General features: G+C 37.5%; 6 protein-coding genes and 2 pseudogenes across 10 annotated transcripts; 5 read left to right on the forward strand and 3 right to left on the reverse strand.

The window, feature by feature from the left end:
• The first annotated feature begins 1,790 nt into the window (after nt 1-1,790).
• On the forward strand, nt 1,791-9,369 carry LOC137730129 (tryptophan synthase alpha chain). Its single transcript, XM_088677393.1, has 9 exons — nt 1,791-2,169; nt 3,026-3,172; nt 3,286-3,351; nt 3,748-3,856; nt 3,999-4,075; nt 4,194-4,271; nt 8,528-8,605; nt 8,828-8,887; nt 9,089-9,369. Exons 1-9 carry the CDS (start codon nt 1,975-1,977, stop codon nt 9,221-9,223), a joined length of 945 nt encoding a protein of 314 aa, XP_088533519.1. The 5' UTR covers nt 1,791-1,974; the 3' UTR covers nt 9,224-9,369.
• Nucleotide 9,370: 1 nt separating this feature from the next.
• On the forward strand, nt 9,371-12,451 carry LOC137730130 (light-inducible protein CPRF2). 2 transcript variants are annotated; one of them, XM_068469192.2, is made up of 6 exons: nt 9,371-10,189; nt 10,283-10,382; nt 10,547-10,757; nt 11,383-11,458; nt 11,581-11,706; nt 11,841-12,451. In XM_068469192.2, the coding sequence occupies exons 1-6, from the start codon at nt 9,770-9,772 to the stop codon at nt 12,276-12,278; spliced, it is 1,371 nt and encodes a 456-aa protein (XP_068325293.2). In that variant the 5' UTR covers nt 9,371-9,769; the 3' UTR covers nt 12,279-12,451. The 2 variants fall into 2 exon arrangements, with proteins under 2 accessions (XP_068325293.2, XP_068325294.2); XM_068469193.2 differs by having other exon boundaries at nt 9,631-10,174.
• Nucleotides 12,452-12,521: 70 nt separating this feature from the next.
• On the reverse strand, nt 12,522-17,150 carry HAG1 (histone acetyltransferase of the GNAT family 1). 3 transcript variants are annotated; one of them, XM_068469194.2, is made up of 13 exons: nt 16,331-17,150; nt 16,142-16,206; nt 15,813-15,893; nt 15,601-15,672; nt 15,296-15,464; nt 15,068-15,111; nt 14,702-14,801; nt 14,466-14,534; nt 14,218-14,272; nt 13,928-14,040; nt 13,317-13,410; nt 12,848-12,989; nt 12,522-12,769 (listed from the first exon to the last, which is right to left on the reverse strand). In XM_068469194.2, the coding sequence occupies exons 1-13, from the start codon at nt 16,910-16,912 to the stop codon at nt 12,703-12,705; spliced, it is 1,653 nt and encodes a 550-aa protein (XP_068325295.2). In that variant the 5' UTR covers nt 16,913-17,150; the 3' UTR covers nt 12,522-12,702. The 3 variants fall into 3 exon arrangements, with proteins under 3 accessions (XP_068325295.2, XP_088533517.1, XP_088533518.1); XM_088677391.1 differs by lacking the exon at nt 14,218-14,272 and adding an exon at nt 14,130-14,169 and having other exon boundaries at nt 16,331-17,053; XM_088677392.1 differs by having other exon boundaries at nt 12,848-12,920; nt 16,331-17,053.
• Nucleotides 17,151-23,739: 6,589 nt separating this feature from the next.
• LOC148693756 (uncharacterized) lies at nt 23,740-27,573 on the reverse strand. The gene is made up of 7 exons (XM_088678102.1): nt 27,301-27,573; nt 26,962-27,158; nt 26,236-26,896; nt 26,038-26,151; nt 25,001-25,198; nt 24,662-24,844; nt 23,740-24,552 (listed from the first exon to the last, which is right to left on the reverse strand). Exons 1-7 carry the CDS (start codon nt 27,571-27,573, stop codon nt 23,740-23,742), a joined length of 2,439 nt encoding a protein of 812 aa, XP_088534228.1.
• A 6,255-nt stretch (nt 27,574-33,828) lies between these two features.
• On the forward strand, nt 33,829-34,281 carry LOC137728407 (ubiquitin-conjugating enzyme E2 11 pseudogene; annotated as a pseudogene).
• A 6,615-nt stretch (nt 34,282-40,896) lies between these two features.
• LOC137728408 (ubiquitin-conjugating enzyme E2 11 pseudogene) lies at nt 40,897-41,382 on the forward strand (annotated as a pseudogene).
• Nucleotides 41,383-42,351: 969 nt separating this feature from the next.
• Nucleotides 42,352-44,098, forward strand: HBP1 (SOUL heme-binding family protein). The gene is made up of 2 exons (XM_068466839.2): nt 42,352-42,640; nt 43,534-44,098. The coding sequence occupies exons 1-2, from the start codon at nt 42,384-42,386 to the stop codon at nt 43,952-43,954; spliced, it is 678 nt and encodes a 225-aa protein (XP_068322940.1). The 5' UTR covers nt 42,352-42,383; the 3' UTR covers nt 43,955-44,098.
• Nucleotides 44,099-47,051: 2,953 nt separating this feature from the next.
• Nucleotides 47,052-54,785, reverse strand: LOC137728002 (ubiquitin carboxyl-terminal hydrolase 15). Of its 2 annotated transcripts, XM_088677760.1 has the most exons (15): nt 54,496-54,737; nt 53,262-53,708; nt 51,916-52,372; nt 51,428-51,829; nt 51,370-51,397; nt 51,150-51,295; nt 50,916-51,004; nt 50,367-50,452; nt 50,101-50,263; nt 49,806-49,929; nt 49,508-49,665; nt 49,309-49,393; nt 48,755-48,967; nt 48,127-48,188; nt 47,052-47,933 (listed from the first exon to the last, which is right to left on the reverse strand). In XM_088677760.1, exons 2-15 carry the CDS (start codon nt 53,555-53,557, stop codon nt 47,240-47,242), a joined length of 3,003 nt encoding a protein of 1,000 aa, XP_088533886.1. In that variant the 5' UTR covers nt 53,558-53,708; nt 54,496-54,737; the 3' UTR covers nt 47,052-47,239. The 2 variants fall into 2 exon arrangements, with proteins under 2 accessions (XP_088533886.1, XP_068322979.2); XM_068466878.2 differs by having other exon boundaries at nt 51,370-51,829; nt 54,496-54,785.
• Between the last annotated feature and the right edge of the window lie 2,744 nt (nt 54,786-57,529).

Consider the following 57,529-nt stretch of genomic DNA (forward strand, 5'->3'; position numbering starts at 1 on the left):
GAGATTTTGATCGCGATCGAAAGTAGGCTTCAGGAGTATCACAAATGGCATTCTCCAGATGGATTAACTAAAGCTCAGACATGATAACAGTGGACTAAACCGTACTTAGGAGGGTTGAAGTGTAATTTTGATGGAGCATGGCATGAATGGTCGCATCGGGGAGGATATGGTGTGATTATATGTGATTGGGTGGGCATTTTTATCGCTGCAGTTTTCCGGGCCTTTTTGCCATGTTAATTCACCCCTACAAGCTGAGCTGCTTGTTGTTAGAAGAGCAGCAGAGCTACTAATGGAATTCCAAAGTGCTACTTCGAATTCGATTTTGGAGGGAGACTCAAGTGTTGTGCTTGCAGCCGTGAATCGTTTCAAGGATGATTGTTCATTATTGGGACCTATAATTAACGACATCAAAGGAGTTTTATGCAGCATGGAGGGAACATCATTGAACTTTGTGTATCGGGAAGCGAACAACGTAGCACGCAGGCTAGCTCATGCTGGTTTGGGTGTTTCTAGTGAAGATAGGTGGGTTAAATCTCCCCCAGTTTTTATTTTAAATGCTTTGTTAGAAGACAATCAAGTGTAACCGTTTACGTTACGGTGATGATAGCTATTTGTGCGGGACACTCTTTTTTCCTTAGACTAGGTTGAAATTACCGACAAGGTTTTTATTGAGACCCATTTTAGCATCCTATCATCTCTTTGGACGCATTTTTCGTATTAATGAATATCGTACTTTCTTCAAAAAAAAAAAAAAAAAAAAAATTAAAATAAAGAGTCATTGCTACATATATGCTAGGACCATTTTTTTTACTTTTTGTAGAATCACGCTAAGAATTTACAAGGCAACATATTAGGTGCACCAAACAATTCCCCTCTTCAAGAAATTACTTTTACAAAATATGTGTGTGCTCTCCCAAAAACAGAACTTGAAATTAACTCTCAGAACCAGGTGGTCCTAACTGGGGATGAATTTCAAGTCCGCATTTCACAAGGTATGTTTGAGTTCGATTCTTGACGCTTGTGTATCACATGATGGTAGCCATGAAGAGGCTGAAATGCCTTCATAAGTCTTCCCAATCCCCCAAAAAGGGTGGACTTCATGACGAAGCCAGCATTTGGTCCCTTTATTTTTTTTATTTAACACTGAGAACCTAAAATAAAAAATCACAAGGTCTAGTGGTATTCCTCTTCACCTGTAACTGAGAGGTCTTAGGTTCTATTCTTCCCAAATGCGAACTTACACCATATTATTGCTAGTCCGTTATGAGGTTAAGCCCGTCCTTTTGTAAATAATATCGTATGTGAAAATAAAAAAAGAGAGGAAATTGTAGTAATGATCCCTTAACTAAAAATCCATTACCATTGGTCATTCAACTCATCAAAATATGTAGCTATGATATTTTTTGACAACTTCATCAGAATTTTGTCAAAATAAGTTAGGTTGGAAGGATCCTTTCTACAATTGGAGTCTCTCAACTCATCAAAACGTGTAGCTATGATCATTTTCGTCTACTTCGTTAGAATTTTGTTAAAATGAATTATATTGGAATAACCATTGCTACAATTGAGTTAAAGTTTGAGGGGTCATTACTCCAATTGAATTAAAGTTGAGGGACCAATGGTAATTGATTTTTAGTTGAGGGACCATAGCTGCATGTTTTGATGAGTTGATGGACTACTGGTATTGAATTTTTTGAGGGGCCATTACTCTAATTGAGTAAAAATTAAGGGATCATTGTTACAATTTACTTAAAAAATAATCTAAAATCACAAATTTTTTGCCCAAAATAAACTGAAAAAAATTTCATTTGGGGGAAAATAAAAAATTTGCTGAATTCAACGGTTGAGACAATTGTATAAGATAAAGAAGGGATCAATGGCGAGTTGAAGAGTTCGGACCGAAGTGCACAGCCACACCAGCAGACAAAGGCTACTGAAAACCCTACAAAACCCTCTCACTGGTGTGTATACTGAATGGCGGCTGCTACTTCTCTGAAATCTGCGGCTGGGTTTCTCCAACTGAAGAAACCACAAAATCCTTTGCTTTTTAGCTCTCCCAATCAAGTATCCACCATTTCGACCAAGAAGTTTGCTCCAATGGCGGCTCTTATTGCCACCCCAGTCGTCAGCCTCTCTCAGACTTTCATAAATTTGAAGGATCAGGGAAAGGTAAGCAATTTTTGGGCATCTGGGGTTAGGAGATTTCGATTGCATTGTTGAAAAGTTTCGTCGTTTGGTGTGCTTGTTATGCTTGGTTGTTCTTTCATTTGAATCCATGTTGAAAAAGAACATGCCGATTTTCGTGGCTTTCTATGCACAATGAAAGCTGGGTTTTGAAATTTTCATCATCTGGTGTGCCCTTTTCTGCAGTTTTGTTCTTTCATTTGAATCCCTGTTGATAAATTTGCAGAACCCACCAAATCTCATGGCTTTGTTTGCCCAATGAAATCTGGGTTTACAAAGTTTCATGATTCGGTGTGCTTGTTCTGCATGTTTTGTTCTTTCATTTGAATCCCCGTTGAAAAACTGGCAAAACCCACCAAATTCACGGTTTTCTATGCCCAATGAAGGCTGCCAAATTCTTTGTAACTCTTAGTCGGGTCTTAATCACCTGCCAAAGTGCACCTTTTTCTTACCTCTCTTGGTGCTCTTGGCATTGCCATGTTCTTAATTATTCAATTTCCCCTTCATATGATGGCCGCATTTCCAATTAGGGTCGGGGAAGAGATGCTGACTGATGAGACGTTGCTTGGTTCTTGTTCTTGAGAACGTTTTGGCCTTGACCAAAATATTCTGCATGTTACTAGTATTGACAAAGTTGTTATTGACATTCCTTTATATTAATCAGTCACAAGTTATGTTTGTGGTTATTTGTTCTGCATGCTTCAGACTGGATAGACATTGGAAAGTTGGTTTTCTCAACTAAATTTCATCTTAGGACTAGTACTGGGAGTTGTGGCTGATTTCAGATGAAATGAGTTACTCTGTCAAAATTTGTTGTACTAATGATTGCCTTCCTTTGAAGGTTGCATTTATCCCTTACATCACTGCTGGTGATCCTGACCTTTCAATCACGGCAGAAGCATTGAAGGTGCTTGATTCTTGTGGATCGGACATAATCGAATTAGGCGTGCCATATTCTGATCCATTAGCAGATGGTCCAGTTATACAGGTTTGATATGTTTTTCGCTTGTATTGTATACTTAGGCATGTTCTTTTTACAATTTATGTTCAATAGGTTCCTGTTTTGTATCCTCCACTTACTAGTGTGGTATTATTTCTTAGGCTGCAGCCACCAGTTCCTTGGCAAGAGGGACCAATCTCAATGCAATTATTTCAATGTTGAAGGAGGTATATTTATGTGCAATGTTAAAACAACTTGATATTTTGTTGATTTTGTATCTCAAAAAAGTACGTTAGATTTTTTACTGTAACTAAGACTACCAACGAAACATGGATTGCTGAAACCCATGAAATATGCTGATTATAAGCATCCAAGTAATTCTCATATTACCATACCATGTATCTCTATGTGGGATGTAGGAATAAGAATTCATATCAAAACAATAGCAGATTCTCCCATGACATTTCTTACTTAATGAATCTACGAATGATATACATACAGACATCTTGAAGTTGTTGCTAGAGGGGGTATAACAAATTTGTGTACGGTTCTTGTTTCACGTTGTCACCTGTCTCTTTCTCCATCAAACTAATCTTATTATATTAATATTGTTGAATGGACAGGTGATTCCCCAATTGTCTTGCCCAATTGCTCTGTTTACATACTATAACCCAATTTTGAAGCGTGGGATTCCTGAGTTCATGTCCACCATCAAAGACGTTGGTGTACATGGTAATGTATAAGCACTTGCTCTATAATGTATCTGAATATCATAATTAGTTCTGTTTATCCTTTGTCAACTTGATTTAGTCTTAAAATAGTCTATATATCTTATAGGAATATGACTAGAATCCTATTTCATTTTGGCTTGTAGGGCTTGTGGTTCCGGATGTTCCATTGGAGGAAACAGAAATTTTAAGAAAGGAAGCTGCGAAAAATAATATTGAATTGGTTTGTTTCTTAGTTTTTATCCCTGCACTATTTTTGGATTTTGTAAATAAGTTCAAATTATTTATTCATACGTTTGGATGTAATTGTAATACTTCCGATCTGCTTGTATGATTTACAGGTATTACTAACAACACCCACTACTCCAATTGATCGAATGAAGGCCATTGCCGAAGCTTCAGAAGGATTTCTGTACCTGGTAAGAATAGCATGTATTCTTGGTACTTTATATTCTATATAGGTTTAAGAATCTTTTGAGTTATGCCCAATTTTCCAGAATTATCATTCAGCTTAGAAAATGAAGCTATTGGATACATGCTATACTGGTGTCATGAGAGTGGATGCTAAATGTGGCTTTTGTTAAAGAACTTTATTTTTCGGAGAGATAATCTATTGAGTTTAATATTTTGGTTGTATTTTTCATCGTCTGCTCCAATGGCAGTTGGTTTAATATATACATCTTACACACACGCATGCAATAAACAAATGCATGCAATAAACAAATGTTGTAAAGGTGGCGTGCTTGCTGCCCATGCTGCAACACATCTGAGCTTGGTGAGCTGAAACCATGTGGTAGCTGACAAGGAATATTGTACTGCATGCGCAGTATTCCTTTTGTCTAGGTTAGTGGGCATGTTCTCTCAACTAGCTGACAAGAAATATTGTACTGCATGCGCAGTATTCCTTCTGTCCAGCTTAGTGGGCATGTTATCTCAACACTCCCCCTCAAGTTTGGAATGAATGTTGATTATTCCTAACTTGCAAAGCAAAGTCGTAAATTGGTATAAGCTCAGTGGCTTTGTGAAGATGTCGGCTGGTTGTTTCATGGTTGAGATGTGAGATGTCTCGATCATTCCACTTTGAACCCTTTCTCGTACAAGATGGCAGTCAATTTCTATGTGTTTGGTTCTTTCGTGAAAGACCGGATTCGAAGCGATGTGAAGTGCCGCTTGATTATCACAATATAACTTGACTGGACGTTTATGTTTGATACCCAAGTCTTGTAGAACAGATTTCAACCAAGTGACTTCACAACAAGTTGCTGCCATTGAACGATACTCCGCCTCTGCACTAGAACGTGACACAGTATTTTGTTTCTTGCTTTTCCAGGAGATCAAGGATTCTCCAAGAAATACACAGTATCCGGTGGTAGAACGTCGTGTGTCTCGACATCTGGCCCAATCCGCATCACAAAAAGCATTCAATTGAATTAGACTTCTTGCAGAAAGAAAAATACCTTGCCCTGGTGTGTGCTTAACGTATCGTAAGACTCGCTGGGCTGCCTCCAAGTGTGGAGTTCGAGGCTTCTCCATAAATTGACTAAGAATATGGACAGCATACACCAAATCAGGGCGCGTGATTGTCAGGTAGATTAGTCTCCCAACAAGTCGTCGATAAGAGGAAGGATCAGTAATCCATTGTCCTTCGTCCTTTCTGAGTGATAGATTTTGCTCCATAGGAGAGGTGGCTGGTTTTGCGCCAAGATGACTTGCATCCTCAAGTATTTCAAGGGCATATTTTCGTTGTGAGAGGGTGATCCCCTTGCTAGAGCGAGCAATTTCAATGCCCAAGAAATATCTTAATTGGCCAAGGTCTTTCAACTTGAATTGCTTCATAAGAAAAGACTTGGTATCTTCGATTGCTTGTATGTTATTTCCTGCCAAGATAATATCATCAACATAGACAAGGAGGGCAGTGAATTTACCATCATGGTTTCGGACGAACAATGAATAATCTGCCTTGGATTGTTGATAACCGGCCTTTCTAAGAGCACAAGAGAGTTTGATAAACCATTGACGAGAGGCTTGCTTAAGCCCATACAAAGATTTATGAAGTTTACCTCCCTCTTTCGTCCGAAACCAGGAGGCAAGGACATGTAGACATCTTCTTCAAGATCACCATGGAGGAAAGCGTTATTAACATCAAGCTGGTGGAGGTGCCATTGTTGGACCGAGGCAACAGCAAGGAGTAGACGAATTGTAGTCAATTTTGCAACCGGAGCAAAAGTTTCTTGATAGTCTAAGCCTTCAATTTGGCTATAACCTTTGGCAACCAAGCGTGCTTTATATCTTTCAATGGATCCATCGGATCGAAATTTGATTTTGTAAACCCATTTACATCCAACCGGCTTCTTGCCAGGGGGCAATGGTTGCAGAGACCATGTCCTATTCGCAGCAAGGGCTGCCAGTTCTTCTTCCATAGCGAAACGCCAGTGAGGGTTGCGTATAGCCTGGGAGAATGAGCTGGGTTCTATGGCAGCTGAAATGGAAGTGGTGAAAGCACGATGTCGAGCAGATAAACGATCGTATGTGAGGACATTAGACAAAGGGTAAGGAGTACCTGGTACTTTGGTCTGGTACTTTGGTCAACGCCGAGTGAGATGAAGGGACGGACCGAGAAGGGAGGTTGATGTCGATGTGATATTGTTGAAGATAACCAGGTGCATGAGTGGGTCGTTTAAGACGAGGTGGTGAGGTGGAAAGAAAAGGAGATGAAACCGAAACAGGACTCACCGGCGAAGAAGAGGATGGATCGACGGAATCCTGCTCCAGTAGAATGGATGGATGAATGATGGGATCATCATAGGCAGTATCTTGAGTATGTGGAAACACAATCTGCTTGCACTCCTTGATAAGAGTCAATCCAACTCCACATCTAATCATGTCGGTACCACCTCTACTATGAATAACTTGTCAGGTAGAGTCTTTTGTGCTTCTGCTCTCAATAAGGGAAGGGACTAGATTTTCGATACAGGCGCCACAGACCACATGGTCTGCTCACCAAGCTTAATGACCACAAGTGTTCCGGTATACAATCGACAAGTGCACTTACCCAATCATGCACTTGCTGATGTCACACATATTGGCATAGTTCATCTCTCGAATGATCTCACCCTTCACAACGTGCTTTGTGTTCCATCATTTAAACTGAATTTAATTTCTGTCAGCAAACTCACTAATACCTCATCTTGCTTTGTCATCTTCACTGATAAAATGTGTCTACTTCAGGGCCAACGATCGGGGAAGATGATTGGGACGGGAACTGAACGAGAAGGACTCTACTACCTTGATAATGTGATGAAAACCAGGTGCAATTCAGCGTCAATTGTTGCCTCTTCTTCTTCTCAGCTTTGGCATCAACGCCTTGGCCATCTTTCCAACAAGACCTTACGGCATCTCTCTACTTGCATTAAAAATTTGAATTTTTGTAGCATTGATGATTGTTTGATCTGTCCATTAGCCAAACAAACACGTGCTCCTTTTCCTTTGAGTTCTATCACCACAAAAGCTCCTTTTGAGTTAATTCATGTTGACATTTGGGGAGGTTACCATGTTCCCACTATCACAGGGGCACAATATTTCTTAACTATTGTGGATGATTTCTCAAGATGCACATGGGTTTATTTAATGAATCACAAATCAGATGCACGATCTTATCTCAGCACTTTCATCCACCTTGTCGAAACACAATTTTCCAGACGAGTCAAGGTTCTTCGTAGTGATAACGGTCCAGAATTTTCTATGACACATTTTTTTTCAGATAAGGGGATTCTCCATCAAACAAGTTGTGTCTCTACTCCCCAACAAAACGGGGTAGCAGAGTGCAAACACCGCCACTTACTCAATGTTGCTAGAGCCTTACTTTTTCAATCTCATCTTCCTAAGAAATTTTGGGGTGATGCAATCCTCACTGCCACTTATCTCATAAATCGGACTCCCACTCCTCTTCTTCAAAGCAAATCACCCTATGAAATACTTCACCACAAACAGCCAGCGTATGCACATTTGCGAGTGTTTGGTTGCTTATGTTTTTCTTCCACCCACCACCATCGTCCCACAAAATTTGATGCAAGAGCCACACGGTGTCTTTTTCTTGGGTATCCATATGGCACAAAGGGATATCGAGTTTACGACCTTCACACGGGTAAAATCTTTATCTCCCGTGATGTTATTTTCCATGAACATGTGTTCCCTTTTTCATCGAAGGAATACTGCGCATGCAGTACAATATTCCTTGTCAGCTAGTTGAGAGAACATGCCCACTAACCTGGACAGAAGGAATACTGCGCATGCAGTACAATATTCCTTGTCAGCTACCACATGGTTTCAGCTCACCAAGCTCAGATGTGTTGCAGCATGGGCAGCAAGCACGCCACCTTTACAACATTTGTTTATTGCATGCATTTGTTTATTGCATGCGTGTGTGTAAGATGTATATATTAAACCAACTGCCATTGGAGCAGACGGTGAAAAATACAACCAAAATATTAAACTCAATATGGTATCAGAGCCAGGTTAGTGGGCATGTTCTCTCAACATAATCTGCTATCAATAACAAGTTGGCAAGTTGTGTTCTCTTCAAAGACATTTTGTTTATGCAAATTCTTTGGTCTGTATCATGGGGTGAGTATGACATTGCTAATTGCAATTTATTGTTCGTTGTTTCGAGCTATAGGTGAGCTCGATCGGAGTTACTGGTGCCCGTGCATCTGTGAATGAACGAGTTCCTGCTCTTTTAAAGGAAATTAAAGAGGTTTGTCTTCTGAACCAGTTCTACGGTCTACCAATGTAGATTTTTATTTTTTTATTTTTTTGAATTAGGTTATATAATTAGGTGCTAGAATTGAACTGAATGTCTTTTAAAGTGTTTAGGCTTCAATACCAAATGGAGCTAGAAAACATTATTTAGTTGACATGATCCCACTTCAACTAACATGTTTGTCTTGCATAATCACGCTTACCTTTTATGCGACAGACAACAAAAAAGCCTGTTGCAGTTGGTTTCGGCATCTCAAAGCCCGAACACGCGAAACAGGTCAGTAGTTTAACCTAACTCATAATGCCTCACACCTACACCTACACCCTCAGTGGGCTACTTTACGCTCCCTGCTAACATCCTACCGTCCCCTTACCCTTTCTAGACTTCGGCCTGCTTCCAATCAAAAGAATATCAGAATGTCTATCGTTGCTAAACGTCTAACCTCAATCGAGATACTTTTTCGCGTGTGTTGTACAGGTAGCAGGGTGCGGAGCCGACGGCGTCATCGTCGGTAGTGCGATGGTGAAGCTGTTGGGCGAAGCGAAAACTCCCGAGGAAGGGTTGAAGGAACTAGCAACCTTCACCAAGTCTTTGAAATCTGCACTCCTCTGAAGACATTTTATGCGATTTTTCTTCTTATTGTTGCAAGTGCGTTACATTCGAAGCATGTAATCCCCGCATGATGTGAAAATCTTACCATTCTAGTTTCAAAAGTGCGTTGTAAAAAATACAAGATGGAAGCCCTTTTATCCTCTCAATTTAATTTCTCCAAAAAAAGGAGTTCTTAAAAAAAAAAAAAAAATCTTTTCAACTTTACATGGGACCCATCCATGTGGATCCCCACTTTCATGTTTCACATTTGTTCTTCATTTAAGTCTCTTGACTCGTGGGTTTCCTCCGATCAGCCTAAAATTGGCCCTTATCCTCTGCTGCACAGGCCACCACGTCAATTATTCAACACACGACACGTGACAAATACATACAAATTAAAGCCGGCCGTCAGAAAAAGTCCCCGTGCATAATTATTATGCTGTACCGTACATCACCAGAATATTCCTCCATTTTGTCCGAAGTCCGATATATAAACACACGAATGTTCGCTTTTCGTCGACGAAAACAACAAAAATCGGATATTTCGGACACGCACGCGCGCAGAGTATGCATTCTGTATTCACCGCGGACGACTCCTCCGATCCGTTTTGGGCGCTGTCGTCGCCGGCGGCGGAGATGAATCGGAGCGCGTCGGAGTGGGCCTTCGAGCAGTTCCTCGACGAGTTCTCCACGCCGGCCGCCACTCCTCGGCAATCGGTCGCCGAGCAATTTCCCGTCTCTTCCGCCGCTTCCTGTTCCGTCGCGTCTCAGTCGTCGACGTCGAAGCGCGACGATGTGGACGAAGAGGTAGTTGAGATCAAGAAGCCCGATCGTCATCGTCAACAGCCACCACCTCAGCAGCTCAATCATCCTCCGCCGCCGACGGTGTTGGATCCAGCTCCGAAGGCTCCGGTTAACTCGGACCAGTACCGCGAATTTCTTAAGAACCGGCTCGATCTGGCTTGCGCAGCAGTAGCTCTCTCTCGCGTATCTCTCTCTCACATCAATTTTTTTTTAATTTGATTTTTTTTTTTTTAATTTAAATTTTTTTTTTTTTTTCATTGATGAATGTGATTTCAGGCATCGTCTTTGACGCCTGTGGATTTGGGTAATCTAGCCGAGAATCAATCGCCCGTGTCGAAGCCTTCACAATTAGCCCCTACTCGATCGCTTGATAAAGGTTTGTCATTGGCTCATTGCTTGCTTAGGTGCTTAATATGCAATGATTTAGTTGTTTAATTTCGTAATTTGGGAATTTTTTCATAGCATTTCTCTGAGATATGTAAATGATTCTTATATTTGTGTCTAACATTCGAAAACCCATTTGATTTGAGCTATTGCTAGATTCTGGTAATGGTTTGCCAGTGACACAAAATGAAGCTGACGCTAGCCCGCTTGGCGTTTCGGCTTTACCTGCTGCTCAGAGGAGAACTCCGGTGCTGAGTAAGCAAACAACAAGTGGATCATCGAAAGAGGACTCGGATGATGATGATCTCGAAGGAGACATTGAGATTAATGAGAACATGGATCCTTCTGATGTGAAACGTGCTAGGAGGTAACCCATTTCTTTGCTTGTGTTCATTTTGCTTGCCTACTTTTTGAACTAATTAGGCAGTTTAATTTGATATCTTGGTGTAATGTTTTGGTTATTTCATCGGTCTCCAAGTAATAGTAGGTGTTTAGGCTTAATTGACACGAGTTATGATTTTTCTACAACAATTGCTATATGAAGGGCATCGACACATTGATTGCCTTCTTGATGGATGATTTGTTATTATGGGTTCTGTGTGCAAGGATGAGTAGTTGCTATTTGGCTTAATTAACCTGAATTATAGTATCTCCACAATAATCGATATGCGAAGGGCATCAACACATTGATTGCCTTCGTGATGGATGATGGTTAGTATGAGCCCCTGTATGCACGAAAGATGAGTAGAAAGTTTAAAACTTTAGTTTGTCCAAACAGAAGTTCGTTTTTTTTATTTTAGTAGAGAATTTAGAGCAAGTGCCTACCTGCTTTGGAATCAGTGATTCTTGAAGCAAAATGATCTGATTTGGAAGGAGGGAAATGTTTCCTGTCTACTGAACTTTCACCTGATGAATTTGTTTGACAACGGGTTACCATATTGCTAAATCCAAAAACTTTGCCCTTTATCCATTGACATGTTAATGGTGCTCAGGATGCTGTCCAATCGAGAGTCAGCTAGACGCTCAAGGAGGAGAAAACAAGCCCAAATGAGTGAACTTGAGACACAGGTGGTGCTCCTTGTTTCAAATTATGAATTAGCAATAACAACCATCATCTTTTCTTGATATATCCCATAATCGTTTTTTGTACGTAGACACCATTATGAAGTTATATGTTTGCTTTCATTCAGGTTGGTCAGCTAAGAGTTGAACACTCTGGGCTGTTAAAACGTCTCACTGATGTGAACCAAAAATATGATAATGCCGCTGTTGACAACAGAATATTAAGGGCTGATATTGAGACGTTAAGAGCAAAGGTTAACAGCTAAGACATTCTGCGTTTTCAGATTTTGTTTTCGTTTGCATGTTTTTTTCTTTAAATACCCTGTATACTGTTAATTCAGTTTTCTTATTGATTCAAGGTGATATGTATTTGAAAAAACAAAATCAGGTGAAAATGGCAGAAGAATCTGTGAAGAGAGTGACGGGGACCAACCCGCTACTTCTAGCCATGTCAAATGTAGCTAACGCGGGCATGCCATCAGTGAACAACCCAATGAATGCATCTACAAATGCTGCTGTGCCAATGCAACCGAACTCCAACCACCTCTTTCACCCGGGAGTTCCTAGTATGACCACTACTCTGCATCACCAGAGATTGGACACTGGCTTTCACGCGAACCCCCCAATCTCTCTGGTTAGGAACCGACAGAGTAATGTTGGCCAACCAGTTGTCGCTGGAAGCAACATGACTCAAAACTCTTCAATTCCGCACACAGGCAACATAGATCACATGTCGCAGCAGCAGCCGCAGCCACGGCCAGGAGTGGGTGAAGCATTGCCGGGATGGGACCCTCAGCACCCTCACGCCGTCCCAAAGAATAAGTAGAACTGAATGTGGGGGCCTTCCTAATTTGCAGGACAGAGGGATAAACGGCTGATTGAATATGTATTTATTAGTGGGATTTATACTTTGGCCCTTTGTTTTCGTACAGTTTAAATTTCGATTCCGTAAGTGTTCATGTTTTAAAATTTGCCGTAAATAATCTTTTTCTTGTCAAACTTTGTGTGCCACGGCCCACGACCATGTTTCAGTTAGACGAGAATTACCACCGCAAAAGACTTGTTGGTGAAGTAATTAAGAACATTTCGATTGCTCCTCCCACCAATACTTGAGTGTATCAACAAACGTTCAATCTACAACACATTGTCTTCTATTCCTATGAAAATTTTGCAACAATCGGGGCAGTAAAGTAAAAACCAACATGAAACATAACGGCATGGGCTTACATTTAAAAATAAAATAAAATTCACTACTGGATTTTGGCACCACCACCTTGGAGACCTACCTGAACTTTACTTTGAAAATGGGCTTCCAGCCTGAAAGGAGTAGATTGAAATCAGAAACAAGCATAGAAAAGAACGAAAATAGGGAGGGACATGGACGCACTGCCATACCTTGTTGCGCATTTGTAGTAAATGGTGTCCGGGGAGTTGTAGGTGCGTGCATTTGCAAACATCCTCTTGGCATCTGCAACAAACATCTCGAATGTTACATAATACTGCTCCGACTCTACCCTCTTTGACATCGTCCTCAGATCTGCATCATATTAAATATCCGTTAAAAGCTTCGAATATTTGATACGATATGCACAATTACAAACATCTATCTCAACTTTGTGCCGACTTTTGAAGTACATTTAAGAAGTCTTGGCAATTTCACTACTCAGGATGTCAACGACAATGTGCAGATTATGACCAAGCTATTATCGAAACTAGATTTTTCAGAAATCAAATCTTCAAAGTATGGTTTCCATGAAGGCACATGGAGCAAGTTCAGACACAATGCAACTACATAGTGCAGAAGACATTTAAACCATGTTCTTTGCGGGTCTCTGAAATTAATTAAAGAAATTGTCCTTCTTACCCATTGGATCTTTTATGATGTCATAATAATCAGGAACATCACGTGCGTCGACTGGTTCCTTGAAAGGCCAGGCATCAGCATGTTCATGCATACTCTGCGCATATGAAAATTTCTATGGTAAGAAGGCATTTGATACTGACAGCAGGACATAGGGTTAAAAATATTAAAGTCGACTATATAAATTAAAGTTAAAATAAATTAGAATATTCATATGCGTCTTCTATCCATACCGACAAAAATGGTCAATACACCTCAAATGGCAGCCTGCCATACATTGTATTTTGCGTATTGCATACAATGATACAAACTCATATTGCTTCCGCCCCCTGGAAAGGCACTTTGCTTTAAGAGACTTGGATGGTATTCTATTGCAAGTGCAGAACCGAAGCATATATTTTCTATGTAGTCCTTCATGCTTTGTGGAGTTTCCATATATTTAAATTGAATATAAGGAAACATCCGATTCATTTCTCAAATTAAAAGGCATGCAAGTGAAAAATGCATAGCAACATATGATAGGATCAAACTATTGTAAAAAGAAAAAGACAAGCTCACTATTCTCCATGATAAAAAACTAAAGGCAACTGGAAAAGAAGAGCGAAGAGATTAACCTTTAGAAGTGATCGCATGAATGCAGTCAAATTCTTCCTGGCACTGTCTGTGGAACTACTCAAAGTTCCAAAGCGTGAATGTCCCCATTGATCCGGGGTCCACCCAGCCTCCCCTATTACCAAAATGTTCCATAAAATTCAGATTACCCATTCAACTTCACCAACAGAACTTAAACACAAGGTGAGGTTAGCATGAAGTTACAGCTTTCTTTATGACTGATCACAAGTCGCAGCTTGAATGACTGATTAAGGAAATAAAAAAACTAGTTAAGCAAAGTTATAGAACTTACTCAAGCCACGGATTTCCTCGGCCTTGATAATTTTTTTAGGTATACCAGCTTCTTTCTGGATAAATAAATACGTGGTCAGAACTAAGTTGTAGACATTGAAATACTGATTGATCATAACAGTTAATGAACAACGAAAGGAACCACTGTGATACCATATTCTGACAGGCTATGTTGAATACTAAAAAATTTAAAGAAACCACTGGAAACAAATGGCATAATCTTCAAAATCTAGGATACTGTTATGTTACCTTTTGAAACTCCATGCCAGGATAAACAATGTGGCAGTTTGAAAGCTCTCTTATCTTTTCATCTATCGCCTACCATAAAACCAAAACAAGAAGACAGTTTAGATTGTAGTAAATACACGTTGGTTCAATACTCTATACATGATTTATTGATTTGGCATCTATCAAGACATATTTTTACATGGGAACCAATTTAAACTTTAATATGAAAATCTAAAATCTATTGAACCGACTCTTACCTGCCTCTGACGACGAATCATAGTGGATAAGTCGGTGTATGGAAGCTTTGGGTCAATTCTGCATTCCATTAGGATTCCTCCATCGTAATCTTTTATATAGCTGCAGATAACAATAAAACGTTGAGCAAATTTCAAAACTGAATTTCTTTTTTCGCATTAAGTAAGAACATAATCTGGCAGTGCATCATATACTGGTAAGGGCCACCATCTCACAAGTTCATTTGTTTGTTTTATCTTTCCCCTTGTTTTGGTAGTGATTTTAGTCTCAAGGGTAAGAACTTGAAGCATACAAAGGACCTAAGAAACCTAGATCTGAAAAACAAAATTGACAGTCTTTGAACAACAAGAGTTGTGTGCAAAACATACCCATGCCATCGGTCTTTCTCCAAGTGAATCTCTTTTGTGAAACCCTACAAGTAAATACGCCTTAGTGCAGTTCCTTTACCAGATCCACTCCATAACTCAGGAGCACAAAAAAGAAAAAACATTTGAAGAAGTGTTGAAAAGAATGTCAAAAACTGGCACTATTAGTTTATACAGAAAGAATCAGTAGAAAACCTAAAAGGTGATTACACAAGCAATGGAGAACAATACCTGTTTAATAAAGTAGCCAACAGCATTATTGTCAGCATAAGTCAGGAAATGGGTTAGGCCGTCCTCGTCCCGTGCATGCTGTTTTAAGTGATTCATCAGTCTAGTACCATAACCTTTAACTTGTTCATCAGCTGTGATTGCACAAAAGGCTATCTCTCCAAACCTTTGACTGAATTAGAGGAAAAGGGTGTTGGTAACAGGGTAAATAAAGTATGTCATAGATGAAGCCTCAACTATGTACTGAAGAATGTGAAAAAAAAAAATGCCAACACATGAATATACAGATGATAAAATACAAATTTAACCTGATATATGGTCGATATGTTATGCCACCGACAACATGATTACGCCTGATAACCATAACTGATTTATGACTTCTGCCATTTCAGAAACCATAAAAGAAATTAGATTCAATCAGATGCGTGACAAAGGGTTATGTTTCACATCCCATATGATATAAACCACGGTACCCGAATCACTTATTCCATGTGCTTGAAAGATGAGCTAATAGTATTACCTATCCATAACAAGTCGGACAATGTACTCCTTTGGCATGTTTGGTAGTTGCCTGGCAAATATGTTCTTCAATCCTACCAACCTGAGAAAAAACAAAAACAGCAGTCTAAATCAAGCTCCATACCCGCATTGTTAAACAATTTCATAACAAACTGTTTAAGCGGAATCGGTTTCATTTTTTCTTTTTCTTTTTGTATTTCATTCAGCATTGTGGCGTTCTAGAATTCATATAGCCGACCCCACTTAGTGGGATAAAGCTTTGTTGTTGTTTCGTTCAGCATTGTTAAAACATGAAAGATCAGAAATGAAAGTTCCATCAGAGACATATACCAAATCATATGCTGATCAATACCATCATTCGAAAGGCACACAAACTTGAGCCTCCCTGCTTCCTCCTAAAACATCAAATTCGAAAACACAATTTTGATTCCAAATTCAATTTTATTTCGTACGAATTCACATTCCTCAATTTCATAAAATAAAAAGTAATTATAAAAAAATTAATTCAGAGAAGCTTACCTCTCTCTTCAAACTCTCTTCTCTAGCACTGTAAGCTCCACTGGTCTGTATATTCTCAGTGAAGATCTTAGAAGCGTCCTCCTTCACCACGATCCCCGGAACCGGCCCTGCGGCCGCGGTGGTCCCCGAGGCACCGGCTCCGGCGGGGGCGCCGCCTTCTTTCGCGCCATCCGAAGGCTCATTCTTGACCGTCGCGTTCTCAATTTTGAGTTTAGAGTTGCGCGCCACAGCAGAACCCCCGCTGTTATCGAGGCGCGCAGCCGTGAAGTTTCGCATGGAGGAGTCGTTGTCGAAGTCCTCCTCATCGTCGTCGACCAGAGCGTCGGACTCATCGTCCGAGTCGGAATCGGCGCCGCCGCCGCGAGCAGAAATGCTCTCGAGGTCGTCGTTGGACGTCAACGCGCCGTCGCGAGTGTCGGCCGAGAAGGAAGAGGGAGGGAACGGCGGCGCGTGATCCTCGGACGCGAGCTTGCGCTTGTGGATCGATGAGGTGGCGGAGGCCGAGGCCGAGTGCGACGGGGACGGGGTCTGCGAGCTCCGCGAACGGTTCGACGCGGGGAGGTGCGAGGAGTGCGTGTCCATTTGGATCGAGTCGGTGAGTTGACTCGGAACGAGTTAAGGGTTTTGGGGGGAAGAACTGGTGGGTTTACAATAGTTTGGGTTCGCACCAAAAATGTGGATGAGAAAGGCAATCCCGTGGCAATCTCCTGCTACCCAGAGACTGACTGCAACGGCGTCGTTGCACCGGATAAAGATTGAGCCCAAGCTGGACAAAGTTCGGGCCAGTGAACCCGAACAAGTTTGAGTTGAGGCGTTACCCAATATTAAAATTGGCCCGAACTTTCTTTTAAAAAAAAAACCTTTTATTTTATCCTCTTCTACCAATTAACACTAGTATACTACGGGTTATTAATATTTATTTTCATTTGTAAATAAGATGTATCATATTGCTGATGCTCTCTATTAATACTATAAATGTGAGTGTCGTTATTCTTTCTTGATAATCTTTGTTCGATATACTAGATTCAAATGAAGGCTATTTTAATCAAATAAAAGTAATAGTAGATGAGATACATGTTGAGAGAGGGTTGTAAATGGTGATATCCTAAGAGAACTACTAAAGCCAACTTCTCAAAAACAATTTAGGTTTGCGATTAGATTGAACAAATAAAAAGATAATCTAAATCTAAATTAAAAAGAAAATGTGTAGGATAGGGGAAATGGGTGTGCAAAGATCAACCATTTTTGCAGGGGTTGAAAGCTCTTCTTATATTAAAAGTTGAATTTTCTTGGTTTGTAACTCCAAGCAAACACATTACCACTAATTTCAGGCACCCTTATACTACATTTAATTAAAGTCATCTCCAACCAACGGTTATAGACCACTTTTAACCCTAATTTGTGCAAAAGTTGTCTTCAGCCAAAGGCCAAAATAAATCCCCCAAAAAGAATCAAAGCTAAGATTAACCAAGGGCTATATAGAGCAAGCATTCAAACCTCTCGGTGGGCCCCAACATGTGAATGCCAAGTCAAGATGAAAAGATTTAGCCTTGCGTAAATGGAGATGAAGAATATTTAAGCCTATATAGTCTTAATTATTCTTTATTAAAATAAAAGGTTAAGTGCTAAAACATAGCTAAGGGCTAGGTTTAGCCTTATGTGACGTGACTGGAGATGACCTAACAATAAGATAGAAACCAACAGACTTTTAGTAGGAAAACAGTAATATGTGGTACTGGAAAATGTCTACCTAGTATAATCCGTTTATGTTTTATAGTATTGGTAGACGACATAATTGATAATTCCCTTTAAATGTAATACCATCCGTACATTTTCATGCATATGATACCACATAAACTAATTATACCACATGACAATACACTAGTACTAAACATCCAACGTGGAAAAGAAAAGTATTACCAGAAAAATTATAAGTTCAAATCCCCCATGTATAGAAGGGACCTTAAATATTAGCACTATTAAGTTTACAAAATAAAATGCCCAAATAAAACGAGCCCGAAAGCTCATGAGTCCTGACCAAGCCGAAATAAAGTACTGAAAATAAAATAGTTCTAAAAAAAAAACATGCAGCCCCTCACGACTTCATTTAAGCTTGAGTACCAAACAGAGCTTCCTATCAGACCACATCAGGCGACCAAGATATTCCCAACACCTGCGCATAAAAGAAGAACACAATTTTAATTACATGTGAAAACCAAGATTTCATTAATAAAAGAAAATTGAAATGACATATAGCTAGAAACTGTATATATAATTAGGAGAAATTAGGTTCTCATCCTTCCTTCTGCTATTCCATTGACTAAAATCCTATTCATTTTCAAATTTTTATCAAGATTTTTAGGTATTAATAACATCATTAATTATTTCAATAATAAAATATTTTTTAATTTCTAAATATATTCATTTAATGTTAAAAATGTTATAATTAGTATATTTATATTTGTGACTAAAATTTTTATCATATATTTTTAGTTTTAGTTTGTACCCATTTTTAATTTGTAATTCTTTTTTAATTTGTACCAATTTTCTTTTCAGTTTTAATTTGTACGCATATATTAATTTCTTTTTGTGCCTATATTTTTTTAAAGTTTATTTGTATTTGTACCCTTTTTTTTTTTTTTTACTTTTTATTTTGCTAAATATACCCATGCTAATTGTATGTACCCATTCATGTAAAACTTTTTAATCTTAAAATGTACTCATTCTTAAATATACCAAGTTGTTATATGTAAAATGTACAATTTTTTATATAAAATCTATTCAATTTTTTTCTAATCCATTTTTAAACTTATATGGGCGCTTTCTTTTTTCTTTGATTTTAAAATGTATCCATGTCAAGTTTAATCAAAGAAATTTACTAAGTCCCTGTTTGGCACACTATATAATGCATCGGATAGTACTAATAATACGGAGTACGGTGTTTGATGTCCGTTTGGATTAAATAGTCACCGGTTTAAATAATCTGGGCCCACCTTTTTTATATTGTCTCTACCCGCTTGCTTATATCGTCCAAATCCACGGTACAATTTAGTAGGGCTGAAATCTTTCGCTCTCTCCTTCTTCTCCAGATGCACTCTTGCTTTCTCGTCTGAATCCCAGGTTCATCTTCTCAAATTCTTCTTCTTTTGAATCCCAGTTCGTCTTTTTATTTTTCTTCTTCTTCCCAGGTTCTGCCCTTCCCTCTGTTCTTCACCGTTGGCCTAATCACCATTGACCCAAAATAGCAGCACTAATTCACTAATTGTGGGGTTGTATTTATTGCAATTTTATATGTTACAAAGCACCGCAGCAAAGAGGAGATAAAATAAAAAATAAAAAATTCACCAATCGTGTGCCGAACCGTTGGCCCTCCCCTTGTTCTTGTTTTTCCGATGAACGAGAATCGATGACAATGATTTTTCTAGTAGTTTGTGGATTTTGGTTTAGTTAATTTGTTTCTGGGCTACTTCTGCAACTAGGTCTTGCAAAGAAACATGGTGTATTTGCATAGAGGTTCTTGACTGAAATTGCAGTGAAGGAAAACTGAGTCTGTGGGTGTTAATTGTAGAGCTTTGGAGTCGGAAATCAGTTGAGGAAGAAGAAGGGGAACAGAAGGAGGGAGTTTGGGGGGTGCGGCAAAGAGATCTGGTGAACAAAAGAGATGATTTCAGTTTTTTTTTTAATTTTATTTTGAGTTTAATTTTATTTTAAGTTTGATTCTTCCTATCTGGTATAATACCAAACACAATATAACTAATATGGTTATTAGTTCGATACTGCACCAAACGCCCGACTAATTTAGTCAATACTATCCGGTGGTTATTAATCATATCCGACAGAAATAGTCAGTACAGTCCGAGCCGCCAAACGAGGCTTAATGTTATTAAGCCTAATATCTTTTTTTTTTTTTTTTTTTTTTTTTTTGTGATTTTGAGAATGTACCCATGTTTTGATATAATTAATTTTGATGAATGTACCCATGTGTATACACACACACACACACAATAGTATATTTATATTTTAATATTTTTAATCTCACAAATTATGGTTTATTTATTTACTTAAAATTTCATTTATATAAACAATTAAAATTTCTAATTTTTAATTTAAAAAATATAGTAACGTATATATAAATAAATTATCACACTAATTTCAGGAACATTAATAAAAAATTAAAAAACAATAAGATTTCAATTAAAGAATATTCATAATTAAGGACCGCATCAAAAGTCTCCCAAAACTTGATCTTTCTCAACCCATCTAACGCAGTAGGTTCATCCTCTCCCACCCCTGAAGAAATCATGCACCACTTTGATGATTTGATTTTAGAGTAATGTTATTCAAACCATGTTATTTGATGTAAACAGTCATATCATTTGAATTAATCAGATTTTTAAATTTAGTTCATTATTTAATAAACTAATAATTAAGAAAAACTAGTTAATTAAATTATGATTGTGGTATACGAGAAGTCTTTCTCTTTCTTTTTCTTAAGTTTTGCAAACTTTTAAAATAATATGACTATTTACATCATATGCCACCTAAGATAGTATAGAAATATGATATAAAAATATAGTATGTATAACATTACTCTTGATTTTAATCAATTTGTGCTCACAAATTTCTCATATCCAATTCTTCTAAGCCTATCCTTTTTCTATGCTGACTTTAATCAATTTGCGAACTCGGTGGAGGGGCTGGAGCCAAAGAAACCTTCTACAAAAATCTCTGAATCGATGCCGAATTTCCAAAGTTTATCGAGATCCAAGCCGTTGGTTTTAAGGAGGGTGATGGATTCTGGGACATGGGGGTCGGCTTCCTCGTCAAAACCCCGGAAGTCGAACTCCCAGGTGCCGCTGACGCCGCCGCCTTCGTCGAATAGGGTGATACCGCGGTGGAATCGGGGACTGAAATGGGGAGGAAGTCGATCTCGCTTGACTTCACCTACGAAATAGGGACGAAATGCCTGAGAAAAACTCGATGCTTTTCGAGGAAATGCCTGAGAAAAACTTCTGAGTTCTCTCTCTCTCCCTTGAGGGATGAGACTCTCTTGGGGTTTTTCACTAAGGATTGCTGGGTATTTTTTTCAAGTTTTTGTTTTTGCTGTTTTATCTTGGGCCTTTGGATTCTGTACCCAAAACCCGTATATTTTCAGATCCAATTAGTCTCTCTCAAGTTTTTGAAATTGAAATAAAATAGTAGGTGATGTATGAAAGTGAAATTTTGTAAAGATGTTATATGAGATTGTAATAGATCTCAAATTTAAGGTGGTAAAGTGTAATTTACCTTTTAATTTTTGTATCCGACAGTTTTAAATTATTTATGGAAGGAAGGTCATTTATTGAGTTACATTATCATAACTTTGTTGGTAAAGTGTAATTTATCCTTTAATTTTTATCAAATTACTGAAAGGCCACTCCAGTCCCAATCCTTGAGAATTCTGAAAGCTTCAAAGCCAAAAGAAAACTTTGAACTTTGGGATTCTGAAGTGTCCAACACTGACACAACTCTTGGGACGCTAGTGGCCTAAAAAACCAGGCTCAGAACAGACTCTCTCAACCAAAGCTGGCAGCCCATCTAAAGCATCCGGAAGAACAAATACATGGAGAAACTCGGCGACTGGTTTGACTCCATATTTTAAGGAAGCTTCAAGACTTTGAAGTCGTCAAGGGCACTCACAAATTGGTTCTCATAGCTTCCCATGAAGGGTGCTTTGACTGATGATTTCCTACTTCCAATTGTATGTTTCTGATGGATCAAACTGGCCATCCCGATACTAAAGTCCTTTGAAGTATCATGCATCTCCGAATATGAGTCTGGTTGAGGAATCAATTGAGTTTGGGGGAAAAACCTATTTGATAAGGCCCTTAGTCTCATTTTCTGCCCCCACGAATCGACTTGGATTCTCGCTTCTTCAGCCTTGGTCTTAAATCGACTTGGTTTTGAAGTTGCTGAGATCTTGAAAACCATAAAAGCAAAGATAGCCCTACAAGTCCACAAGGTAAGATAGATCAGGTATATAGAAAAATGTGGGGATACACACACACACACATATATATGTAGCTCAAATCTACGGGAGAAATCAACATGCCTGAGGAATTAAGCTGACGAGAGAGAAGCACTCAAAGACTGAGACTCTCGGACAGCTGCTGCTAGAAAATCTGTTTGGCAAATGAGGGTGACATATTACATGCATATATAGCGCTAGAGGCTTCCTCTTCCAAGGGTTTAATTGGAATTTAACTCTTTCTCACCAACTCATCCGAAGACACCTGCACTAAAACGCTCATGCGAGTTAGAATAAGCTCTTTCATATCAGATCCATTTTGGATGCTAAGTGTCATTAGTAGTAGTAACCTAGTAGTTCATAACCATGTCATAAAGTCTATGACATGCACACATCTTGGACATGCAGGTTTTATTTTTATGTTTATCTTTTTTATACAACAATGTCTATACTAAGTGAATCAGTTCGCGTAATATACATGTATATGCATATACTGCTATTTCTTCACATAATTACTGGTCAATTTTTCTTTGCTTGTTACACATGTATTGTTACGTACTAGAAAACAAAAATAATTTTTGAATTTGAATTTTTTTGGGTTTATAACTCTAACGGTAAATTATTTCCCGCGAAATACTGGCACGCCCAAGCGTGTAGCCATTCTTTCCTCCTAAACTGTAATGGAAATAATACTTACAAGTGTACAATAGAATTTTAAGAGGTTATCTTTCTTGTATTACTTCTTTGAAATATATACATATACAATCCTTGTTCTATAAGGAAACAAATAATAAGGGGTATCGACAATATCCTACCTAAGAAAGGATTCCTAGTATTTACCCTATTTACATTCCTTTTTCTCCCTAAACATTGACTCACGTTTTACACTCCCCCTCATGCTGGTGCATAGATCTCACACATGCCCAACTTGACAAGTGAGTCATCAAACTTTCGACTACACACCGCATGAGTAAGAACATCTACAAGTTGCTCCTCCGATTTCACAAACGGTATAGACACAATCTTCTTCTCGAGCTTCTCTTTAATGAAATGTCGATCAACCTCCACACGTTTTGTCCTATCATGCTGCACCGGATTATCAGCTATACCTCTTGCTGACTTGTTATCACAATATAGTTTCATGGTCTCATTTGGCTTAAACCCAAGATCCCAAAGAAGTTTTCGAAGCCAGAATTTCACAAATGTTGTGGGCCATGCACCTATACTCAGCCTCAGCTGAAGACCGTGATACCACATTCTGTTTTTAACTTCGCCATGTAACCAAATTTCCTCATACGAAAGTAAAATACCCAAAAGTAGATCTTCTATCACTGACATTTCTTGCCCAATCAGCATTTGTGAACCCCTCAATCGTCAAATGCCCGTGCGTTCTATATAGAACTCATTTTCCTGGCGCAGACTTCAAATATGCTCGGATATGCATAACAGCAGCCATATGATCCATACTCGGTGAATGCATAAACTGATTTACTACACTTACAACATAGGCGATATCTGGACGTGTATAAGCCAAATAAATTAGTCTTCCTACAAGTCTTTGATATCTCCCTTTATCAACTGACTTCTGATTTGGATCCAAACACAAATGATACTTTTCAACAATAAGAGTGTCTACCGGCTTACACCCCAGCATACCAGTTTCTTTTAATAAATCTAGAACATACTTACGTTGAGACAAGAAAATACCTTTTGAAGAGCGAGCAACTTCAACCCCAAGAAAATTCTTCAAGTCTCCTAGGTTTTTCATTTCGAACTCGGCTACCATATTATTTTGTAACTTCAAAATGTCATTATGATCATCTCCAGTGATAATCATGTCATCTACATAGATGATTAGGGCTGTCACTTTACCTTGTCTTCGTTTAACAAACAATGTGTGATCAGAATGACTCTGATGATACCCATTCTTTTTCATAACTTGGGTAAACTTGTCAAACCATGCACGAGGTGATTGCTTAAGTCCATAGAGTGACTTACACAACCGACATACTCCGGTATTCCCATAAGCACTATACCCAGGAGGAAAAACCATATAGACTTCTTCCTCCAAATTTCCATGGAGAAAAGCATTTTTCACATCAAACTGTTTTAATGGCCAATCCATATTTGCAGCTAAAGAAATTAGAACATGTACCGTATTCATCTTGGCAACTGGAGAGAAAGTGTCTTGATACCAGCCTTGCTTTGTACCTGTCTATCAATCCATTGACTTTGTATTTAATTGTAAACACCCACCGGCATCCAACTGTCTTTTTTCCTTTGGGTAAACACGTCAACTCCCATGTATTATTTTTTTGCAACACCAACATTTCCTCATCCATTGCTTTTGCCCACTTTGGATCCTTTAGAGCTTCCTCTACTTGAGTTGGTACTTGAACTGACTTCGTATTGTTCACCAAGGTTTGGCGTTCCGGTGCAAGACCACTACATGAGACATAGTTGGCTATTGGATAGGTGGCACACCTCGATTTTGTCTTGGTGGCAACCTATATGCATTTACATTATCACTTGGATTAATTACATAATCATCCACGGTACTTACCTCAGGTATATTTAGAGAAGATGCATTGGGCGACACTTTGGAGCTAGAGAGAAAGGGGGCACATTAGCAGATTATTTATGTGGTTGATGCAATTGTGTACTGAGCTCGGCTGTTCAGAAGCCAATTCGACAGTCTCATGGGTATTAGGTTCCTCGGCAGGAACCTCCTGATGCTCGACATGAACTTCAACATTAGTATTCTCGGCAGAAACCGGTTCAGTGGCAGGTTTAGTGCTAGTATTATTTGAAATGGTGTCTCCCCCTAGATCCAACCACTCCAGATCACCAATAAGGTTCTCCTACTGGTAATCTGAAGATAATTGCACGGAATGATAAAAAAACTCTAATTCATAAAAGGTCACATCCATGGTTACATACATACGCCGAGTCTCAAGGTGATAACATTTATCGCCTTTTTGGTGAGCTGAGAAACCCACAAACACACACCGGAGGGCACACAGGTCCAACCTTGTGCGATGAAGTTTCTGAATATGCACATAAGCCACACACCCAAATACTCGAACCCGAGATGGCATACGGTTAATCACATATACGGCATAAGTGACAGCTTCATGCCAAAAACCCTTAGGAATAGAGGCTCCAATTAGAAGAGCACGAGCTATTTCTAGGATGTGGCGGTTTTTTCGTTTAACAACCCCATTTTTGTTGCGCGGTATAAGGACAAGTCATTTCTTTGGAGGATGCCTCGATCACGAAGAAACTCTAACAACTCAAAATTAATGTACTCACCACCATTGTCAGAACAAAGTACTTTAATCACAGACGAATATTAAGTCTGAATCATCTAAGAGAAAGAGCGAAAAACCATACCAACATCACTTTTATTTTTCAACACATATAGCCAAGTCATACAAGTACAATCATCAACAAACGTAACAAACCATTTAATGCCAGAATGGGCAACAACTGGAGAAAGCCCCCAAACATCAAAATGCACAAGTTCAAACGACAAGAACCTTTGATTCAAACTAGGAGGAAACGAAGCATGATAGCTTTTAGCAAGAATACATACTTCATAATGTAAGTCTGATTCATTTATTCTACTAAATAGACTAGGCAACATATGTTGTAAATAGCCAAAAAATGCATGCCCTAACCGATGATGAAATAACCATACTTCTTGCAAATTACTATCATGTGAGGCTCGAACCGCATTAGCCCTGCCAGGAATGATGTCATCCACATAGTACAACCTCTTTCTCTTAATGCCACGCGCAATTATCTCCTTGGTCTGAATATCTTAAAGTAGACAAAAGGACGGATACATTAGAACAACACAATCCAATTGTTCAGTAACTTGTGGTATTGATAATACATGATGGGACAAAGACGGAACGAATAAGCAACGATGTAATGGGAGAGATGAGGAGAGTTGCACAGTGCCCACGCCACACACGGGTACGAGAGTCCCATTGGCAGTTGCTATGCTTTTCCTGTGAGACATTGTCATATATTTAAACATATTTTTATCATATGTCATATGATCGGTTACACCAGAATCAAGAATCCAACCTATATGTTGCTCACTTTTAGAGGCTAAGAGAACACGTCCCATAGTACTTGTATTGGAGGATGAATCACCAGGAGTAGTACGAGTCAACAAAGTTTGACTACGATCACCTGAGCTAGCCCCGACCTCCTGGGCTGTTGGTGTAGTTGCGGTAAGGGAAACATGACCTCCACTGGACCCGACTACTCCACGTTCCTTGGCACACAATTTTTTCTTAAATTCTGGAAACCAATCAGGTACCCTATGCTTGGTAAAACATGTATCTTCAGTATGGCGGGTTTGACCACAAAAAGTACACTTCAAATCATCTTTGTTTTCTCGGGTAAACGGACGAGAATTGAAATAATGATTGAAAGAATTGTTGGGATGGGAAGTTGCAGGTGGCCGAGAGACCATGGCCATGGACGGCAGCCCCATTTGGTTGTTACTCCCACCCATCATAGTGGCATGTCGGTGTGTTTCACGCCTAACAACAGAAAACACTTCTTCGACAGATGGTAACAGTTGAGTACGGAGAATATCACTACGTACGTTATCAAGGATGTCATCAAACTCGCCAAAAAGGCATACACACGATCAATTTGAATTTCTTCTTGAAGTGTCTTGAGATCGGCAACACATTCCATCTTAATTGGTCTCCGTTGATCTAACTCCTGCCAAACGGACTTGAGGTCAGCGTAATACACACCAACCGGCCAGCCATCTTGACGAAGCCTGAATGACTTAACCTTCAATTCATAAATTTGAGAGATATACGAACCATCATAATAGGTCCGAGCCACCTCCTCCCAAACTTCTTTAGCAGTACACAGGTGAATAAAAAAACCCCATGATAGCAGGTTCCATGGAATTGATCAACCACCCTTTTACTATTGCATTCCCTGTCTCACATGTCTCATACTCAGCACTATCCTCAACAAGTTCCTTGGTACTCCTTGTCACGAAGCCCTTTCTACCATGTCCAGCAATATGCATTTCCAATACCTTGGACCAAAGAGGAAAATTTGATCCATTCAACTTCACAGTGTTCGGTACAGCAGATGCATTGTTCTGAATGACTACGGGACTTAATAACGTATTGTTGGTTGGTTTGCGGGAACCACATTCCAACTTTAAAGTAAAGTCGTCTCCTTTATTCGCCATCTCAGCTTACAAACAGGAAAAAAACTCATGACACCCATGATGTTGATGAACACAACTTACGGCAACAGTAACAAGACAGAAAAATGCTGCAATTTCAACAGGTATGGTAGCAAAAAAAGGTGTTGCAATACTTTCAACAGTCACAGTTCGACTAGTTTCTGCCCAAGGTAGCGTAGGACCACGTCAGACAAGCACATCAGCAGAAGAACAAATAGGGTTTACAGTTTCTAGGGTTACGACAACAAGGCTCTGGTGCCAAATAAAATTTTACGGGGTTATCTTTCTTGTATTACTTCTTTGAAATATATACTTATACAATCCTTGTTCTATAAGGAAACAAATAATAAAGGGTTTAGACAATATCCTACCTAATAAAGGATTCCTAGTATTTACCCTATTTACATTCCTTTTTCTCCCTAAACATTGACTCACGTTTTATATGTACGAGGTTTCATTTGATGGCACACTTGTTGTTCATATTTAACTCCAATAGTAAACTACTTTTTTGTGTAATATTCCTGGCGTGCCCAAGCGCGTATTCATGCACTCTTTCTTCCTAGACCGTAGTGCAAATAAATACATCTGATTGTACGAGGTTTTATTTGACAACTGCGTACATACTTGTTCATTTTATCAAATTTTTTGTATAAATTAATTTATTACTAACAATTAATATATATTTATGCAATATGTGACAATTACTATTAGTACTGAAATTAGTGTTTAATTAGTTTGATAATACATTTTTCGTACATAATACTTCTAATAGCTCATGAAAAATAAAATGGAAATTATATTTTTCATTTTTGATTGGATAAGATGAAATAAGAAAGTTGAAAAAGAAAGAATTTTATAATAAGGCAAAAAGACGCTACTGCCCATTAAAGCATGGGTGAAACTTGACATCCAAAATATGTCACGAGATAGTGCTTCTTCATGAGTGCAATTCAAATTGCATGCCTTAAATTTGTTATCTCGACATGAACGACACTTGTCATATATAGTTGGTGTTATCTCTCATGTAGCTTGTATTCCTGAAGTGGAAATTTATTTTTGTATCCAATAGCTTTAAATTATTTATGGAAGGTCATTTATTCAGTTACAATATTGTAAATTTGTTGGAGCGAGAATTATTAATTAATTTTCTTTCCTAGCATCCAAAATATGTCACGAGATAGTGCACTTCTTTCTGAGTGCAATCCAAATTACATACCTTAATTGTCATCTCGGCATGAATGACACTTGTCATATATGGTTGGTGGTATCTCTTAGGTAGCTTGTGTGCCGACGAGGACGTCGGGCCCTTAAAGGGGATGGATTGTAATATCCCACATCGTCCAGGAGAGTGGATCATGTAAGTCTTATATGTATATTCACATCTCTACCTAGCACGAGACTTTTTGGGAGCTCATTGGTTTTGGGTTCCGTAGGAACTCCAAAGTTAAGTGAGTAGCGCGGGAGAGCAATTCCAGGATGGGTGACCCCTTGGAAAGTTGCTCGTGAGTTCCCAGAAACAAAACCGTGAGGGCGTGGTCGGGGCTCAAAGTGGACAATATTGTGCTACGGTGGAGTTGAACCCGGGATGTGGTGGGGGCTCGGGCTGGGATGTGATAATGATGCTCCTAATCAAACTGTATTAACATTGTCAACAAGCCTAACAATTTATTACACGACTTGTTATCTCAATCCGAAACTATACAAAATTAACATGTTTCAGGTCGACACGATAACGAATCAAGTCGTTATCGGGTAACCTGATAAGCACCTGTTAAGATAACGGGTCGGTCCAGGTATACACACGGGTAACCTGAAACACGATAAGAAAAATATTAATTTAATAATTTTATACCACTGAAAAATATATTATAATTAAGAGTACTAGGATTTAATCTCATTTTTGTGACCAATCAATCGCAATTTCACAAAACTTAATATATTTTTATGTGATATAGTTATTGTTTTATTTATTTTTTCCAATTATTTTTGGTAAACTTCTCATAATTTAAATTATTTATAATGTTTTGGTTTTTTTATACTTAGTTTATGGGGAAGAAAATTCTGATGTGGAAAGCCTTATTGAAAACGTCATCAATATAACACTCGAAGACAATAGATCAAGTCAAAGTTCTAATATACCATTTCTCCATGATGTACGATGAAAATTGAAGGATTTTGTAAAAAGAATAACATGCAAACTTTGAGTTTCTTTTTTGTATTTGGTTAAGGCAAGCTTTGAGTTTTATTAGCAAGGTTTTAATTTCTGAGAAAAGTTCCACAACCTTGAAAAGAAAAACTCCTCATTTTGCATATCCTTGCACATTTGATATTTTGTAGTAGTGTATTGATATTTTTTTATTAGACTCTTATTCTGGAGTATGTAGTACTAAATGACAAATGTGTTTTTATGTTTTGAAGAAATATTTATGTGGCAATGTGTGTCCAAATTTTAAAAAAATATATTTTTTTTTTCTTAACGGGTTAAATGGGTCGGGTCATTTACCTGTTAATTTTAACAGATAAACTGACCCGACCTGTTAAGAACTCGTTAAGATAATGAGTGTGACACGATATGACCCGTTAAGATAACAAGTGTTACATAAAAACGACATGAACACGACAAAAACGGTTAGTTTGCCAGGTCTGGAATGAGCCTTTATTCAAAAAATTGATTTACGGCAGTAATTCATGGTATACATGGTTAGCTTATTTGCTTGGCCTGGAATTTTTAATCTTTAGTGCTGGCGTATTTTTCTGAGTAGTCATTCGACTTTTCCTGAGTAGTCATTCGGCCGTTATAAACTCGAGCTTTTGAACATCTTATATGGGAACTATGGAAGAATATAGTTACAAGTTTCAAATGGCTTTGTTTAGCAGCTTGAATTCGTGCACCTTTTTTCTGTTAAATGCAGCAGAGCAAGCTAAGGTAGCCAAGGGGATTCATGTACTCAAAAAACCTGTCGTCCTTGTCGGAACCACCGTTGTTTTTCAGTTGGGGTGTGGAGGTGAAGATGGACTAGAAAATGAAAATGGCTTTCTATGAACTCTTACAACTGTTAATAAACTAAAAGGACGACTCTCAGGCCTACCCAAGCGGGCCAAGCCAATTGTAGTCAGCCTCAATGAATTCATGGTAATGCCTTTTGGTCTTTCGAATTCGTCTTCTGAACTCGTATACTGCATCACCATGTTCTATCGATCGATGCATTTTCCGGTGCAACGCATTTTGCGGTTCAACTCCAAGTATTTTTCCAAAGCGCGGGACAGATTCATGATTCAAAGGAGAGATTATTTTCTGAGCAGAATCCCTAGCCTAAGATTTAAGTGACAGATTACAACATGTGTAATCATCTCATAGGGTGATAGAATCAAAGGCTAAGATTTGATCTTGTTGTAAGTTGTTAGAGAAGTATCTCTCTTCTCTCTCCTCAAACAGTTATATTTGGTTAGAGGTGAAGGGAATGGTAATCAGAACCTTCATCACTCTCGCAGCACCATTGCTGCATATTCTCTGCAATTTTCTCTCTTCCCAAACAATCCAAAACTCCATAAAACTCAATACTAAAAGCTAACACCGTTCCACTTTTTCCTCTCTGATAAAAAATAGGAAGGGATGATCAACCACAAAGTCCTTTTGTGCTTCGTCGCAACATACCTCACGACCAATAGTAACTACTGCAATTTCTGTGCCTTTTTCGTTAACTTCGATGACACATTTATGAAATCTGGCGGAAACACAGGGATCCCTCTCACTCAAAGGGGTTTCCACCATCTCTGTCAAATTACCGAAAGGCAACTCCAGTTCCAAAATCCTTGAGAATTGTGGAAACCTCAAACTTCAAAGCCAAAAGAAAACTTGAAGCCGACACAACTCTTGGGACGTAGCGATCTAATAAACCTGGCTTAGAAAAAACTCTCTCGACCATAGGTGGAAACCCATCTAAAGCATCTGGAAGCAACAAATACATGGAGAAACTCTCCGACTGGTTTGACACCATTTTGTAAGGAAGCGTCAAGACTTTGAAGTCGTCAAAGGCACTCACAAATTGATAGTCATAGCTTCCCATGAAGGGTGCCTAGGCTTGACTGATGATCTGCTACTTCCAAGGAAAAAGTAATAATTATATGTTTCTGATGGATGAAACTAGCCATCCCGATCCCACTAGTCGCATTTGTCTGTTTCAGGAGACGCAAAAATCCTCTGCTTTTTTGGGAGATGTAACGTAATGGTCCTATTATTGATAGGTGGGTGATGAAAGAGTGTGTGGAGGAGACATGGTCCAAATTGATAAGTCTCAGTGCACAAGGTCCACGAACGAGTGTACACAAGGCATTATGTTTTAGGAAGAGTGGTGAAGTAGTGCTTGCAATATGTGAAGATTAGAATTAGCTTCAGCGGACCTCGTGAGCAAACAAATTAAAAGTCTTGATATTCTGGAGTACCAGTATTATTCTGCTGATCATTATCAAGAGAGCCTTGTTTTACTTGACAATTCCGATGTAGTATCTAACCGAGGGAAGAACATCATTTGATATTGAAGCAGCCATGTACTGTTCGATTGTCTTTCGCTTTTAATGTATGAAGTCACTCCATCCATCTAATATCTGCTTCTTAGTTTATATCATTGTAATCTTTCTTGTGGTGTGAGTTTTCTGTCCTGCCATTGGATGAATATCTAGTTCGGATCTCTAACCTAAACAATCTTATGAAGCTTTTCCTAAAATTTTGGATTGCCAATGAGAAGAGATTCAAACAAGTAAAACCTAAAGAATACTTGCATCATCTGGCAAAGGCTGTGTGAAGGTGAACTCTATTTTTCTCTATGTACTTTGGTCTTTGGAGCCAAAGTTTTCATCAGGCCTCCAAGTTTTTTAGAATCTAGAAGTTGAGGTATACGAGTGAAATTTCTATGAGTGGTGCAGATTAATGAGTTAGAATTATGGTAGATTCATGGTTGGATTACTTTTTATTGTAATTTTAAAAAATTGTAGTATTTTGAAATTTGAAAAACCTAATTCATAATTTTGGTATTTTTCGTATTATTCAAATTGTAAATTCGGAATGATTTTTTGTTTTTTAGATTTTCTTTGATGTGCACCAGGTCGTGTGCGCATGAGTTGCACACTCCAAAACCAATCTACGACAACACTGCAACAATATAACGATACTCCAGCAATCCAATGACAATCAAATGACATTGTAAAGATAACATCAAAGGTTGCGCCTGACCTAGTTTTATTATTATTGTTATAGTGTCATGATATGTTGTGAGAATATTGTTGTTGTTGTTGTTGTGTTGTTATGACACCATTACATTGATGCAAGCTTGTGCACAAAAGAGAAACTAGTATGAATTTTTGCGAACTTTTGTAATTTCCAAGTTGTTTATGCCTTTTCCCCTTCAGGCCCACTACTATTTGCCCATCACAACCTTAGAACAAAATGAAGGCCACTACAAACCCAACTTGTAGAAACTGAAGATGTGTTATACGGTTAAGATTTTTTTTATTGAAAGATAATCATTTTGCGATAAAGTTATGCCATTTGACCTAAATAATGTGGATAATACATACTAAATACTCGTAAACAAAATCTTGAACAACTCTATCATGTAACAAAAGTTAGTTTGTGACGTTGTCAGTCACATATATTGCGTGTAGACAATCTATAAGAAATCCTCGATATATACAACGTATGTGATTTATATATAGCGAGTGATATTTGAATCCCCAGTTCCATCATTACAAGTGTTTGTATCCCTAAACCATCACAAAATTGTTCATGTGGCACTAGGACATGGAAACTTGAAGGTCAAGAAATTTCAAGACTACTTTAGAGTCCATTTTCCCATCTTCAATATTAATAATGATGATCAATGCTAAACCATGCCATCTTGGAAGTTAATGATCTTAATTAATTATAATTAGGCAATCTCGAATTTCTTTATCAACATTTCATTCTTGTTTTTGTTTTCATTAACGCTAACCCATGCCATCATCTAAATAGTTGCTAAACCCATGCCATCTTGGAAAATCAATGGTCTCAATTATTGCTCCGAAAAGATATGGCATTAATATACAAATTAATCCTATAAATTCAAGAGAATGGAGGTCCGTAGCTTGTAGATTGTAAGCTATACAGTACACAACAGTTTCATCTTCGATCAAAGCGCGATCAGTGCGATTCATCAGACAAGTACGTACCAAGGGCTTCGGTAGAGACTTGTTTCATTTCCGAACTTGCTTGCGAAGAGGTCAATGGCCGCCGCGAAGCGCATTTTGAAGGAGCTCAAAGATTTACAGAAGGATCCTCCTAATCATATCAGTGCAGGTCCTCAATCCTCCGGAAACCTATTCATATGGCAAGCTACAATTATGGGACCCCCTGCTAGCCCATATGAAGGAGGTGTATTCTACCTTGAGATTAACTTCCCCGCTGATTATCCCTTTAAACCGCCAAGGGTACAGTTTAAGACTAAGGTCTACCACCCAAATATCAGTAGCGATGGAACCATCTGTCTCGATACCCTAAAAAAAAATTGGAGCGCTGCTCTTAGTATTTCTAAAGTGTTGATCTCAATATGCTCATTGCTAACTGATCCAAATCCCGACGACCCTCTCGAAAAGGAGATTGCTCGGCTCTATAAAAATAATCGAGGCAAGTACGAAGAAAATGCACGTATCTGGACTCAGAAGCATGCAATGGGATGATTTTCATGATCAAATATTGCCCAGATTAGAATAAGTAAGAGATATATCAAAATAACGTCATGAATGCATGCATGTATGCTTGATGAAGAATTCTATATAGAATATGTGATACAGAATAGAAAGACTCATGAGCAGCTGATCATATGTAATACGTACTCATATGTTTCTTTTAATTTATATTTTAGTGAACAATGTTTCATGCAATTAATAATTTTCTTACGAATCAGAGCTAAGAACAACAACGTAATCGATCAAACATGTTAGAGAGAGAGCACGCAATATGATCAGTTGAGATGGTAAAAATAGCATTGTTCTAAAAATCCTCACCTGGCGCCGTTTAGGTCTCGGCTAGGCACTAGGCGCTAGGTCACCACCCCGATTAGTTCCTAGGCATTTGAAAATTAACAAAGTGCGTCTAAAACCACTTAGGTGTCCGCTTAGCTTGTATAGGCACCCGCCTAGGTTGCGACTCTCACTTAGATAGAAAATCGATCATTTTGCATTTTAATTTTTCAATAAAATGTAAGAAACTTGTTGAATATTTGGATGAACACTCATTATATGTTTGTTCCCCATGTTATCAATATGTTCTAATACCTTATAATTTATATGTCATTATATGTTGCAATTTATGTATTTCAATACAATTATATGTGTTTTTTTAAGTATAAATCGGCACTTATTTATACAATATATAATAAATTTACTTAAATCTGCCTAGTCCGTCTTGGCCCCCATCTAGCCGCCTAGGCGCTAGGCCCTAACCCGCCGTCTGACTAGCGCCTAACTTTTTTTAGAACCTTGAAAAATAGTCATGTGCACAACAAAAATATTAGGGGTGAGTTCTTTTTTAAAGATTTTTACTTGGTAATTTTGCTCTGATTTTTCTACCAGGCTAAGCTTTTTGAGTGTATAGTTTGAAGAAAGTTGGGGTTCTTACCATAAAATCAATTGGTAATATAGGGAGTAACCCAACTTCTTATAAACCCTTGCAAAGTAGCTAGGTTTCTCCTTTCACCAATGTGAGACTCTTTTACCTTCACATCCTCACATAGTTTAGGCTATCGATTCCTATAGCTCTTTATTGTGCTTGGTGATCTCAGTGGATCATTTGGGAACTAATTCCTAATATTTCATCAAGTATGCTTCATTTTAGCTTATCTATCATTTCTATTCTAACTTCTCCCCATTTTATTTGCTCCTCAATTTTATATCTCCTATTCTAATTACAAATTAACAAAAGAGCCAAAAGTGTGCAACTTTGCTCACAGTGATAATGAGTAGCCTGCTTTAGAGAATTAGAACATAAGTGCGTAACAACATAAGACATTAAACAATGCATGTACCAAATAATATATTTATGATGATTTATTGATTTATTTTATACATTTAACTGACTAAAAATTTCCAATTTGAATAATTTTTGTAAGGATGACATTCAAATGAATATTAAGAAATTGAATCATTCCAATTAAAGTACTTACAATAAAAAAAAATACGTTATTTACAAGTGGGGACCAAAGAGGAAATGCAAGTATTATTCATCATAAAGTTATATAATAACAGATTAGCACATTACTTTAACCCAAAACGAACTTCTACAGTGAAAAAAAAAAAGATAAAAAAAAGACTACTACAATAAAAGAAATTCTCGACATTTTCTTGAAAACACGTTTCTTCCCTTGTGGCTTATGCTGATCTTCACCTGTTAAATCGTTCGCCATCGTTTTCATCTTCTTCACCCACCTTATCGAACCAGAAAATTTTCGAAACGGGAACCGGCACAACGAAACAAGTAAACCAAAAGAAACACCGCGCTGCAACACAAAACCCAAAACCCAAAAAAAAAAAAAAAAAAAAAAAAAAAAAAGAAAAAGAAAAAGAAGGAAAAAAAAACATTATTTAAAAAGTAAAAAAAAAAAAAAAATTTTAAAACATAAAAACATGCATTGTCAACGTTCAAAAAAATGATTTTTATTTTGGAAGGTGAGAAAACAAGTACCCAGTTTGAACTTTGAAGATCTCCACCAGATTTGGCCAGAGGACTGACACCAAGAAAAGTCATGGCCTTGGTCCTTAACGACAGCAAGCGCTGCTGCCTACGTGGTGCAGATGTAGCAGCAAGCTTAGTGGCATGTGTTCCCAGCACCCGCTGTCTTTGGGTTAGGTGGGTGTGTAGAGGAAGAAATGCTGAGTGAAATTGGATGCACCTCATCGTGAATCCCAACTACTCAGCAGAAAAGATGGTTTTATTATCTTTGCAACTTTGTTATAGTTCTTGGTCATGGCTTATGATATAATTTAGCCCAACCTGCTGGCCGAATTGTACCCAGCCAAAAAATAATTATTATTATTATTGTTACACCAGAAAAAAGAGAATTGTGATTGAAATCTAAAATTCTTATTGTACACTTTAAACTTTCTATATCTAGAGAAAAAATAAACTTTGAGAAGTGCACAATGAAATATGGAGTACCAATAATAGTTCTGAAAATAAGTAGTTTGCTTTAAAGACAAAAATTTCTTTTCGTTTCGTTTTTTTTTTTTTTTTTTTTTTTTTTTTTTTGTTAACAATAAATTTTGTTAGATTAGACGTTAGATTAGCCACTGACAGGGTTCGAACCCACGCTATCATGCAATGGTTCAACTCCTTTACATCACTATGATAAAGGGTCACTTGCTTGTTTTATTTTCGGTTAAACTTTGTTTCTTCTTTGTTTAGTGTGTATCGAATTTTGGTAGGCTTCATGGCAGTTTATCAATTTGATAAAAATTCAATAAACTGCCTCCTACTTTGTTATTCAATTGCTTTGAATGTTCTTGAAATTTTGCTTGCTTGAAGCGTATTATAAAACTTACTCTCACCTCCTCCTACTCCATGGTGTTTTTGGTGCTCACTATTTATCTAGCTTTCACATAGATTATTTGACTGAAACGAAACAAGAGGTTACTCTTTACGTTGACCTTGCGTTTGATGAGTACTGCAAGCTAGAACTTCCCATTCCTCACAAGGAAAAACTGTGAAACTCAAGTTTTCGTGTGGTTGGCTTTTCCAATGGGTTTGTGTGCGTTCTGGATGACTTGACCTTTTATCCGTACAACTTCATAATATGGAACCCAATCATAAGAAAGTGACCCTTCCTGAACCTAATTTTACCTTCAAGAAGTGTGGTGGATATGATGCTTTTATTGGTTTCGGGTATAATGCTACTATCAACGACTATAAAGTTTGTCAGATTTGTCAATCTTTTGGATCAACAGTGGCGTCCAAATGTACCTGAGGTTTATTCACTAGCCACAGGCTCATGGAGAAGTCTTTGTTTGGTTGCTCCTAGATTATAGCGAAGAGACCCACAGGCTTTCGTCAATGGGGCACTTCATTGTGCTTATTTCGGAAGGAAAATATTCCAGAGAGTTTGAAATATGATAGTACCGTTACACAGGGTTCATAGCATAACCTGATGAAATGGGCATTGGACCATGGAGGTAACAAGGTGATGCTTCAAAAACCGCCAATTTCGCACAATGAAATCAGAACATAGTGACAGTGATAGCTCTGATATGAGAAGATACGTTTTCTTTCTTTCTTTGGAAAAAGTTAAATATAGCATGTACCTTAATGTTATTTGTCTTGGAAATCTTGAGTAATTGGATATACCTGCAGCAAACATGATTACTGGACTCTGTAAAGCAGAGCTTGCTGAAGCGTAATTGTTGATCATTCATTTTGCTATGTGCAGGTAGAAAATGAGGACATATTAAGTTTCAATACTCTTACAATGCGGTTTTCTGTAGTTGCGAAGTGGTAATCTTGCTGCATGTAATGTCATAATCTAATAATCTATATCTGTGCAGAAATGTCCGACGATCATTTTCATTCTCTGGTTATCCGGTACCTCTTTGTTTGCTAAAGACATCCTTGGATATTGCAGTGCACCCATGTACTTTTCGGTTGTCTATCGCTTTTAATGTATGCAGTCACTCCATCCATCTAATATCTGTTTCTTAGTTTATATAATTGTAATTTGTTGATGCATAAAATCGGTGAAGGAACAACGTAAAGTGTCAAGTTTGTGACCTTTGCTCTATTGCTCCGGTCACCTAGTGAGGATAATATGTAAAGAGATAGAGTTAGGGAAGCAAACACAAGATGTATGTGGGTCACCCTAAGTTTGGCTACGTCCACGGAGTAGAGAAGTTCTCATTAATAGTGAAGGGTTTACACAAATATATAGGTTCAAGCATAATCATCATTAGTGGGTTCTCATGACTAGTTTAAGTACAATAATGACATTAAGGATTAATTGTAGGAGAATGGTCTTCTTTTATAGTTGAGGAGAGTCTCCAGTTTTTATCCACAGTGGATGTGGGACTCTATGAGTCTTATTCTGACATTGACATGTATCGTGCTGTGATTGGCCTCCTAGGAGAAGGGAAACTCTTGTGCTTCGGCAGGGATGCATCTGCATGAACCCCTCAGTAGGCCATTGAAGATATGAAGTTGACAGGTGGTTGATAGTTTCGGGATTGGTCAAGTATGGTACAAACATAATCTTTCTTGTGATATGAGTGTTTTGTCCTGCCATTGGATGAATATCTGGTTTTGATATTTCCCTGAGCAACCTGATGAAGATTCTCCTCAAACTTTGGATTGCCAATGAGCAAAGGATTCAAACAAGTAAAAACTAAAGAATACTTGCATCATCTGGCAACGGCAATATTATGAAGTGGAACTCTTATTTTTCTCTATGTACTTTGGTCTTTGGAGCCAAAGTTTTCATCAGGCCTCCAAGTTTGTAGAATCTAGAAGCTAAGGTATATGAGCGAAGTAACTGCGAGTGGTGCACAGTAATGAGTTAGAATTATCTTTGGTTGGATTACTTTTTGTTATAATTTAAAAAATTGGTAGCATTTCGGAACTTTAAAAACTTGATTCAAAATTTGGTATTTTACGTATTATTCAAACTGAAATTCCAAAATGATCAATTTTTCAGATCTTCTCTCATGCGCACCGGGTAGTGTGCACATGAGTTGCACACTCCAACAACAATTTATGATCGAACAACAATCAAACAACATTGTAACCACACCGTCAAGGGTTGCGCATGATCCGATTTTATTATTGTTGTTACAATTTCATGATATGTCATCATCATACTATTTTTGTTCCAGTGTTGTTATGACTCCATTACATTGACGTGGGTCTATGCGCAATAAAAAAAATATTATAATTTTTGTGAACTTTCGTAATTTTCAAATTAGTTGTTTATGTTTTTTCTCTTTCAGGCCCACTAGTACTATTTGCCCATGACAACCATAGAACAAAATGAAGCCCAATACAAACCCAACTTGTAGAAACCCAAGATGTGTTATACAGTGAGGATTTTTTTATTGAAACATGATCATATTGTGACAAAGTTATGGCATTTGACCTAAATAATGTGGATAATACTTGCTAAATACTTGTAAACAAAATCTTGAACAACTCTGTCACGTGACAAAAGTTAGTTTGTGACGCTTGTCAGTCACGCATATTGCGTGTGGACAATCTATAAGAAATCATCAATACAAACAACATATGTGATTTATATATAGCGAGTGATAATTGAATCCCCAATTCCATGATTATAAGTGTTTGTCCCTAAACCATCACAAAATTGTTCATGTGGCACTAGGACATGGAAACTTGAAGGTCAAGAAATGTCAAGACTAGTTTAGAGTCCATTTCCCCATCTTCATTCATAATGATGATCAATGCTAAACCATGCCATCTTGGAAGTTAATGGTCTTAATTAATTATAATTAGGCAATCTCGAATTTCATATCCACATTTCATTCTTGTTTTTGTTTTCATTAACGCTAACCCATGCCGTCATCTTAATAGTTGCTAAACCCAAGCTATCTTGGAAAATCAATGGCCTCAATTATTGCTCCAAAAAGATATGTACAAATTAATCCTATAAATTCAGAGAATGGAGTAGATTGTAAGCAATACAGTACACAACAGTTTCATCTTCGATCAAAGCGCGATCAGTGCGATTCATCAGACAAGTACGTGTTAGAATAAGCATTTAGTCTCAAACTAAGATTACGATAAACAATAAGATAATTTAAATGAATGAATCAGTGTATATATATATACATACCTGCAGAAGCCATGAGGTAATGCGAACACACTTGAAAGAAGTTAACAGAAAGTCTTCTACTCACACAGCCCTTATGTCCAATACTAGTGATAGTCTAGTGATCGAGTGAACGTATTTTCTGGTGAGTAGGGACGTTTATATTTATAGGCTATATTCCTAACGTGATCCCAGCTATCATGGGATCAGTTAATACCTATTATCTTTTACATCAAAATGTTAGGTTTAACGGTCCCACAATCCCTCAATTTAAGGAGATTAGTCTCCCACAATCCCTTAATTCCAGGAGATTAGTCTCCCACAATCCCTCAAATCCAGGAGACATGTTGTTGACATGGTCATGACTTCTAATTGATTCAATCCACGTTTTTAGGTATCCTTATCATGATACGGAAGTTCAAAACCTAACAGTACGTGCCAAGGGCTTCGGTAGAGACTTGTTTCATTTCCGAACTTGCTTGCGAAGAGGTCAATGGCTGCCGCGAAGCGCATTTTGAAGGAGCTCAAAGATTTACAGAAGGATCCTCCTAATCATATCAGTGCAGGTCCTCAATCCTCCGGAAACCTATTCAAATGGCAAGCTACAATTATGGGACCCCCTGCTAGCCCATATGAAGGAGGTGTATTCTACCTTGAGATTAACTTCCCCGCTGATTATCCATTTAAACCGCCAAGGGTTCAGTTTAAGACTAAGGTCTACCACCCAAATATCAGTAGCGATGGAACCATCTGTCTCGATACCCTAAAAAAAAATTGGAGCGCTGCTCTTAGTATTTCTAAAGTGTTGATCTCAATATGCTCATTGCTAACTGATCCAAATCCCGACGACCCTCTCGAAAAGGAGATTGCTCGGCTCTATAAAAATAATGGAGGCAAGTACGAAGAAAATGCACGTATCTGGACCAGAAGCATGCAATGGGATGATTTTCATGATCAAATATTGCCCAGAGTAGAATAAGTAAGAGATGTATCAAAATAACGTCATGAATGCATGCATGTATATATGCTTGATGAAGAATAATATAAACAATATGTGATAAAGAATAACAAGACCCATGAGCAGCTGATCATATGTAATACGTACTCATGCTTCTTTTAATCTATATTTTAGTGACAATATTTCATACAATTAATAGTTTTCGTACGAATCAAAGTTAAGGACAACAAAAGTATAGATCAGACATGTTACACCTCAACTAGAGAGAGAGCATGCAATATGATCGGTTGGGATGATAAAAATAGTCATGCTCACAATAAAAATATCTGGAATGAGTTTTTTTTTTTTGAAGATTTTTACTTGGTAATTTTACTCTTGCTTTTTCTACCTGATTGTGTTTATTGAGTGTATAGTTTAAGCTATCAATTCCTATTGCTCTTTATTGTGTTTGGTGATCACAATGGATCGTTTGGGAACTAAATCCTAGCATTTCATCAAATATGCTTCATTTCAGTTCATTTGAAATCTGTATCCGATTCTGACTTCTCCTCATTTTAATTGCTTCTCAATTCAGTTCGTCTAATTTCGATTACAAATTAGTAAACGAGTCATAAGTACGTAACTTTGTTCAAAGTAATTATATTTTTTGTTCAAAATAATGGGTTTGTGTTAGAGTTTAATGTTAAACTTATGAAGAAGATATGTACCACTCCAACAAAAACAGGAAAATCTTTACCATCAAATTATCAATCGTGCTCCAACGGCTGGATTCTAGTTCCAGATAAGTCGACAAAGATCTCACAAACGTGTACACTCATGAACCCCTAAAATAAGTTGTAAATGACCCCAAAAGCTTCCTAGAATCACAAGAGTGCCACAACAACGCGTGTAATAGTTCTAAAATTTGTGGACCTTAGGCATTGAGATACTCTTCAGCTCCATAGCAACCTCACAAAGCTTACCCTATCTTTTTGTGGGATATAAATACCAAAAATACATGCAACTTTCACTACTACTCATTCATGGCTGCTTTCAACATGTTTAAGCTCTCATTTTTCTTGAGCCTTCTCTCCCATCTGAACCAGGGGTTGTGGCCACAAAATCAAAACAGTTTGGTAATATTTCCACCATCATGTAACAGCATAGAGTGCCCTAGCTTCGACACAGTCGAGGTTGGAAATGGCTACGAAGTCCGTCGATACAATTCGACAGAGTGGATATCGACTTCTCCTATTCAAGATATCTCTCTTGTTGAAGCCACCAGAACTGGCTTCTTACAGTAAGTTTCTTTTTTTCCTTCAATTTTTCTGTATTCTTCGTATTTTACCTTTTTATTTCCTTGTTCATATGTTCTTGCTGAGCTAGATTTATTATGGGAATTACTTATTGGAAATATAATGTGTACGTGGGTGGATGTGATGAAAAATAGTCGTCTGTGCTGGTTTGGTTATATATTGCCCTCTTTCTCTATAAGCATATATGTTTCATTGTCTCATATGTTGTTGATAAACAATAAAATATACATATAACCTCCTTCTTAAGAGAGATTCCTTTGAAAATCATCCTTGCAAAAAATTATTGAAATCCAAAATCGTCTGACCATATGATTAACAGCATGAGTATTTAGTTCTTTTAGAGAAATATTGTGTTCGTCCATTACTTACGTGATTATTACATTAAATGATTTAGGATTACGATGATCTTTTTAGTAAATATGAACCTCGAACGAGGTCCTAAAGTTCTAGTGGTTCAAATAATCGGATTGTATTGTGAATAGTAGAAAGCGATCCTGCTTATACACATATAGTCGGTACATACAAAAACTCTTCAATGGTGAATTGGAATATAGTACACGCTACGATTACATACAAATTTAAAGGTACAAATGCTTAAAGAATAATAAACCTTGCATCCTATAGGTCTTGTATTCGGATTCTCCTTCCTATAGGTCTTGTATTCGGATTCTCCTTTTCCCAATATCTCTGTAACAATATCGCTTTCACTTGTGACAAAAGAATCTCACAAGGAAATGATATAGCGACTCTTGTAGTAAACGAAATTGATTTGAAAGCCGAATCTTATTGAAATGAGGAGTTTTAATACTGAAAAAAATAAAATGTTTTCTTTAATTTAATCTATATATGAAAAGTCTCATATATGTTAATTACACAGGTTGTTTGACTACATTCAAGGGAAGAACAAGTATGAAGAGAAAATAGAGATGACTGCCCCAGTCCTTAGCGAAGTCTCACCAAGTGATGGACCCTTCTGTGAGTCCTCATTTGTTGTGAGCTTCTATGTGCCAAAGAAGAACCAAGAAAACCCACCACCAGCAGAAGGTCTTCATCTTCAAACATGGAAACCTAAATATGTGGCAGTGAGACAATTCAGTGGATTCGTATCTGACTACAACATCGGAGAAGAAGCTGCTGCCTTGCAGGCCAGTCTTGCAGGCACTATTTGGTCTGCTGCCATTGACAAAAGCCATGCAGCCGATCACACTTCAGCTTATACTGTTGCGCAGTACAATTCGCCGTTCGAATTTGATCATAGGGTGAATGAGATATGGATGATATTTGATTTAGAAGAGTGATCGATATATAGAGAGAACAAAACTACCATGCTAGAAGCCCCAAATCACATATGTAGTAAGTGTACAAGTCACAGTGGTTGACATATACTATTTTGGATTAAGCTTCCATCTTTTTATCACAGACGTTGCTAGTTTTGTTAAATATATCAGAATGCCAAAATGCTCTATTACATATATGAAAATCATCAGTTGTAAACAAACTAAATCAGTCTAGTGACTTCAAAGACTTCATTAACTCGGATTGGAATATTTAAACAAACTATCGACACGGTTTGTGAAAATCACAAAGACCAATTTCCTGAAATACCAGAAAACAAAAAAGTGATTGCAGCATTTCATTGTCTGACCAGCTCCATTCAATGATGACACAACACTATAATGTGTTCGTTCTCTTAGTCTACAAATTCAAGAAAAATGTTTTAAGCTTCCTTGTTTTCAAAGAGGTTGGATTTGTTTTAGGGTTTAAGAGATAAGTTGCGGACGCTTCAGTTGATTCTTGCCCAACTCCAAGTTGTTGTTCTTGATCCAGAGCAAAAGCAAGCTAATAATAAAGTCAAAGCGTGGCTACAAACCGTAGTAGGCGGTTTAGTTTTTTAAGTTGATGACGTGTTAGATAAATTTTGTATTGAAGCTCAGTGCAGAGAAATGTTCATGATTGGAAAGAATCTAGTGTCAAAGAAAATACACATCTTCTTTTCTAGCTCGAACCAACTTCCTTTTCAGATAACGATTGACCATAAGATCAAAGATGTTGGAGAGAAACTTAATGTTATCGCATTAAGCAGAAGTTTTCAATCAAAAGAGCTGTTAATTGAAGATTTCTGATTTCAAACTAGAGAGAAGGCCACTCATTCCTTTGTGCATGCAAAGAATATAATTGGGGAGAGATGAAAAGAGAAGGGCAATCATTCAACTTTTGTTGGATCATATACTTGAAGGTGCATCCGTTTTTTTTTTTTTTTTTTTTTTAATGAAAATGTATCCGTCGTTTTTATAGTCGGGATGGAGATAGTTGTCCAAATCATTCAACAACGTCGTGGTGGAAAAAGAGTTGGGCATGTGCAGTTTTACCAGTTTCTTATCCCGACTATAGAAACAATTACATTATCTGTGAAGAATGTGCATGCTTTCTTTGTCACTGAATTCTTTCTAGCCATGAACATTTCTCTCCACTAAGCTTCGGTAAGAAATTCATCCAACACGTCATCAACTTCAAAAACTAAATTGACTGCGCTTTGGAGCCACACTTTGACTTCATTATTAGCTTCCTTTGCTCTGGATGAAGAAGAACAGCTTGGAGTTGAGCAACAACCAGCTAAAGCTTCTGCAACTTCTCTCTCACACCCTAAAACATATCCAATCGCTTTGAAAACAAGGGACCTTAAAACATTTTTTCTTGAATTTGTAGACTAGATAACGAACACATATTATAGAAGACTAGCCTTCATGCACTCTCACACGTGTGTAGAAGACATTTTTTTTTAATCACGGCGTATTACACGCGACTTATATGTTTTAAATGTATTTATATGCGTAAACTGACAAAAGGAAAGTCAAATATCTGAAGTAAATGAATAATCTTAGATCATGCTAGAAAAAACCCCTCACAAACCAATCAAAGCAGCTGAATTCACATAATAAAATCGGTCTTTCAATTTCCATCTATAATCTATTGAATTTACATAAGAATAGAGAAAATAATATTTAATAAATTGATTGAATCATATTATTGTTAGCCCATTATGAGGCTAAGTGTCACATCTTTAGTGTAAATAAAATCGTTTGTTCAAAAAAAAAAAAAAAACAATCATTTGACAACTAATTTAATCACATTATTATGTGCGTGCGAAAGACCTTTTTTATAACCGGCATTACATGCCTCTTAAGATGTTTTGAACATGTTTAAAAATAGAGAAAATAACATTTAATGAATAACTGATTGAATCACATTATTATTAGCCTATTGTGAGGTACTAATTAAAAATAGAAAAAATTGTACAACAAGAATTAATTATTAAAAAACACTATTAAAATAACGAAAATACCCTTGCATTATTTGATGCATTATTTTGAGTTTCTTTTGAAATTTTTTGTTTTGAGGGCATTTTTGTTCAAAATTTTTTGGTGAAACTTGTGACCCCATAAGGGATTGTTGGCTTTATATATAAAGATAACACAATGGAGATAATCCTCTAATTCTCCAAGGATTAAATATTTCAAACAGTAACTATGGACTCACCAACCAAACCAACCAAAGAGGAGTTTACAAGGGGTCGGTCTTTTTGGTTTAAGTTTTAACCCAGCATTTATGATGTTTTGATTTAAACCCTAATTTTGCATTTATTTTTAATTGGTATGGTTATTTTAGTTTGCCATAATTTGATAAGGGGTGTGTAGACATAATTTGATAAGGTATCCACACACCCTATTTTACTTCTCACACACCTTTTCATAATTTATGTCCGTTGATCTTCTTCAATTCATCCGATCCGACGGTCGAAAATTAAAAAGATGTGTAAGAAGTAAAATAGAATGTGTGAATATCAAGATGCCTACGCATCCACGGTGCCTACGCATTCGGCATCAAAAACCACGGTACCTATAAAATCGGCATCAAACCCAACACGAAACTTTCATGAACAATGATACAAAACATTGAATAATCGATCTGTAGATGAGGTATTCTATCTCAGTACAAAACCTCCATTTAAATATTGAAAGCAATGAGAGGTGAAACAATAATGTTCCACTTTGGCTACTTGATTTCCAGCATGCTAAACTGGGAAGTCCATACCTGCAAATTAATTTTAACTTCTTTTTCTGGTGCAAAATGTTTTTTACTACTTGCTTGTGTCAAACTTTGTTACAGTTTACCATCTAGCAAGGGATTCCAAAGGCAGGCAGCCATGGATTTAACTTTTCCAAGATAAACAAGCCTACAGTGAAATCAGTAAAAGTAAAGGTAACCAACGACTTAAATCAATTCAACTTTTCCAACTCATAAGAACATTTCCTTGAAAGAACTTCAGCTGGCAGATTGAAACACAAGGAAAAGATATTCCAAGGACAGATTGAGCAGAGACATCCAGTAGACAGATTGATGCATAGGAAAATCCCGGGACTCTACAATTTCTGGTGATAACTAGATTGCTAAGTAGATTGTTACATTTACTTGTTTCGATATAAAACATGCCCCAACCAACAACACATTGAAACCAAAAATTTTGGGGCACAGCTCCTACCAGACTAAATCAACTATCCAATCAGAATCTCATGGATTAGAGTTTATAAATGATCTGAAGTTCGGTCAAGACTATGTATTGGGTTAGTCCCATATCTTACAAACGAGCAGCATTTACTATCCAGAGGGTGTTCGGTTTGTGAATCACTGACCTCCTGTCTTGAATAGTTTCGTTTCTGTACTCTGTCAACGGGATGGGTTGACAAGCACGAATCCAAAATAACGCCCCTTTCCTTGGAAACAAATCTAGTGTGTGGCCTACTATTAGAAAATTTTCTACAGGATGCAGAACTGTGAGAATACGCTGGAGCATATAACGTGTTGAAAATTGAAGAGATTGGATCGATATTGCAAGCATCGGCACAATCCACAGTACTGAAAGAGTCTCTAGTACTCTCAGTCGTGAACGAGGCCTCGTCAGAACTTGTAAAAAGGGACCAATCACTTGACGTAGCATCAGAGAACTCCACACCGACGGGCTCACCATATGTTTCCATCATAGGGAAAACATTCCCATTAGAACTCCGAGGGATATCATTAGTGGTGCTGTTGCCAAAGGCATCTGCAATATCTGGCCTGATATCACCTGGTAAATGCTCTGGCCTAGCAAATTGGCTGCTGTGTTTGCTTTGATCTAGCCTTGACTTCTGAGCTTTCAACATGCATTGATTTTCTAAGCCCGGAACTTGCTCCCTGACAGCTTTTCCAGAAAATCCTCTTTGAGGGCGGGGACAAGACCTGGGAAAGAAAGAAGAATACGTAGAATACCACCAATCGAACCCCTCCCAGTTCACAATTACCATAGTTTGTACTATCTAATAAATGCAATATATTCCAACATACAATCATATGAATGCTACAACCCCCAATTAAAAGAAGCTGTAAGGAAAAGAGATCGGGGCGAGTTATTTTCAATGCCATTTATACATACCTCATGTAAAATAAGATATACGCTCCTTCCATCATAACCTGGCTCATTGAGACGGGGTGAACCTGTTTATGAAGCATGACCAACCTTAGGACCCAATTCATAGACAGAAAATAAAACAAGAAATATAAACTTCAATCATTCATTTGTCTGTCAAACATACGCACCAAGGGGAACCATGTCAACACTCGAAAGGCATAAATGCAAGGAGCATATAATAGGAATTCTAACCAATAGATAAATTTCCATTTTATCTTACGGAATAAACTACAGGTCCACTGCTTGTGAATTGTTATAGTGATAGAGGGTATAATATACGGATGTTCCTTAAGCAGCTACGCTTTATTTATAGTGACCAAAGAACGTAAAGTATAACAACAGGGCTTCAAAGACTATAATTTATACATGACAGGTAATGATGTCTTATCAATATCATGACACTGATAATGGAGGCTCTTCCACCCACTTCAATATTTTCAGCAAATTGGGATTCTTCCAATATTTTCAAGCACTCGGTATATTCAGGATAAACTTCCATTTTATTTATGTGTTTTAGGGAAACAAATTTGAACCATTTTCACAAAAGCCCCAAATCCTTGCACTAAAATGTTTGATGAGAAAAGGCGTTTACCTCAGTGTCATCTATCCTGAACCAATCGCCTCGCATGTCTTTCACATATGCCACATAATGTCCAGAGAAAGATGCATTCTGCGTATCCAAATGCACCACAACACCATATAGCAAGTAAAGCGGAGGAATGTCACCCGTTCCAGTCATAAATGGAATCATATCCAACATGTCTGGAAAAGTGATGCACTTGTTTATTTTTCCATAATTTCCCTCCTGGTGAAGAACCAGCGATTGTTCAGTATTCCAGCAACAGTAGTGCCAAACATAAAAAACCAGAAAGCCCTACAGCTATCTAGCAGGAAGGTGTCAAATCTGAAATTTCTTTTTAATGGGTGTAAGTTGGAAGCACGACATGACTAGGGATTTGAATTGTGATTTGCAATGGGTTTCGGTAAGTGACATTTCATAAAATGACATTCATTAGATTAACTTGATTACCACTCCTGCTTAATACCAAGTTGTAAATCATTAGTTGTATAGACTTTAAAGACAACAACAACAAAACACAAAAAACCAGAAAATTCCTCACTCTCAACGTTAAATCTGATCAATACCTGAAATCTCTTCAAGACAATTGTGAGGATATTTGGCGCCTCATGTATGCTCAATTGCTTCCTGGCTTGAACATAAGCAGCACACCTTTTCCATAAAAATGTGAGTTTGTAAGTCACTAAAGTTGTACCGTAAAATTAAAAACTAAAAACTTAAAACTTAATCTGGGTTCTAACAAATACTAAATTTAGGTCATTTAACCTTCCACATCTGTACATGTTTTCTCCATCCAAATCTTCAGAGGTTGTAAACTGAGTCAGAGCATCTTCAAGTGACTCAACCCAACCCAATATCTCTAAGGTAAGATCCATGATGTTTTCATATCGTTCTGACTCATGATGACACCTCAAACACTCGACCTGGTGGCATAAACATTGATAATCCATGATTAGTGTGGGGGAAGAAGAGCATAAATTAAAAAACAAGGGGAAAAAAAGAGTAGTTTGATGAAAAGATGACTCATAACAACTTGAAAAATGTGCAAGTACTCAATAAGCACCTTTGATCTGAGATGCCCGCCAAATGTATGTTGTATAAAAGTTGTTTCTTGCAATCTAGGATCAACCTTGTTTTCACAACCCAGCCCCTCCAAGCATATAGATTGCATTGACGTAACTAGAAGCCTGGATAAATACAGCACACATGATATACTAAAATTCCTTCCACAAAATTTGGAACTTCAATATTTTGAATTTAATTTCTAAAACTGAAACATACGGAGAGTTGGTACAGATGCAAATGTTAGCACATCAGTGTTAAGAACAAAAACACATAACTAGTAAATTTTGACAGACCTTAAGAATTCATGTGCATCTTCTTGACTTCCATCACCAATTTGGCAATTAATACTCCTCATATGAAAAAGAATTCGACTAGGAGAAAGTGGGCCCCCACTTTCTCGTAGCATCATCACATGTTGCTCCAGCTCACACATGAGACACCAATCTTTACCACAACCTAATACATATCGTAAACAAAAGCGATTCATGTGTGCTTACAAACAAAACACAGCCATGTAAATTTATTGGAAAATTAAAGGGATATGAGGAAAGGTAAGTACAGGCTCTTGAATGTGATCTGCGAAGCAAATAGATAATGAGAGGCTTTGTGCAGGTTAAGCACTGCAAGACGGCATTTGCATAGCAGCTGCAAGAAAAAGAAATTATAATTAATCCCAATAACACAATGATACAACATGGCAACTATGAAAAATGAATGTTCCAATTGCAGGAATTTACTCATACGAATCCCATGATCAACAACCAGTCTGCATCTCCACAAAGTACTTTAGTCACATTTTAGTCAAACTTTTATCTTGTATTAGTTGTATGTTCTTTTACGTATTTAGAAAACGTAAAGGTTATAAGAAATCAAAATCAGGAAATTACAGGCCGGCTATGTAATCGATCACCAAAAATTAAGATACATGCCAGGTGTTTAATTTGACGAATTACTATAAGCAGTACAATGAGATCAATCCTTGTTTTACTTCTGATCTAGTAATGCCAATCAACAAATTTTCACCTCTTTACTTTACTGATAAGTATGAATGGAGTTTTCATTTCTATTCCACGACCTAATAATGCAAATATAAGCTATCCTAATTTACCTGTTCCCACAATTCAAAAGGCCTCGAGGTGATAAGTCAAAGACTTCACACTGAAGGTACTTCACAAACTCATCATAAGGGAACAGGACCTGAGAAAGAGCACACATCAATGACAACGTCCATTCAACTCAGAACCAGAAGAAGAATATAACTCGTGGAAAAGGGCAGTAAATAACTCAGGAGACCTTCCATTCAAAAAATTATATGGGGATCAATTGAAACAGAGATAGTGACCTTAGTTTTCTGTTGGTAACCATTCAATTCGGGGACTTCCTGTCTGGTAAAGTTCTTTGGCTTCTTTAGACCCATCATCTTCATGATCCTTACATTTGCAATTCCATTGCTCCCTTGTGCAGTGGTATCTCTCATTCTAGTGATTTCTGCAGCACAAACAGAGTTATAGCAACTATAATGTGCAAGGCATGTTTACAGAGTAGTGGTCTACTAGACTGACTTGAAACTTCAGCAATTTGTCCCTGCCCCTCTATCTCTGAGTAACACTGCTCTCCGGAGACTTCCATTGTTGATTTTGGTAATTTAGACACCTTGGTCCCAAGAGAATACGGAGCTCTTTTAGCCTTTACGTCAGTCTTCATTTTCGTCATTTCAGCACATTTGAACTCTGCTGTTTCATAATTGGATAATCTTTCCCCTTTAAGGTAATTTCCTCCATTCGGAATGAAGTCCAACCCATTTTCATGCACATCTATTCCACTCTTTGAAGAATATGACGAGGATGTTAATCCAGAGTTGCTTCCTGATTCATATATGTAGCCACTTAGACTTTGAGACTTATCAATCTCATGCACTGTATTTCTTGAAGTAGCTTGTCCTTTCATATAACTGTCAGAAACATTGACATTTTGCATCATAGCATTTTCTTCCTCTCCTAAGTGAGAGTCACAATTTCTTAACTGCAGCCAACAATATAGCACAATTATTCGACATCAAATCACAGATGTATAGAAAGATTAATGATAGAGAATAACGTGATACAAACCTTATGCTCCATAACAACCTCTTTTGATGAATTAACATTAGAAGAGCCCAAATGGGTCGTCCAACCAAAAGATGTTTCTTCACAAGAATCTAATGCAACTCCAACTTTTTTTCTTAATTCTCTGTGGGATTTTCTGGAAACCCGCTTGTCCACACTTCTTCTCTCTGGCATGGAAACTTGAGAGGTATCAACTGAAGAAGCACAATCAAGCATAACAGGGGCACCAGTGCTTGTTGAAGGATAAATTATATTATCTGGTGGTGCTTGCTCAGCCAAATTCTGCTCCATCTTAGACCCAAAGTACTGTGAATTGATGCTGTCATTAGGTAAGAACCTCTCATGAAAAGATTCTCCAAATGAGACAGCCTTAGGAGATGAGCTTGAACTAGTAGGTTCCAACTGCAGGCATTCTTGCCTGTGAACTTCCCTCCAGTGAATTATTTGACACTTACCAGAACTGCATATAATCCATGTAAACATTTGGAGACCGAGATCATGTTGCACCTTTAGCTCAATATGAGAAATATTTATTTGATAAAATGTTCGTGATGAAAAGTATGAATCACATGCATTTGAATGTTTCTCTTTTGTGGTTCTCTTTTTTACACTGATAGTACCATATTTGGTAAAAGACGATGAAATCCCCAAATGAGCTACTCGATTTTAGTTAGCTGAATGTATAACTTCCACAACCATTTAACTATCTAAGTTGTTCTTTCCCCAAAACGTAAATCATGGTTTAAGGTAAAATATAAATAGATATTGAGTTCTCTGCTTGAATATGGAGAATCAAGTTTTCCTTTTTTTTTTAATTACAAAACCACAGTTTGAGCACACAACAAAAGCACCGACTGTAGGTTATATAACCACTGCAAGAAATTAAACAAAATATACAGCTGTGGTAGATCTTGAACAAACCACCAATTCTATAGTGCATAAGTCACATTGGTTGCAATACTGCAATTTTTAATTAAGTTTCAATCTCCTTTATCGGACAAGCAATTTTTTTTATTATTGTAAAATAAAGGAAGAGAAAATCAGTTACGTTGGTTTGGACATGTGAAACGAAGGCCTACTAACGCTCCGGTTAGAATATGCGATGAGGGACAGAGGTTCAGGGCTAAAGGGGTAGAGAAAGACCTAGAAGGACTTTGGAAGAGACTCTAAGACTTGGATCTAACAGAAGACGTGAATAAGAACCGAGCGCAATGGCGTTCTAAGATTCATATAGCCGACCCCACTTAGTGGGAAAAGGCTTTGTTGTTGTTGTTGTTGTTGTTATTGTAAAATAAAGGGAGAATATACTGACAGAAAATATGTGTTCTTGCTATCAAATTAGAGCATACCAATATCTGATGGATTTGCATCTAGAGCAGCGGGTTGTAGCTGTACTATAGCATCTGGCACATATTTGAAGTCCATTCTTCGAAGGATTTGAAGAAGACACAGGAGGAATAACAGCAGCAATGGCCATTGTTTCTGCTCTAAGAGCTTCTTCTGCAGCCAGTTGAGCAAGCAAACTTACCGTCTCTCTCTTCTTAGATGTCTCACTCCATTTTCCAAGTAAAACGTAAGCAACTAAAGGGAGTACAATGAAAACCAGAAACAGAGCAGGTATATCAGCTTCCCTTGGCTCAAGCATGTCCTCACCAGCATACTCATGTCCAATACCCCGTCAAGGTCACTAACCGGCAGATGATCTCTCAAAGTTACAAAATTTAAAGTAAGTTGACATCTAGGTCGGCAGCATAAAGTGCAAGGTAATCACAATCCACCAGGGCCACCACTCAGACCTGTCAAATTTTCAGATTAATATTTTCACAAAACATGGTTTTGATTCAAAACACAAATTCCCATACTACATTTTTCATTTCAGTACAGAACATTACAAATATTTACATACAGGGAGCATGAACAACTTCTGTGCCCTGAATTCAAAACAGATTTGTTCAAATATTTACATGCAGGGAGCATGAACAAAGTCTGAGCCTTGAATTCAAAACAGATCTGTCGGTTCAGCTAAAAGGAAAATATGACCTATGTTTGCCACAACAGTGTTGAAATAGCAGCTGTCTTTTAAAATTCTTCTTATTCCGGTGAAGTAGCTTATGCCAAACATTGCATCAGTCCGATAAAACAGGATATACGAAAAATTGCTTATCGAAACAATAAAAGAAGCAATGTGAATAGCTACAAAATCTCACACTTTTGAGCACACCCAAATCGAAATCTAAAAGAACCCCGTTTAAGGAATCCATCATTTTTCTCCCAATCTTTGCAAATATCATGGCATTCTGCTAACCAAATCCCTAAAAGCAGACCAGCAGTTTCCCATAAAGGCCAGAAACTCAAAACTATTAAAAAAATCTTTCTGCAAGAACACTACTTTGGCAAACTTTGTCTTCTACAATTGAGCAAACCAGCTAATTATTCCTCCCATTTCAAATTTAATGGGAAAACAAAATACAACCCACTACAGAACAAGCAATGCAAATCTGAGATTCAAGCGCAAAACACTGAAAAACCATTCCAAAAGTACAGAAAGAGAGAGAGAGAATGGAGCGGCTAGAAGAATCATACCTGATGCACAAGCAAGAAATCTGAGCAAAACCCAACTCACAGTCTGAGCTCTGCTTCCTCCAGTCCTCCTCCGCTCTCCTCTTCTGGAAAAAGAAATAAAAAATGATTCTTTGATTCCTCAGACGGTAAGCTCAAAAAAAACAATAAAATGACTCTTTCACTCTCTCTCTCTATCTTTCACTCTCTCAGTCTTTCGCTCTTTCACTCTCTCTCTCTCCCTCCCTATTTAACTTCACGCTTCCGAACCCCCCTTCAGACCTCACTTTTTAGCCATCGGGAATTCGGACAAGAATTGTCTGCTATTTCATTTTCGATGTCCTCTTGTGTCTTTTGTTATTTTATGTGATCACGATTAAGTTACATCAATATTTTATATTATTTTTTATAAATATAATAAAACAAAAATAAATAGTAATATAAAATGTTGATGTGAGTTAACTATAACCACACAAACAAAAAGATACACAAAAACACCAGAAGTGGAAGAACAGACAACTCTTGTGCCGGGAATTCTCATCTGCATCCTAAAAACCCAATTCAATGTGTGCTCATTGAGAATCTGAACACGTGGCGCGAACCCTTTGGAGCCCAAGTCTGCAGATGCGCGTCCCACCAGGCCCATGTTGCAGAAACGTGATACAGTTGATGTGATTGATTGGTTTGGGGCCGTAGGATCTGGGCCCGGGGGTGGACTGGGGTCAAAATAATTAAATGATATAATTTAGGGGTGGGACCCGCCGGATGATATTCCCAATAATTTTGGCAGGGGGCCACGTTTAATGGTCGATTCCCATGGGATTGAATTGAAATTTGGAATAGAGGATAATTGTTTGCGGAGGCAGACATGGTGAATTCAAAAAATTGAGGGGAGGAGGAGAATAATACTGCGTGTTTAGCAATAAAGAATTAATGAGGCGTCTTATGATGATGTTGAGTAATGTTAGAAATATTAAATTTTGTAAATCAAATAATGTGAATATTGGTGATTAAATTATTATTTAAATGTTGATTAACGTGTTAATTCTTATTGATAACACATTAGTTGGATTATAAATTTAGCTTAAAATTTTAATCTCTCTAACTTTATCTCGTGATATTTTATACTATATTTGATATCTTTTTTGAAAATGTTTGAACATCAAAATGTCAAATTTTTTAATATAAATTTAAAATTGACATTTTTATAAAATTTTGACATCTTTTAAAATTTTATTCTTCGTTTAATATGTTAAATTAAACTATTATAATAATAAATATTTTAAAACAAAAAATAATAATTAAATCTATTTAATAATAATTAAAAAAAAATTTAAAGCTGCCGTCAATTTTAGCAACAAGGGTAAAGGTTGTCAATTTAGTTGAAAAATATTGTCACTACTTTTTTTTACTGTTAGTGTTAATTTGTAAATTTTGACATCTTTTTTAGAGGTGCACCTAGATGAATCGGTTACATCATTGTAGTGATGTTCTAATTGATATTAGATCTCTACATCACCATACATATGAGAGTACGAGTATACCCCATTGGGAGATTATATTCGCACACCCTAAATTACTTCTCTCACACTTTTTTAATTTTTTAATATTTTTCTATTAAGGGTTAGTGGTGTGTAAAAACTATTAAAAAATTAAAAGAATATGAAAAAAGTAATTTGGAGTGTGTGAATATAATCTCTCTACCCATTCTTCTTTTAGAATTGTACTCTTGTCTAGTCATGTAATGATTTGCTTATATTTTTATAGACAACACCACGTTTATTTTTCTAGCTTTTATGAGAGGTTTGGATGTATATTTTCAACTTTTAACTTTGAATCCAACACTTTAATTTTTACGATTTTTTATTTTAGGAAGGAAACAAAAGTTTGTACCTATTAGTATCTTAACTCATTACACCATTTTATGTTATCTCACAACTTGAACTAACTTTGAAAACCTAACAATATGTGTTACAATGTGTTTTAGATTACATTTTTTCGTATGAGTTGCGAAAATGAATATATTGATCACAAAAAATGAGTAATATGTAAGTTAAGCATGGATTTTAACTCTACCCAAGATTGGTTTTGAACCCCTTTGTAAATTCACCATGGTGAAAATGATGTGTGTGTCAAAGTGTAATTTGGTTGCAATCACATGATGTTTTTACTTCTTACATTTGGTAGTTTAGTTTCGACATAGTCCATTGTTGGAGAATTAGATTTGTAGGCACCTCTAATTAACGAGTGGGCTGGGGAAGACGAAGGGGATTTGGGATTTTTTTTATTTTTTTATTTTTTTATTTTTTTTTATTTTATAACTTTTTTGTTAAATAATTATTTTAAATTTTTTTATTAAGTGTTTATGTGATATCCCACATCACCCAAGGGAGTGATTCTTATATGTATATTCTCATCCTTACCTAGCATGAGGCCTTTTGGGAGCTCATTGGCTTCAGGTTCCGTAGGAACTCCGAAGTTAAACGAGAAGGGGGCTAGAGCAATCCTATGATGGGTGACCCACTGGGAAGTTACTCGTGAGTTCCCAAAAACAAAACCGTGAGGGAATAATAAGCCCAAAGCAGATAATATCGTGCTACGGTGGTGGAGCAGGCCCGGGAAGTGATCCACCCCGGGCTGGGATGTGACAATTTGGTATCAAAGCCTAACCCTGGCCGTGGTGTGCCGACGAGAACGTCAGGCCCCTAAGGGGGGTGGATTGTGACATCTCACATCACCTAGGGGAATGATCCTTATATGTATATTCTCATCCCTACCTACCACGAAGCCTTTTGGGAGCTCACTGACTTCGAGTTCCGTAGGAACTCCGAAGTTAAGCGAGAAGGGGGTTAGAGCAATCCCATGATGGGTGACCCACCGGGAAGTTGCTTGTGAGTTCCCAAAAACAAAACCGTGAAGGAATGGTAAGCCCAAAGCGGACAATATCGTGTTACGGTGGTGGAGCGGGTCCGGGAAGTGATCCGCCCCGGGCCAGGATGTGACAGTTTAGCCACGTGGTACAAATGTGGCAACTATGTCAGCTCTTAACAGACAAATG

This window comes from Pyrus communis, chromosome 10 (assembly GCF_041283825.1).
Source record: "Pyrus communis isolate YQ-2024b chromosome 10, ASM4128382v1, whole genome shotgun sequence".
NCBI lineage: Eukaryota > Viridiplantae > Streptophyta > Magnoliopsida > Rosales > Rosaceae > Pyrus > Pyrus communis.

Excerpts from the sequence above, each read along its gene's own strand:
- LOC137730129 (XM_088677393.1), top strand. The coding sequence starts at position 1,975 with ATGGCGGCTGCTACTTCTCTGAAATCTGCGGCTGGGTTTCTCCAACTG. Across the intron at positions 3,352-3,747 it reads TTATTTCAATGTTGAAGGAG|GTGATTCCCCAATTGTCTTG; the intron begins GTATATTTATGT and ends TTGAATGGACAG. Across the intron at positions 3,857-3,998 it reads CAAAGACGTTGGTGTACATG|GGCTTGTGGTTCCGGATGTT; the intron begins GTAATGTATAAG and ends TTTGGCTTGTAG.
- LOC137730130 (XM_068469192.2), top strand. The coding sequence starts at position 9,770 with ATGCATTCTGTATTCACCGCGGACGACTCCTCCGATCCGTTTTGGGCG. Across the intron at positions 10,758-11,382 it reads GATGTGAAACGTGCTAGGAG|GATGCTGTCCAATCGAGAGT; the intron begins GTAACCCATTTC and ends AATGGTGCTCAG. Across the intron at positions 11,459-11,580 it reads TGAGTGAACTTGAGACACAG|GTTGGTCAGCTAAGAGTTGA; the intron begins GTGGTGCTCCTT and ends GCTTTCATTCAG.
- HAG1 (XM_068469194.2), bottom strand. The coding sequence starts at position 16,912 with ATGGACACGCACTCCTCGCACCTCCCCGCGTCGAACCGTTCGCGGAGC. Across the intron at positions 15,894-16,141 it reads ATTGATCAGCATATGATTTG|GTTGGTAGGATTGAAGAACA; the intron begins GTATATGTCTCT and ends GTTTTTTCTCAG. Across the intron at positions 12,770-12,847 it reads TACTACAAATGCGCAACAAG|GCTGGAAGCCCATTTTCAAA; the intron begins GTATGGCAGTGC and ends TACTCCTTTCAG.
- LOC148693756 (XM_088678102.1), bottom strand. The coding sequence starts at position 27,573 with ATGGCGAATAAAGGAGACGACTTTACTTTAAAGTTGGAATGTGGTTCC. Across the intron at positions 27,159-27,300 it reads GTGAGACAGGGAATGCAATA|GTTAAGTCATTCAGGCTTCG; the intron begins GTAAAAGGGTGG and ends TATGAATTGAAG. Across the intron at positions 24,553-24,661 it reads CAATGGATGAGGAAATGTTG|ACAGGTACAAAGCAAGGCTG; the intron begins GTGTTGCAAAAA and ends ATGGATTGATAG.
- HBP1 (XM_068466839.2), top strand. The coding sequence starts at position 42,384 with ATGGCTGCTTTCAACATGTTTAAGCTCTCATTTTTCTTGAGCCTTCTC. Across the intron at positions 42,641-43,533 it reads ACCAGAACTGGCTTCTTACA|GTTGTTTGACTACATTCAAG; the intron begins GTAAGTTTCTTT and ends TTAATTACACAG.
- LOC137728002 (XM_068466878.2), bottom strand. The coding sequence starts at position 53,557 with ATGCTTGAGCCAAGGGAAGCTGATATACCTGCTCTGTTTCTGGTTTTC. Across the intron at positions 51,830-51,915 it reads AGGTTGTTATGGAGCATAAG|TTAAGAAATTGTGACTCTCA; the intron begins GTTTGTATCACG and ends TGTTGGCTGCAG. Across the intron at positions 49,930-50,100 it reads GATGCACATGAATTCTTAAG|GCTTCTAGTTACGTCAATGC; the intron begins GTCTGTCAAAAT and ends GTATTTATCCAG.